Here is a 72089-nt window from a genome sequence, read left to right as displayed (position 1 = left end):
GTACACTGCAGAAATCAACCATGACAATCTCAAATATGATTGGTCCAATTGAAAAAATGGCCTTAGCAAATCAACCATGCAAAGGCATGTATTTCATGGTCGTTGGTGTTCCTCAGGTAAGCTACACAGAGAAAGAGGGGAAACAGAATGCTGGATTCATATTTTTTGTGCTACTGGATTTCAGAAAAAATGATATAACAAAGCATAGAATTGCATTTAGAGAATCTTACGCAACTGATTGTGCTAGCCGCAGGAAGAGAGGGGGGGGGGGTCATAACTGCACTATACTGAGTACAACACATCACATTCACTCTCTTCCAAGAAGCTTATACAAGCAATAAATTTACTACCTTGACTTGCATTTTCCTTTTCACTTCCAGCATCGCAGCTAATAAGGGACCTTCCACGCCACCTGTAAAAAGACCCTTCAATTTTCATAGTATATCAGTTAAAATCGTCTAAGGGGCTGGAATAACCCACATCACAATGATCATGTATCACACAAAGTAGTACAACTGTTTCATTTGGAATCAGAGAAAGAAATTATCTTATTAATATCAAAGCTACCTAGAGTTCCCATTGTCATTACACTTAAACAATAGTATATATTTATAAGATTTATTCCACTTTACTCACAAATAATACACAAATATAAAGGCACTGTAAAAAGAATTTACAAACAAATCTTGATGTTGTACTGATGATTCTACAAACTTGCAGAGTCTAACAATAACAGTTTTGAGTTACATGCGGACAATGAGGATTGCAGTAGGCGTTGAAAAAGGATATATAGACGTGCAGAAGTTCAACTCATGCATAGAGGATGCTTTTCAGCTGATTTACAAGACATCCGTTAAGAGTCCCTAAACATAGATTGTACCGAGAAGTTAGATTTGATTGTACTCTGGCAAGATGACTTTATTCTGGCAAAGGAGGATTTTATTATACTTCATCATTTTGCATCATCAGGCTGTTTTTGCGGACATTGAGGATTGCAATAGGCGTTAGAAGGAAGATTGAATCTTTATCATAGAAAACAGAAGCAAAAGAAAATGATAGTCTGTTTCATATTGTAAAACTTTACCTTTTTTATCATATTTTTGCATGGAATTGATTGTTTCTATTATACATTCTGCATTGGTTCTCAAATGAAGAAGTTTGTCAAAAATGGAAACTAAATTCACATTCATCAAGATAATTTCCGAACACACATACCAATGAAAACAGCTTGCCACACATCCATGGAGTAGGGGTGCAAATGAGCCAATACGCTCATTAAACACTTACAAACAAGCCTCAATGCAAGGAATCAAACTACCCCCTCTCCCAACCTCTCATTACTTCTATCACAAAGGGTTTAAGGCAAAGCAGTAATTGGAAGTTGATAATGTATTATCACAAAAACAAGTTACAAGGATAAGCAAGGAATTCGTCAGAAGTTTGCTAAAAAGTCGAGTGAAGAGTAAGCCAGCCAGTAAAGAAGCTGTAATAAAATGAAGAGAATATTTTTTGTGATTCTAGAAAGTTGTTGTGCTTTCCTTTTTTTCTAGGGAGAGAACTCTTATTACAGCTTCAATCAAAATCCAGGTTAGAGCTATTGAGTTCTTAGCAATTGGTCAAAGCTCGGTCAATTCACATTTGTTAAGTTTATAAACAACCTCGAATAAAAATTTGAAATTCATTTTTTTTAAAATAAAAAAATAAATAAATAAATAAATAAATAATAAAAAAAACCAAGCTCAGATAACTTCATGTTAGACTAGTCAACATTTGTGAGCAACCCGCTTAAGTGCATTTGTAAGCATACTAATGTTGGAGTATAGCTAGATTAAATAATGTTCAATCTCGGAAAATAAAAAATCAACATTTCAAATTACTCTAGTATCTATTTATATTTTTAAATCAAAGGTTTCATTACACATGAATTTTTGGGAAATATGGCCCTTTTTACAGAAGTGATTCTAAAAAAACAAAACTCGAATTAGATTAGATACTTGTATAGAAACTTTAGAGAATTGTATTTAAGGTAATCTAAGGGTCATTTATTTTATCAAGTTGGAGATGAATCTTAAATTAAAAAGAGCATGTTTGTGAACAAAGCACGAAGAAGCAAAACTCTACATGAGCCATGTTCGAATAAGAAATTTCAAAGCTCGTTCAAGCTTAATTATACTTTAAAAGCAATAAACTTTATCAAGTTTACTCGAGTTGACTAAAAAACGGCTTGGCTTCATTAGGAGTAGATATGTGTACTATTGATTTAATTTAAAACTTGCTTGAATTGGGATTAATGCGTGTTAACGAGCAGCAAAAGAAGAACCAAAGAAAAAGGTTGTGGTGGTGGATAGGATTAGCGATGGATTGTGTAAGGAGGGTAGAAATGAGGAAACCATAAGTGTAACTTTGGGGTGATGCTTACGAGGCGTTTGCAAAAACAAAGGAAAAGGGTATTAAATCAAGAAAGGGATAGGATGGAAAAGGAGGGTAAGACCCTTAGAAGTTTGATTAAAGAGAAGAAAGGGAATGGAGTCATAGATGATGATGTAAACATACCCGCCCTAGAAATATTTAGAATTAAGTGAGATTTGACATATAGTTTGATTAAAAAGAAGAAAGGGAATGGAGTAATAGATTTAAGTTTACTAGTGCATTTATTTTTGTTTGCATTGATAGATGGTAAATGAGAGTGTTTGTGCATTCAAATTTTCATTTTTATTTGGGAATTGGTATATACGTATGTCAATGTAAAGATGTTATCGTTTTCTCTGCTTTATAATTAACGATTATAAGTTATTTTTTCTTGTTTTCCTGTAAATCTAGGAGCATGTCCGTCATCTGGAAGACACGCTGAGGATTTTCTTCTATTTGCTTTGACATTTAAAAGGGAGTTATTCTGGTTTATTTAACTCCCATTCCATCTGGTTCTTTGTTCTGATTTCCGGATAAGGCCCCGTTCTTTAGAGCTTCTTTGCTGTGCTGTGGTCTGCTGAAATCTGCTCTGCTGTGCTGAAATCTGCTCTGCTCTGCTTCAATCTGCTCTGCCCTGCTCTTCCCTGCTTAAAAATAGTACTTAAAAATAGCTGCTTCAATCTGCTCTGCTCTGCCCTGCTTTGCTCTGCCCTGCCTGCTCTGCTGAAATCTGCTTTGCTCTGCTCTGCCTAGAAGCTCAAAAGAACAGGGCCTTAGATTGTCAATTTTTCCACTAATCTTTAGCTCTTAGAACTATTGGGCAAAAATCTTCATGATCCATGGATACATTGAACTATTCAGCATAGCTTATTATGTACAAGAGGTGAAAGTCATTCAGCTTAAATCTTAAATCAAAATCCAAAATGAATTGGTAATTTGGATTGGGCTATTATTCAAATCAGATTAAATTGGACTCAAACTTCATAAATCAGTTATATTAATCTGATTGGATTGAGAATGTTTGGATCCATAAATCGAACAAACCGAAATAATTAAATTAATTAATTCTCTTTAAGATTTATAATATGTTGGTGTACTGTTTAACAAAATATATTTTGGTGTTATATTTTATGACTTATTTATTTAACTCTTAAGATGGTTATGTAGATCTTTAACACTTATGTATGGCATGTGGGTCAATGTTTAGGTTTGTAAGCATTAGTTTCCATTTCTTTAATAATGGAAAAAAAAAGGTTCATGGGTCATTATAATAAAAATAAACAAACAAGTATAACGAGAAGTTTTTATTAATTTTGATTTTTGCATTGGATCCAAATTAGCTAGTTCTAGAGCAAATTGGATCAAATTGGACTTGGTGAAATCAGGATTGGATTGAGCTCAAGTTCCAAAATGGTATTTATTTCAAATAGGATTGGACTTTTCCCATATCCAAACCAAAACCGAACTTCGCCCCTATTAGTAATAAGCAAAGTAGTCCTTCCACTATGTCATGTCACCGAAGATTTATGTTGTCTAAAGATAGGGAATACAATAAAAAAAGAGATCTTCAAATTGTTGCCTTCCCCAAGTCAGGCCCATTGCACTAAGAAAATCTTCCAAGTAAATAAATTATCAAAGAGTATAGATATCAAATAAGAAGCATCTCTACAGAAATAATGCATAATTTAACACAGTATAAATACAGGGCACTTTCGTGCTCTTTTCAGTAAAGTGTCCTTTTTTGTAACAGTCTTGAGTTTTTTTGTAAAAGTGTCCTATTGTCATAAGAGATAGGCAGCATGTTAAGAAGTAATAATCTAAGAATTTCGCATATATGTTAAAAAGCATTTCTCTAAACAAAAGATATTAGATATTCCACTCTCACCAGCACCTTAAATTTTGAAATTTGTTTGGCAGTCTAAAATTCATTTTAACTATAGCTATGTCGCATACTTACAAAGTTACAAGGACATCAACAAAGAGGATGGATTCTTAAATCGAAGCACAAATATAAGGGGTACATGCTGGGAGAAAACTAACAATAACAATGCAGATAGTTGCTGTACTTTAAAGTTTGGAATGAAAGCTACAACTCAGTAAGAGAGTTTGACAAACAAAAGAATAAAGTAATAATAAAAGATTTTTCCAGCAAGTAATGCTGCAAGCTAATAAATTTTGCAGAATATGCATTACAAGGGGCACCCTGCTACAATCAATAAATTCAAGACATTGCAAATCAACTTTCAATCAATAACTATTTTTATCAAATTATACTAGGTCCATTTTCACTTGATTTACATCATTCTTATCCACCATCGTAATTATACTTTTATTGAGTTTCATTCTGCCCGCCAGATGACCAGCTGAGGTAGTGGAAGGGGAGTGGGGGTCAGAGAATGATAAATAAAACGATAAAAAAGGAATCAGCAGTGCAAATACCTGTTCCCATATGATCCTTCTAAAAATGCATCCAGCTTAAAAGACTTCTTTTCATTTCCCTACTTGCTCAATGTAGGAGACATGATGTGAACAACCTGCTACACTGAAAGCAAAAGCAAACCATAAATGCCATGGAGAAAACACTGATCATTAGCCATTTATAGATCATTTTCCGAAGCAAGATAAGTTGTGATACATACTTGGTATACTTTAGAGTACATTGAATCTGTCAAATGAAGAATTTTGAATTTCAGGTCTGACTAGCGGCCAAAAAGATGAAAGGGAAACAACTAACGCTGGTAATGGAAACTGTACCATTCCCACATTTTGTTAAAGTTGAGGTCAAGCTTCAAATTGATGATTTGAGTCATTTGACAGAGAACTCAAAGCCATATATATCTTCTCTGTTTCAGGATGCAAATAATCACCAGCTTTTGTTAAAGTTGAGGTCAAGCTTCAAATTGATGATTTGACAGACAACTCAAAGCCAAATATATCTCCTCTGTTTCAGGATGCAAATAAGCACCAGCTATAAACTCATGATTAATGCCATGCAATTTGATCAAGCTACAAGCAGCATTCTTCGTGGTCCTCCTATTCCTTATGATACTCCGTGTCTTGGTAACATCATCCCACATATCAGATGTGGCATAGATATCCACCATTACTGAGTAGAGACCGCCGTCTTCAGGGTTCAACTTCTGCACATGTTTAGCTGCTTCCTCAGCAATGTCAACCATACCATGTTTTCTGCAGCCAGCCAGCAAAGCTCCCCAAGTATAGATATCACCTTGAATCGGCATGTGTTTTATCATATCTAATGCTTCTCCAATTAAACCAGCACGTCCAAACAAATCAGCCATGCATCCATAGTGCTTCAATTCTCGACGAACACCGTAGATAGCCTCCATGTTTTGAAAAAGTTTGTGTGCTTCATTTATTAGACCTGCATGGCTGCAACCAACCAAAATTCCCAAGATGCTGACACCATCAGGTTGAACTCCTTCCTTTATCATCCGGGAGAAATAATCCAAGCATTTTCTGCCATAGCCATGTACAGCAAGGCCCATCAACAAAGCATTCCATGTGAACAAATTCTTGTCAGGACTTGATTCAAATATATTTATGGCATTCTCAACATAGCCACACTTGGCATACAAGTCCACCAAGCCAGTCGATAAAAAGGAATCCACTCGAATCCTGTTTTGGATTAAATATTCATGAACTGCGCTACCTTGCTCCAGATCTCCAAGTTGTGCACAGGCAGAAAGAACAGAAACCAGAGCAATGTTATCTGGACGAACACCAGATGGCGAATTAAGCAAGCTATTGAAGAGATCAATGGCTTCCTGGCATTCCTTCATATGTGCATACCCAGCAATCAGAGTACCCCACGAGACTGCATCACGAATAGCCATTTTATCAAAGAGCAGACGTGCTGTCTCAATGTCTCCGGCCTTTACAAAGCCATCAATCAATGCATTATAGGATATAATATCTTTATGGGTACTTTCTTCAAACAACAAGCAAGCATCACCGAGGCTGCCCAACCTAGCATAGACATGAAGTATGGAATTGAGAACGTATATGTCAGAAATGAAGCCAGATTTCACGGTAAGGGAATGAAGGGCAGCAGAAGTTGAAGGTACTCGGAGATTAGTAGAGGCCTTGATGGCAAAAGGATAAGTGTGAAAGTCAGGAGGAATCGAAAAACGAAGCATATCTTTGAAGAGTATGAGGGCTGACGCAGGTGAAGAAAAGAGGTTCTGAATTCGCATCATTGTATTGTAGCAGAAAGTGGTTGGCGATCTGATAAGATTGAACACTGATACAGCATAGTTTGTCCTATTCGAAGGAGCTAGGACACAATTTGAAGCAGCAAGGCGGGCAATTGTGTATAGAATGTTTGGAAGAAGAAAACAGGGTTGTAGAGTGAGGAAGCCTGTAGTAATGGCATGTGCATGAACTTGATAAAGCTGGGGAAAGGTTTTACAATGCCTCAATGAATTTAATATGAAGTGTTTAGCCATTTACAAGATCACTTGTTTGTTACTCTCCAATTTCTACTCTGCATGACACAGACTATGATGATGAGTTATTCTTCACCAAAGATTAAGCACTCAAGTTCATTATGATGTTAAGTTTCCACCACTGAATAACAGCTGCCGTAAAGCTGCCATCTCCAATATGTAGTCTGACGCAAGAATGAAAGAGAAAATGCGAGTTGCATCCCTATCGTGACCAAGCAAAGGTTATTTCTATCATTATGCAGCATGGACACTTCTACAACACAGAAAAAGCAAAGTCTGGTTACATAAACGAAACAGAAGACATACCTGCAACCACATTATCCAGTATTAACAGCAAATGTAATTGGCTAGCTAGGCTAGACAGCAATTAACAAACATGATCTCCAACCCCTCATGTTTACCTATTGGGAACTGAATTGATGAGTGCAGGCTACTTTGCAGTGAAAAATACTAAACGAGATCCAATACAGGGGCAAGGTTGCAAATGTTAGCTTCATATATTCTTCCTAAGAGAAACACACACAAACACACATTTTCTTAAGCATGGCAAACTTATGTGAAACAAACACAAAACTAGAATTCATCAATGTTGAAGCAAGAAAAAACAGATTTGGAAATTTTAATCTTAACAGTATGAGAAAGTGGACATGGAGCTAATCTACACAGCCTACTCTATGTTGCAAAACCACTCCAAATTGAGCCATACTAATATACTACAGAGATGCACCTTTTTGCTTTGCAAGGAGAAATTTGAGAGCTAAGTGTCCTCCTCCTAAGCAAGCACATTCTAAGCTAAGTGGTGCTGCATCACCATAGTTAACATCAATAATTTCAAGCATGTACTTACTAACCAAATATAATACTCCTTTCTTTGCAGCCTGCTGAACAGCAACCGAGCTCTCTGAACATGGTTTGCTGAATATACATTCAAGACCATAGGGCAGATCACCACAATCAATGGTAACCCAGCCAGTGTAACCATGTCCTTCAACCCAAATAGCCTCAAATGGTGTAATAAAGGCAGTCAGTTATCTGCTCCAAAAGGGGCTGGAAAGGAATGGAAATCGTTTTTGTTTCACAAGCCATAGCGTAAGTTTAAAGCGTTACATTGAAACAATAATGCACCAAAACTAAAGGACGCAAAGATTTCACCCACGGAACAAAGCTTTGAAGGGCAAGCAAAACCCAAAAAATAGATTACCTACAACAAAAGAAGGTACTACAATCCATCTATAAATACCACTAACTTTACACAGCCTATACTAAGGGTCTGTTCTCTTCAGATTATTTTCAGTTCAACTCTAATAAGTTCAGTTCAGTTCTTAATTCCTTCTCTCATAAAATATTCACTTCAATAATGGTTCAGCTCTAATAAGTTGAGTTCAGTTTAGTTCACTTCAGTCAATCAGAAGAGGCCCTTAATCTCACTGGCTAATTCCTATGGCCATGCAAATCTAGTGTATAGAAACGAAAACCCAAATTCTTGCAAAACGCAAAATAGCAAAAAATGATGACACTGAACCTGCGGAAAAGCACCAGAAATGCAAACAAATCAACAATAGAAGCAGTGATATGCACAAAACCAAACATCCTTAACAGGTGACTACTGCATTTAAAAAATAAAAAAGCTGAAATATCACAAGCGCAAGATGTTGTAAGATCAAACCAATTGCCACAGACAGAGGAAACAAAGCTACAATTATAGAAACAGACACAACAAAAGCAAAACAATAACATAACAAACAACTAATTATATGTAGATAAAGAGCACTATATAACAAATCAAAAACTAACACTAACCCAATTTTACAGCATTTTAAAAAAAAAACAAATTAAACATCAATTAGAACAATACACAACAAGCTGCAATACTATAGCATATATTCTTACCTCAAAAACAACACGAAACGCCATTGGAGAAGACGAAATAGCCGTTAAAATTAAAAAAAAAAAAAAAAAAAAAAAAAAAAAAACAGAAAAAACCTTACCCAATAAATCTCCCATAGTAAGCCACTAGCAATCTCTCTGAGTCTGTCGCCCCAAATTGAAAGGAGCCATAAAACGCATCGTTTTGAGTTGGCGGTACTCAGCTTCTAACGCGCGTAAAAACGAGTCGTTTAATTGATTGGGCTTTTACAGGCCCATTTCCGGATTTAAAATTTAGGGTTTAATCTCGGGCGTAGTATTATAAATATACAATTCTGCCGCTTAACCAAATTCATTAAGCTTCTTTTCTTTAACGCTTCTACCTGATTTAAACTATTCTTCAAATAAGTATTTTAATTTTTTCTTTTAATCCTTTTATTTTTGTAATGTTAATGGTAGTTGGAATGGAGATGATGAGAATAATTTGTTGGAGTGATGATGGATTAATCCATCGTGTGATGTCTCCGCTACGTTCTTACTGATTCATATTCTACTAATCTTGGTCTCATTCATTCATTTTCAGTTTTATAATCTTATTATAGATTAATATATTTTGAGTTCTAGCAGACTATTTGACATCAGTTCTTAAATTTATGAAAAATAAATTTGTAAATTTGATAGGCGTATATGTTGAATGTTTAAATCTGTTCAAAAATGCAACTATTTTCCAATTTTGTGTTAAAAATTTCTATGGAGCTATTTGTATTTTTAAAAAAAATATAAATGTCCAAAAGTATTTTAAAATAAAGTAGTGCTTTTAGGTTTTACTTGCTAACTGCAAATTGAGAATTATGAGAAAGTAAGAGCTTAATTAATGAAATCTTGTGATTTTGGGTATTATTTAGGAAAATTTCTTTAGAATTACCCTAAAAATACTATTTTGTGAACAAATACCCATTTTTAAAAATATAACGATTTTTCGTCCAATTAAGTCCTACGGATTTCTACCGATGTATGGAAATAAATTTTGGATCGCTGCCTCAAACTGTCTTTTCACATCGTAATATTATGAACACTTCCTTCCCAACCGACATTTATAAATGTGTAAATTTCGATCACGAAATAACACACCATTGGTATCACCTACAATGGCATCGATAAGAATTCCATCCAAAGCTCCAATAGCATCGACATTTATAATTAATTTTATAATAAACATTTACACTTTTGACATTGAAATGTAAACAAGTGAATGTAAATAATGAAGTTATACCTTGAAATAAGGTCAATATCTTGTACTATTAGCTACCTATGGAGACACCTTGGAACCGAATGACAAATTAACCGAAATAGGATGCTTAAATTTGTCAGAAGCATCACGATATGAAAGTTCTTTTGCTAAAATATATAGACATATATACCTATTTGTTCTGCTACTTTCACATATTTACGGTGATGTAGTAGGTATCTTTCAATCATCAAGTTCACTATCTAAACAAACATATTTTGATCAAGTCTTAATTGAACATGACATTTCGTCGGAGTTTCTGTTAACAATCTACGTATATATTCAGACTGACATTATATTGAACATAGTAACCCTTAATTTTAACATAGTAACCTTTATTAAAACGAACGATTTTTCGAGGTATTGTTGAAATCAAAATTAATTCCTACTTTGCATTGTTTTAAAAACTTATTGCTTGAATGGTGTCCATCTAGGATTGGAGATAGCTTTTGTTTTTTTATTTGTTTATGCGGATATTAGCTTTGTTTTTTTACATTTAATGATTTACATGATACTAGATGACTAGTATACTACTGTATAGTAAAATACGAGTATAATAATGATAAAACTTAAATTTGGACCTTATATACAAAAAAAAAAAAAAAAAAAAAAAAAAAAAAAAAAAAAAACATTTTCTCTTACCACGTTCTTCTCTATCTTCCCATTTTCTCTCTCCTCTACTTTCATTCTTGTTTTTTTTTTTTATTGTAAACATCAAGTTTTCTTTGATCTTCTCTGTTCGTTCTTCCTCTCTCTAAACCCAGCTTTTAATTGTAATTTTGTTTTTATTTTCTGGGTAATTTCACAAAATTATGAATTTAGGGGAATACCTCAACATTCAACCTCAAGAACTCCAATTCCATGTACTTTTTTTTTCTTCCTGTTTTTCTTTGTAATTTTTTGCAGTAGGGGCTGTTAAAAAACTTGCAGTATAAATGATGAGATTATATCATATTATCGGTGGGATGGCTAACAAACTTGCAAAAAGAAACGCCAATACCAAATTAGCAATATTGGTTCTCCAAATACATGTAAAACCGCTATCATTAATTGCAGTTCTACTGTAATACCCGAATATTTTATGATTTTATATATTATATTTTATAAAAAAAATAGTTATTTTTATTTATTATATAATTTTCCTAATCTCATATGTTTATTTTAATGTTCGGAAAGATTTAAAACTCTATTTTGTTTATATATAACTCTACAATCATTAACTAGTTTAAACCCTATTTTATAAAACCCTATATTACCTTTCACCGCAAAGAGTGCAGCCAATTAAAAGAAAGAAACTTGTTTTCTTATACAATCTAGAATTGCTTCTGCGCATCATTATCATCATCACTTATTAGCATTATGATATAAGTGCTTTTGTTTAATCTAAAAACCAACATTTACGGATGACATAGAATTATGCAGATATGTGGTCTTCATTAATACTGTTGTCAGAGTGGCCGTTTTTGCAAGGTAATCACCCTTTGTTTGATCACATTAATTATTATATGTAATCACACTGACACACTCGGAGTGGTTTGATAGTATTTTGGTTGTGTTGCTTATTATGTGTAATCTCACGAAATTTTGGGATGCTTGTATTATATTTCGTATTATTATGTGTGATATGATTTATTATCTGTACTCTGTATTATTATTATGTGTAGATTTTATAATCGTAATTTGTGTGATCAAGTTTGTATATGTATATGATTGATTATTGGTATTATATGATTTGATTAGATATGAGAATCGTATTACTTTTATTGTTTATGATTAATTATTTCTAGGGGTTTTTAACATTGTTGTTATAGGGAGTATTGTTTTATCGAGGTTTTAGGGTTGTTAATGCAGAGTATTATTTTTGGGTTGAGAATTAATTAATTTTGGGTATTAGTATTAGTTCTATAAGAGTTGAGATATTTGATGAGCTGAATATGTTGTCATATATGAATTGGGAACCTGTGCCAATATTGAGATATTATCTATTAGTTGTGAATGATTATTTGATCGATGTATGAGATCAAAAGGTTGAGAATATTATTTTATTTCTTGGTTTGAGGCTCGGCGTTATAAACCTTAGTTCTTGGCATGTTGGTAAGGAGATGGTAATCATGAGTTAAGAATGAGGTACAATCTTTATTATTTATTTTTCTATGGTCCCCTACAGTGGGAATTGACCCGTATGTGGTCTGGTTCAAGGTGTTTTCTAGTTATTGGGAGTATTCAAGTTTTTATACTTGTTGGTTTTATTCGAATTACCCATGTCCAAGGCTAGGTATAAAACAAAGAGCATGACACACTATTGGCTATGAGTTGAGTAAAGGTTCGTACTATTATTTGAGGTTGAGTTGACAAAGGTTATTTTCATGAGTACAATGTGTAATGTAGTTTCAAACTACATTGTTTAATTGATCAAGTAATGTTAATTATTATATTATACTCTATATTCTGATATGTGGTGATTACTCAGCTTTTGCTGACGTGTGTGTTGTTTTATTGTGCTATTTGTGTTTGCGGCCATGTCTTTTTCTTATGGTGGCTCTGCGACGATCTATTTTGGAATTTGTCCTTAATGGTGAGCAGTCAAGTTTGTATAAGCAGGTTTGATCAAGTGATTGTAGCTAAAGGGAGCTCAAGTGATGGATTAGTATGCTATAACGATTTGTAAAAGTTGTAAATAGCTCACCTAGATTATTGGATTGTATTTATTGGGATTTTTGTAAGCCTTAACGCTCGACAGGCTGTTGAGTGTGGCGGTAATACCTCCGATTTAGGAGTATGCTTCCGCAATTTTATTCAAATGTTGTTTATTTTTTTCCTTTAATTTTTATTTATTTCCAGTTAGTAAATCGGGGGTGTTACATCTACTCATAACCAAAAAAAAAAAAAAAACAAAGTTAATATCCAATCCTACGTGGACATCATTCAGGGAATAAGTTTTTAAAACAATGCAAAGTAGGAATTAATTTTGACTTTAGCAATATCTAAGGAAATTGTTCTATTAAAACTTGTATAACATTTAATATTATTGTGAACTTGAATACAACGTTATAACCCTAATTTTAACATAGTGACCTTTATTTTTCATATTGACCAGTATATAAAATATTTCATTAAAATTTTTTACCTCTTATAGCCTATATATTACCAAAATAACTTTTATTTCAACATAATGACCTTATTTCAACATAGTGACCTTATTTTTATTATAGTGACATTATTATTATTAATAAAACAATCATAGTTTCTCTAATATTAGTGGTCCACAATAAATTAGTGTGAACCAGATTCATTTAAGAATTTGTGCTTCTCGGTTGCCTTGTCGGTGGGATTGTCGCTGAATCAAGATTGTCTTATAGTGACCGCAAACTTCTTGTAATGCAAGAACCATGCAAGCATAACTAATGTTTTCATTTCCCATTCTACATTAAACAGAACAAGATAATGATAAACAAGATGTCCATGTAATCAATCTCAAATAAAACATTAAACAATACTTTTAAGTCTCGACAAACCAATTTAAACCATAATAAAACAACAAAAGACAACACAAAGTTCAACTGAAATAAATACACACAAAGTTCAAACAAATCAAAATCACAAATAGTTCAACCAAATTTAAATCACATGGTGTTTAACTTCCTTAGTTGTTAGGGAGAGTCCCTTCTAAGTATCACTACTTGTGTTTGTCATCCTCAAGTGCCAAGAACCTATTGGCAACCCCCTCATCTTTCAAGTATTTTATTGCACGAATGTAGTATTCTCGAACTCGTGCCACAGCAACTCCCATTCTAGTTAGAGTTTGAACTACCTTTAAATATCTTTCTGTAGGCTTAGTTGCAACACTTTTCTCCAACAATTCAATAACATTGTCAATGATAGCTTTTCGTCTTTTTCCATAAAATCATCAATACTACCTTTAATTTTTCGTTTACTACTAGTACCACCCTGAAATTGTTTCCGCACAGTCTTTGGAGGGGATACAGTTTGGGCAGCATTTGAAACATTGGCATCAATACCAACATAATCACTATCAATGTTCTCGTGATCCCTTGAACCTTCTCTTGTTCTGTATTCATCTTCTCCCTCTTCAGCATCATCTCCAAATTCTTCTTTGTCATCATTTATAGAAAGACCAGCTACATTCTTTGACAAGTACAAAGTACCCCTTGCCATTGCTGATGAAAAGCAGGGCTGAGCAAAACTACCCGAAAAACCGAATACCCGAAAAACTGATCCGTAACCGTTCCGAAAATTAGGGTACCCGATCCGATAATCATAACGGTTCGGGTACCCATTCCGATAATTTGTTATCGGGTATGGTTATTGGGTATTATTTTAAAATTAACGGTTACCCGATCAGTTACGATAAGCATTTTTTTGCCTTTTTCCCCTACTTAAATCTATTTTTTTTTTAAATCTAAACTCTTACTTTACTATATAATTATTTTATAATATCAATGATTTGTAACATTATTAATAATTTGGTCAAAATTATATGATATTGTTGCTAATTAGTGGTAAATTATATTATAATAACTACATAATTAAGTTTAATTATCATTATTGGATATCTTATTGGGTACCAGATAACCGATTCGAAAATCCGTGTACCCGAACTTATCGGTTCGGGATATGGATATCACTTTTAGGGATTTTGGGTATCAGGTACCCAAACCGTTAGTACTAACGGTACAGGTACCCGTCCCATGCTCACCCCTAGTGAAAAGCATCTCTCGACACATGCAGCTATTCTTCCTTTGAATATTTGTTCCATCAAGTTTGCGTTTTCCATCCCCTGCGTAGCTATTGCGTAACCACATTTTGAAAAGTCATGAAAAGGAAAGTTACTAGCTAAGACATTATAAGCAAAAGTATTGGGCTTTGTTTGCCACAAGCCCAACCGACCAAAAGCGGCAACAAAGCTCTATTGATAAACAAATCAACCGACTTAAACTGACTTGCAGCATACTCGCCCGATCAGGCATTGGGCCACCCGATCGAGCTCGCCATTTTACCACGCCTAACAGATGATTATTTGCGCTTTTTCACCTGGGCCTATAATTTAACCTTTATTGTCTTATGATTTGTGGCCTCATCATTACTTGGTCCGTAATAATAGCTTGTAAATCTTGGACTTCTTCACCAATCGAGCCCTTAATCACCAAACCAAGTTTCTTTGACTAGGTCTTGGGCTATTAAAATACGATCATAAAATACGATCTGACTCTAATGCTTCATAGTGGTTAATAAGCTCGGGAATTATTATAAATATGCAAATTTCTGCAAAATAATACCAACTCTACAAAAAACTAGAAAACGCACATTAGTAATAAAAATAACTCCGTAGAGCTCAAAATAAGCACAAACACCACTACTACAAAAAGCGTGTTTTTTAGACGCTTTTCAGCCTTTTTTTCGACACATAAAAGCGTCGCGAAAGTCTTTCTCGACGCTTCTAAAAAGCGTCGAAAATTTTGCTAGACACAAAATAGCGTCACGAATTTCAACACTTTATTGTGTCCAAATTTTTATACGAAGCGTCGCAATATGCCTTGGCGCACTTTCTTAACTTTGGCGACGCTTTTTCACGTCAAGAATCTTAAAATTGGTAACGCTTTTATATGTCCAAATTTTCATACATTTGCTATTTAACATTTTGGCAACGCTTTTTCCTGTCCATATTTTCTAATTTGGGGACGCTTTTTCTCATCCAATTTTTTTTTTAATAAAATGTCTAGAATACCAAAATAAAATATTTCATTCACTAATAATTATTCTTATATATTAATATTACAAATAATAATATTAATAATAATAATACATGTACAACAAATTTATGCCAATTTTTTTTTTTACATATATAAATACATTATAGCATATGTACAGTATCTCATAGTAATGGGTTTTCTATTACAACAAGTACAATTCCAACTTATGCTTTATTCATGACTAGTTGTAGTGGAACAAATTCGGAATCACTAATTGAAATCTTTAAATAGCACAATTCTCTCATGTCCCAGCTGCTTTGCCATTTGCACACCCATTCTAGCCGCAGCCACCTGATAACAATATAGTCCGAATAAGAATGGAAATATAAAAACTATCAATAAATCAAGGCAATATAAAAACAGAATACTTCAGCAATACCTCTCCCTGGAAATATAGGTTATTAAATGCTACAAATGCCACTTTCTGCACAAGAAAGCAGAAGGGAAGATGCATGACATATTTGAATATAAGAACCAGCTAAACTGAAAACTGTGGCAAGAAAGAGACTTGCTTTTCTAGTATTGAGAACTCATGCTCATAATGAACTTAAATGTGGTAGAGATATATGGAGAAATTGTGCCTAAGATGAGTTCATGTGAGATGGTAAAGAAGTGCCTCGTACATAAATTCCCACCCATATAAATAATAAAAGAGACCAGTAAAACCAAGGAAGACAGCACCTGATATCAATCCAAACAGGATCCTAGTGCCTGAAAAAAGCTCACAAGCACAGTCCACGAAGACTTTGGGTCTGTGTCATTTAAGCATTGAGGTGATTTTTCTTGATGAGAGCTCCAGTTCACAAGCACGGGGCTTCTGACCAGATTGGATGTGGATCAAGAAATAACATTATGGGAAGTGCATATATAATACGAAGTAGGATATATTCAAAAGTGGACGATAAGTCCATACCAAATTGCAGCTTGGTAGACCTTCCCTGTAGACCGATAAGAACAGAAAATCACAAGTCAAAATTATATGAAATTAATACAATATGATCAAGAAAAAAATATATAATGGCTTACAGTCATATATTCCAGTAAAAATTAAATAAACAGACAAATCAAGTTTGGTAGAACATGGTAAGTTGCACCACCGCATGCAAGAAATGCGGTTAAAAATTATACATGTAAATCAACTGACATGTACAAATATCAAGTGCCACTTACTATACTTGCATCTGTCAGAAAGCATTCACTTAGCAAACCTATAGCCATATAATCTCATTTATTAGTTGTTCAAGTCTTTTATACTCTACAAAAGTGCATATTTTCTCTGGTACTCCACGTACCTTAAAAAGGGAACGAATTAAGTAGCCAACTAGCAGATCTGTAGATTATAAATGTTGCAACTCAGATAATGACCAAATATTGTGCACAACATATTTATTTCCTAGTACACTCCCAAATCTGAAAGTAGCAAGACCACAATAGAAGTTATGACAAATAAATTGTTATGGATCAGAAATTTCTCATATTTCTAATGATATACATTAAGCTCCACCACAATTAACAAAAGAGAATGCAAGCAAATTCACAATATCATAAAAATTGGTCATCCTAAACCAAAAACAAAAGCTCAACCAAAATTAAATGCCAAAATTTCAAGTGTTTAGAATGAAATAATCTATTTCCACATACTTGAGGAATATACATTAAAAAAAGAGCAGTGATAAGATGCATCACAAAGAAATTGAATTCTTGATATCTACAGGTAAAGCCTAGTAGCTGTTGGGAAGATTCTTTCATACCTACAGCTGAGAATAACTATTTCCCCCGAGATTGATGAAAAACCTCATTTGGTACGAGTAGAAAGGCGAGCGATGGTGAATAACGATACATGGTCCTTTTGAAAGAAGACTTCTCAAAAGACATCAAAGTAGCAACATCAGAAAATAAAAGATAATCTCCATAGAGGATCAAAAGTACCCGTAAAATGGATGAGAATATGAGCAATCATTGAAAATTAATCACCATGGATGTTGTATGGGACAAAAATCTTGTTGGAGTAAGTTTAAGTAGGCAATCCAATTTTTTTACTAACTATCAATGACTTAACACTCATTAATTCAGTACAAGTATCAAAGCCAATTCTATGAGTGAAATATTTGTGTTGAGAAGGGTAAATTAAGTTTGTTTGAAGTTAAATAGTGGGAAAAGAACCTGAACTAAAATAAAGTAATCACAATCTTATCTTACACCCAAACCAAGTGCTAATAATGGCAGTCAGTAGAGGCTCAAAGCCAGTGGTGCACATTGTCCATAAGCTACTCAACAGCTTCAACTTCTAATCTTGTATTGTATCACCAAATGGATACAAGATTAGACGTTAAATACAACCTGGCATGAGAGATAAGGAGATCCAAATTAAAAAAGGAAGTTAAATGTTAGAATTCATACTCCATGCTTACAAGATTAGAATCCTTATTGATTAATATCGTACCTTCTTAAGAATTAAAAATGTGATCGACTCTAATGCCATGAGTTACAATCGAGGTGCTAACTTTTTGTGTGAAGATTAAAAATTAACACTAATATTAAGTTTACCTCTACTAGACCACTAATATGAGTTTTCTTCGAAAAAAAATGACCATTAATATGAGTAAAAGCTAAAGACCACACACTGTAGACACCCATTTGTGTTTCCCCAAACCAAACCCAGTGATGAGTACCTTTCACGTCGAATCATAATCGAATGAAGTGAAAGTGTGGAAAGTTTAGTGTTGCGGATAATTTTAATTTCTTTTCACTTCTCTCTGTTTTTGAAAACTTATTTTAAGAAAACAGTCAATACAGTTTGATTGGTCCATGATATGGGTCCAATAGTAGTGTAGTTGGATGGGGCTTGACAAGAGCTTTCCAACGATATATTATAAGCCCGATTCCGATGAATATTGAGGAAGTTATGGCCAATTTACTGAACTGGGCCCGGTTTGAGCCTTATACGCGGCCCAATGATCTAGGGGAGGGCCTAATATAGATTTATCATTCCTAATGCAATTAGAATGATTTTAGTCTTCTAGATTCTTCTAGAAGGTTCTTTTCATTCCTAATTTAATTAGCATTGATAAATTGACTTTTGTTGACTTTTCAGAGTTTTATTTAGAATCAAAGAACATATTTTGAGGAAAATACGATTTTATCCTCCTGTACGATAATTTTTATCTGATTTTAAGAAAACGCGTGGATTTTTGAGTCAGCGCCAAACGCCATCTGTAGCGCCTAACGCTACGATTGGCGCCTGGCGCTAGACTTGGCGCCTAGCGCCAATCTTAGCGTCGGCGCTAAGGTCAGCGTCTGGCGCCAACTCAGTTTTTTTGCGTCAGAACTCTGTTTTGATATTTTATCTTTTTGGCTGATTTTCTTAATAAATAACGTCATAAAAACTCCGTTTTCAATTACCTACAATCATCAATTCTCATCAATTCTTATTCTTTCTAATTCTCATCAAGAATTTCTTGATTCTCTCTCTCTTTCTAAACCAACCCTTTTACAAACACAATTCCTCATACATTAACACTAGACACACCTAGCCAAGTTCGAAGTTGCCTTCGCCCTAGACGTGAAAGGTTTAATTTCTGAGGGTTTGGTCCCAAATCTCTCTTTTAATTATTTAATTTAATTGTTGTTTGATATTATTATTTTCCTTGAAGTTACTAACGCGTGTATTTTGTTATTAGAAAGAGGTACGAGGCATCCAAGTAAGTACTTTAATGGTTTAATTGATATTATGATATAGAAATCATGCTTAGATTGTTATTTTGATTCCTAGTATCATGTTAGGATGTTTTATTGCTTCCTTGTATCATGTTTAGGATAAAGAATAAGTTCCTTAAATCAAGTATGATTGTTATGATGCTTCCTATTTCTCTTCCTAATATTTATGATTGTTAGTATCATGTTAGGGTTAAAACTTTGATTTTTATTGCTTAATGACATGCTAGGGTTTGTTATTAATCTTGTTAGTATCATGCCTAGGATCTTGCTAGTATTATGTTTTAACGTTGATATGATTATTTTAATTATGATTTATGATTATGATTTTATGGTTATTATTTTGATGATTATAATTATTATAATTTATTGTTATTATGTTGCTTGATATTTATTGTTATTGCTTGATCACGCCTTTTATGATTGTTATTGCTTGACCCTAGGTGGCAGCCTCGGTGGTTTTGGGTTATTTGAGTGTGTGTGTGTGTTTATTTTTATTTTTTTTATCTTTAATTATTTATTTTTTGACTAATAACATGCTGACACATCTATATTAAAACTTTTAAAAAAAAAATTACCTCCTCAGCAGGATACCGGTCACCTGGGAGTGTTACTGGCGGATGGGGTATAAAGTTGGAATAAATAAAAAAATAAACGAAAGTTGGGATTAATATTGGCGAATGAGACAAAGTTGAGATTAATCATGACAATTTTTCTTTTAGAAAAAACTATTAAATTGTATTCTCTCCGTTTTAAAATACTCGCTCCACTTTTCTTTACCGGTCGTTTTAAAATACTTGCTCCATTTCCTTATTTGGAATTTTTTTACAATATCTAATTAATTTCTCTCACCAGGTGGACCCAACAATATTAATTCTATATTCACTCTTCAATTGCTCTCCTCTATTTTTGTTTTTTAACATTTTTTTATTCTTCAACCAACCCTACTACTTCTATATTTTATTACTTTCTCCAATTTCTCCTAAAACTCAGCGTATAGAGAAATAGAACAAGTATTTAAAATCAGAGAGAGTATAAAAGATGAAAGGAAATAAAAAGATATATGCATCTCTTAGGGCTACATGTAAGAAGTTATAAACTATATATAAGAAGCTATAAGTGAAAAAAATAGACAATATATAAGCATTTATTACACTAATTTACTCATGAATTATTAATAAATTAATTTATTTAATAATACTCTCACTGTTTTTAAATACTACGTACTTGCTCCATTTCTCCATGCATGGAGTATTAAGAGAAATTGGATAAGTAATAAAATACGGAGGTAGTATTAGGAGGAAGAATAACAAATTGTAAAATAACAAAAGTAGTTTAGAGAATTGAAGGAGAGATAATATAAAATTAATAAAATATGATTTATGTTGAGTGTACTAGGTGAGAGAAAGGAATTAAATACGGAGTATGTAAAAGCTTTCTAAATAAGGAAATGAAGCAAGTATTTAAAAACGGCCGGAAAATGAAAATGGAGTAAGTATTTAAAAACGGAGGGAATAATAAAAAAATACTTCCTCTGTTAATGGTTAATTGCAACAAAGGAATATTTTATATCTCACAAATATACCCCTTTGTAGCAATTAACCATTAACGAAGGAAGTATACCAAATGCTTATGGGCGTGTTTGACACTAGCGTTTGAGTAGCTTTTAGTGGTTTGACTAACAAAAAATGGAAGTGTTTGACAAAGTAGTGGTTAAGATAGCTTTTAGTAGTAAAACGGTAGCTTTTATGAAAAGTTAGAAATATTAGTTTTTGAAATTAGAGGTAGTTTTTGAGGTAGCTGTTGAAAATTTAATCTATACTACTGCGTATTAAATGTAAAATATTGATTTTTAAATGAAACAACTAATCAAGTGTTACTTTAACGAACACTCAGATCTAAATTATCTATCTTCATAGCTAACAGCTAAAAGCTAACTCTTCACAGCGAATACGCGTTATATATAGCGAATCCAATAAATTTCACAAGATTATGGCCGTGATGGGGATCACCGTATAACCATACGTATTTATCCTAAAATTAGATTAAAAGTTGCGAATTTCGAGTGGTTGTTAAGAAGAAGACACGCAACATTATTTAGGAGCAACTCATTCCCACGTGTCTTGCCGACCCACGAATAAGATGACAAAACGACACGCCAAAAATAAAAAATAAATTTTACTCGTTTTTATACTATAATACTCATATACTATAGTACAATACTCCTCATTTTACTTATTTAAAATTTTTACCTCAAAAAATCCGTGTTTCAGTTATGTACGCATAGAATCGGCGCTGTTGTTGTTGTCTTTCTCAATTTCGTCGCCCCTTTTTTTACCCACTTCTCATCGCTTTTCTCTCTCCTCTTTTAGATTCCTTCTGCTACCAAGATTCTCTTGATTCTTCGTTATTCCTTTTGGAATTTCTCAATTCGATTCCTTCATTTTTCAACTGGGATTTTTGTTTTTACTTTTGTTTTGATTTTCAGCGTTTTTCTCCTTTCTTGTCGATGATGCAGCGAATCGTGGATAACGCCATTGCAATTACTAAGGAGTAAGTCGAATTTTGATTTCCGATATTTTTGATGTTTGATTTTAAGCATTTTTTTTGGATTGAATTGGATTTTTCGAGCGTGATTTCATCTGGGTATGTTGCGGATGTTGAGGGAATTTCATGATGGTTTTATATTCGTAATTTTTTCAGTTATTTGTGCATTGTTTTATTTATTTTTTTGCTGTAATTACGGAGTTATTTAACGAATTTTGGCTTTGAATTAATGAGTGATTTGTAGGTTTTTTTTTCTTCTAATTTTATGTTAACTGTAATGAAGTTGATTGCTATCATCTTAATATGATGTTGAGCTAGAAATATTGCCGTAAGAAATGCGAAGTATGATTTTGTGGAGCGATTAGTGTTATGAAATGATTGATCATGAAGTTTCTGGAACACAGCGGAGCTGTAGAGCTTGTTGTAAAGTAATAGTTTAGTGGCATTGTTGCTGTTGAAGATGTTAATTGAGTGGTACGGAGTAGTTGAACATGTTTATTGAGTGGTATGTGGGTAGTTGAAGGTGTTTATCGAATGGTACGGGGTAGTTGAAGGTGTTTATCACATGTTACAGGGGTAATTGAGGATGTTTATGTAGTTGCGTAGGTGCTGTCAAAATTGATATCCATCCCTATGTTGTTATCCATGGTTATAAAAAGCCTCTATAACTATATATGTTTCTAATATTTGATGATTTGAGGTTGCCAAGACGTGCCATGAACTTTATAGGAAGACCTCCTTAAATGAGTTCTTAAGGACAGTGGTTTCGTAGTGGTGGTGAATGTATTGTTTGCTGTTGTAGGAAGATGTACTTGATTGTTCGATGTTGGAAGTACATGATTCATTTTGTTTGTGGTGCACTGGTACCAACTGGTTTAGTTTTTTTTTGGGATTGATGAGGATTTATGATTAGGATGAGTGTTGTGGGTCTCTTTTGAAGTTACCAAACAATGCTACCTTATAATCTTTCCAATAAAGTTTCTTTACACGTCCACTATTTTGTAGTCCATTTGTGTTTCAAATTGCTTATTGCTGTGATATTGAGTACTCTAATCTGAGTGACGTCGGGGGCATTTGGTTTACCTGGTTATTAAGTAGGGTAGCCCAATGACAATAATAGGGTTAGGGTCATGCTTAAAGGGTTTTTAATGGACACAACCGGTAATGGATAGCGACCTTATTAGGTAGGGTCAATATATGGCTAAAATGTTTTTCCAATTTAAGAGAAAAAAAAAAAAGATAATGTAAAATTAAATACATAGATAAATTTGTATTCATATAAACTTAATAATGGCTTTGTCCAATATTTTATTTGATTGATATTTGTTGGCCTGCCCATTATCAACCCACTATTGACCTGTGTTCTGCATTGGCTCGACCCGCTATTGTCCTGATGAAATTTGACCCTCTTTAACCCGACCTGCAATCGACCCGATCCCCGACCCAACTAATAACCAGGTCTATTTATGACTGATATAGGTTTGGAATTAGGAATTAAACCATAATGCTATCAGTTTAGAACTTGATACTAAATAACCATGTGTTTGGTAAATATCTAAGATTGTTTTTTTCTTCCTTGTATATGATACCTAAAGGTTTGGTATGTGAGCAAAAGCCACCTTCCCCTTGGTTTCTCAACCCCATATTCTTGAGGGTTATGGGTATAAATTTATAAATCTCTCAATAGTTTTAGCCATTCTAAACCTATACTTTATACCAAAATTACATGAACCAAACACCACCTTGGTGTTTTCACTAGATACTTTAAGGGGTCTTTGGTTCACTTCAAAGTGATTTAATTTACAAATTTTTAATATCAACTCTTCAATCTTCTTGATCCCAAAATCTGATTTGCCAGCTAAATGAACCAACACGAAGACTTCCTAGGATGTCACTCATCCTAGTGCTACTCTCAATCATTTTGGACTATCACTGTTCTACCGTAACCCTTCTCCTATATACAAGCTTGGGACTGGTTTTCCTGCTGGCTGAGTTAGTTAGTGAATCGAAGAAAATATTAATAATTACCTCTGCCTTAAATTATAAGCTGTTGTAGTAGCATAAAGAACTGCAGATTGAGTATTTCTTGCATTTTTAGGCCTAGTTCTCTTCACTTTTAACTCAATATTTAGTAAAAGTCAGTTTAATCAGTAAAAGTTAATTCCTAATAGTGAAAAACTGAAAAAAAATAAATAAATAGAATAAGCTCTAATTTGTAACATTTGGTAACATCAACAATACAATTTTTCAGATTACCACTAACTCAATGTGAACCATACACACACACCAATAAGAAAACGGAAAAAATATAGAATTTGAAGCCAATTCACTTGAAGTCCACAAAACTTTAACACTATCTTTAGGAATATACTGTTGCAATCATCTTCTTCTTCTTCTTTCTTTCTTTTTATTTTTTTTTATATTAAAAAAAAAAGATTTTTCGGAGTAAGGACTATACTACTCGAACCATCCTCTTCTTCTTCTTTACCAGATTATGAACTATAGCTAAATTGTACACAGGCTGCTTGAGAATTTGAGTTGCAATTGCTGATTTGTGGAAATTAGTTTGGGGTCGGCCGTTGGAGAAAGTTAGGTATAGCCGCTAAGGAAGCTAGACCACACCCTTTAATTGTCTATGGAAACAGGAAATTCAGTTATCTAAATAAGTGAATTCGAGGTCGGCCGTTGGTGATGGTTAGGTAAATATCTAAATTACTGAATTCAACACTAATAGGTACAAGCTTGGAAATTTAGTTAATATTTGATGATGCTGTAATTCTAGTATAGGGGACTCAAGAGTTTGCATGATGCAAGTTTTACTCCCCTAGTTGGGTCATACCCTCTAGGCCTCTATGATAAAAATTAAGCTTAGGAAGAAGGCTAAAGCTTATCCTCATTAAACCAATTTCTACATTCATTGTGTTGGAGCTTCTTTCACTTTAGTATCTTTGGTTTTGCTTCCATATTGTTTTTTAAATGTACACACATTTATTCAAAAGAGTGTACTTGGTGATTGCTAAAGTCCAATTTACTCATATGAGGATGGGATTAGGGTGCACATAGATGCATTTGATGTTCAAGATGATGATCGTTTTCTTCTATATATGCTAGCATATTTATAATTTATTTTAACATTTCTGCAGGTCAGTGAAGACAGTTACCTATGAGTCCTTGAACAATATAGTTAAACTGATAAATAGCATCTCAGCAATTCTGCTAGCCATTTTGCCTGGGAAGGCCTCTATTCTGGAAGGTCTTGAGATAAGACCTACTTTTCGTGGACCTCGACTTCCAAGGTGGATGGGAAGGTAGTATTTACTTGATCAATAACCTGTAACAATTGCACTTTCTGTTTGATTGTTCGCTTGTTCTATTCATTGTACTCCCTCAGACTTATGCTTCTTTTATCACTACTGGTTGTTTCTTGGCACTTTCTTCAAAGGATTATAGCAAAAAGGCATTAACTGTGATTGTTGCAATAATCTGAAATTATTTGCCTTTTGCTCTTAATGAACCTCTGATAGTATTAGTATCTACTAGGAGTGTTTTATGCAGTAATGCTATAGTTTGGTTGTAGGGTAACAAAGGGGAAAAAGTAAGGATCATAAAGATTGAGAGATATGTGGTTATATATTCTTAGGGATCTATCTTCATTTAACAGATATGCTACTCTTGTAAATACAAAGCACTTGTTAAATGTGTTTGGAGCTTCTGAACTATGTTTGCCTATTGTCTGTGAGCCATGTTCCATTACTAAATTGATACAGGATTGCATACCTTATCGTTTTGTTTCAGTTCTCTCTCTCTCTCTATGTGGATTTTCCTTTTTTTTAAAAAAAAAAAATAATATAAAATAAAATAAAAAATATTATGAATCAGATTTATTCGTAAATTATATGCTTGAAGTGCAAACTGCATAAATTTGAGTGTCGTAACTATAATCTAGTTGAATTTCCTAAATATGGAAAAAAATGTGCCTCTCTTGTAGTAAAGAGGAGTAGAGGGCTATGAAAAATAGATATTAAGCAACATGTTGTGACTCTTTGTTTCTACTATGTTATTAACTTTTGACTTTTCTTTGTAATGGTAGTGGTGTTTCTTCCTTCAACCAGTTGATTCATGATCTGTCTGTGGATTCTGATACCTCAAGTGTGGAATACTCCTCTGGGGAAGAGGATGATGGATACGCATCACCTGCAACACCTAGATCTGAAAGCTCTCGAGCTTCATGGGCTACCAATATGAGAGAGTATGATAATCATCAGACATTGATTGGGTATATGCTTTCGTGGATTTTATTTCCCTTCACACTTATGTTGGGGTTTCCGTTTTGGCTCTACCGTCTAATCTTAAGAGGGAATAGGTCCCAACATGCCGAGTGTCCTTCACCTATTCATTCTCCTAGAAAGCTGCCTAGTCTGAGGGATCATTTTGTTCATCGTGCTACGGACCGCAGAAGAGGAGTTATTGAGGTCTCCACTTTTTCTTTTATATAACTAGTATCTTTACATTCTTTAAGTTCTTTGTAAAGTAAAATTTGGCCAATGGTGGCTTTTAGCATTTTTATCATTTTGCTTTTTTGAAACTCTCAGGATCTTCATCTAGCTACTGAAATTGTTATAGAAGCTGTCTTTGATGCCGTCCACAAGACTGCGCATTTTCTTCTTTCTCCATCAGAGGCTTTTAGAATTATATCTGGATTGATTTTTCCTCAACGGAGTAGCAGTATTTATGTCCATGAGTCTGTTGAAGATATCCCTACAGCTGTACTTGGAGATCATGAACCGGCTCCTACTGAGAGGAAAACGACATTTCATCCACTTAATACAGATGCACGGACTTGTCAAGATGTCATCACAGAATTTGGGTAAGAATGACTGTTGTATGCTTCTGCTGACAGATTCAAGCTCTTGTCTTTGGTTTTCTTTTGTAAACTATGTTACATATTTGGACGCACTCATGAAGCAATAGGCTTACCTGTTTAGTTTTTCTACCTTAATAATGTTAGTATTCAATATTCATGGTTCTATGCACATTGTAGGTATCCTTATGAAGCTATCCATGTGGTTACAGAAGATGGGTATATTCTTCTTCTGGAAAGAATTCCAAGGTATGGTGTCGTTCTTAGTTCCTAACTTTTTTTTTTTTTTTTTCTAACGTCTTTTATTCCACTTTTCTTGGATAATTTAGTGGTATAATGTCACCATTCTCATGGTTGCAATGATTTTTCCAGACGCAATTCTAGGAAGGCGGTTTATTTACAGCATGGAGTACTTGATTCATCTATGGGGTGAGCTGTCCCTGCCCTTGTTAATTTTGTATATTATACAGTAAATTATTGCAGTCTACAATTTAATGATGAAACTTTGTGCTTTGATCATTTCTTGGAATTTCTGAAAGTTAGTGGATGGTTTTGGACATGGTGTTTTGGGGTTGATTTAACAGGAAACAGAAATTGACTTGAATTGTTTCTATATTTTGGGAAATGGGACAAGTAAAGAAATATTTTACTATCTTAGCTACTTATGTGAAGATGTTTCTACGCACCCACCTGGTGCACCAATTGTTCCACACTCATCAATCTATGTCACTTTAGGTTTTTTTCTTTCAATTGTTGAGATGTTTGTTTGAGATTTTGATGCCCTTTGCTATGTTAAGTAGTAGGTGGTGATCCCTTGTATTTTTGCTATGTTAAGGGTTTGTTAAGTTAAGAAGAGCATGCAATATCTCCTTTGATTTGCCATTGTTTTTCCTCTTGTTTTTGTCCCTCCCCCCCCCCTCCCGACGTGGAACAATCAATCTTTACAAATCTGGATCTAACTTACTTTTTGGCTGATGGGCGTTTTTAATATCCAGTCTGTGTCGTGTCAAACAAAGTTCTTCTATTTTAGTTTTTTTTTTTCTTCTACTAGTGAAGCCTTCTTGTCTCTTTGACCACATTTTAGGATCATATTTGATTAAGGATAGTGGATAAGGAAATTACTCTGAGAGCTGAGGTCACTGTGAAGCTGGCATTTGCAGTGAAATTTGTTTGTTGGAAAACAAGATTTTTGTATGCATCTCCTAAAAGCTTCAGCCCTTTCTGCGTTCTATTAAAATTAAATATGATTCTATTTGCCTGTTGCTACTACACTGCTGGAATGCTGGTTCATTGCTGACTGAGAATATCTAGCATATAAGAAGTTATGATGAATTCTGTCGCTGTGCATGAATGTGGCATGTACATCTCGACAGTATTAAAACGGGGTTTTAATGATTGATTTTTGTTTGTGTGAATGTGAGTGAGCAGATTTGGCGTAGGTGGCCAAATTCTGCAACTTCTGGTCTGTTTTGTAAAGTTCAGTTTACACATGTACTAATAATTATTCTCTAGTTCTCTACTCCCATGAGTCCCATCCCATATAAAGTGCCAAAATTCCATTTACTTCTGGCCCAATTAAGTTGTAAAATCACGCTTTGCTGATTTGTGACCTGCTAGAAGTATATATCGTATCTGTAATTTTATTTCCCATTTTTTTAGCTTCCATTTACCTACACATTTACTAGTGATTATTTTATACTCAATTAAAATGTGTCCCAATTAATTTCACAATATTTGGAAAGTGGAGTCCAACTTATAGTGACATATTTTCCCCCCAGTAAATTACACATGTCCATCGATTTGACCCCATCAAATCTCCCTTCGGACCTTCTTTACTCCATTACTTCTAGTGCCTTTAATTTGTGCCTTATTCATTTGTGGCACTTAAATTGGGATGGATAGAGTATAATTTTCTAGATTGCAAACGATAAATTGGCGTAATAATTTGTCATCAATTCATCATATTTGGACATTAGATAAGGTAAAGTTCAAAGAAAAAATGACTTACTTCAAACTGGAAACTCCGGTGTGCTTTAGATCGCTTTTAAGTCCTTTTTTTTTTCTCTTGACCAAGCCTAATTGAAAATGATATTTAAATGGTCATTGCCTTCACTAGCATACTGTTACATAGCTAATTTTTGTAGTTCGCATGATTTTGCTCCCCTGATTTTGCAATAAAAAATACCATCTTCAGTTCCTCTAGCTCCTCTTTTTAACTTTTTCTCTTTCTCATTTAGTTGGGTGTCCAATGGAGTGGTGGGCTCTCCCGCTTTTGCAGCTTTTGATCAAGGTATGCTGAGTGTGCTTTTTTATTTATTTTTTTTTTTTTCTCTTTTTTCTTTTCCCCTATGCTATGGTGTAACATTGCTGTTATACTTCTAATTAACATGTCTGTTTAACAGGGTATGACGTATTTCTTGGGAATTTCCGTGGTTTGGTCTCAAGAGAACATGTTGACAGGAACATTTCATCAAGACAGTGAGTTCTTTTATACTGCTGTAGTTAACCTTGTTTCCATTGTTACTTAGCAAGTTAGCAACTAAGACAAAACAAACCTGTTACAGTATTCTGCAGTCTGAGATGCAACGGTGGTAAGACTAACTGTTTATTTATGAAATAGGTATTGGCGGTATTCTATCAATGAGCATGGCACTAAGGATATTCCTGCTATGCTAGAGAAAATTCATGAGGTGAAAACTTCTGAGTTGAAGTTGCAGTACCCTGACTTTGATGAAGAAAACAGTGATGAGGCACCATATAATCTGTGTGCAATCTGCCACAGCTTAGGAGGAGCTGGTATTCTTATGTATGTAATCACGCGTCGAATTGAACAGAAACCGCATAGGCTTTCAAGACTGATATTATTATCACCAGCTGGTTTCCATGATGATTCAAACCTTGCGTTTACTGTGGTTGAACATCTATTCCTCGTATTGGCCCCCATCTTAGTTAAGATCATTCCAGCTTTCTATATACCTACACGATTCTTCCGTATGCTGCTTAATAAATTAGCACGTGACTTCCATAATTACCCTGCTGTTGGTGGTTTGGTCCAAACTCTTATGAGTTATGTTGTAGGAGGAGACAGTTCCAACTGGATTGGGGTCCTAGGTTTACCGCACTACAACATGAATGACATGCCAGGAGTATCATTCTACGTTGCTCTTCATATGGCACAGATGAAGCGAACTGGCAAGTTTAGGATGTTTGATTATGGGAACCCAGATGCTAATTTCCAGGTTTATGGATCTCCAGAGCCAGTGGATTTGGGGGAATTCTTTGATCTTATTGACATTCCTGTTGATCTTGTTGCGGGTCGGAAGGATAAGGTCATTCGTTCATCAATGGTCAGAAAGTATTACACTTTGATGAAAGCAGCTGGAGTAGATGTATCATACAATGAATATGATTATGCCCATTTGGACTTCACGTTTTCTCACCGAGAGGAACTCTTGGCATATGTGATGTCCCGTCTACAGCTCGTTAAGTCTACTCCCAAGGAACGTCTAGGTTGTGTAGATGGAGGGTTGGAGGAAAAGCAACAACTAGGTTGTGTAGATGGAGGGTCAGAGGAAGATTTGCACGAGCATTCTGATTAATGAGGGTATCTTATTTATACTTGTTATTGATGTGGTAACTGTTGTGAATGTCCTAAAGGTGTAGACTGGTGTACATAATTACAGTTGCGTCTTTTGTCACATCATCTTTAGATTTAGAATCGGCTTCATGTTGATCATGGCTTCCCGTTATTTTATCTGAGGGAAGGCGAAACTTTAGAAGCGTCTGTTTGAAGCAACATGTCAGCAGAAGGTAAACTTGTAATTAGTTCCTTGATGGATAAAGTAACATTCCTATACTGTACGTGGCTGCTGTTGAAATGTGGTAAGACTTTACGTAGTATGCTGATACCGAGTCTCTTTTAGACTAAACCTATACTTGTTCTTCAGTCCTCCCTACATTTATGTATGATGTATTTAGTTTTTGATTCACATTGTTCTAATGATTGTAGAACTCAGGTTTCAATATACCCTGAATTGATGCATTTTGTACTCTGTAGAATTGTTTTTATAGCCTCATCATTATGCTTGATGATTTTGAATATTGTAAAGATGATACAAAAGTCATATGTGCCAAAACTTCTACTACGTAATATTTGTTTACTGAATATTGTACCAAATATAGCCCGAGGGCCTTGTTTCATTTTATTTTATTTTTTAGAAACTTATTTTAGACAAAATAAGCTCAAAATTTTTCAAAGAAGTTTAGTTTGTGGACACAGAATAAGAATACGGAGTAAATGAATTTGCATGTAAGCGTTCCATTCGGATCGGCCCTTCTTTGTTATATATACTCCTAGTTTTGCTTAACTTAGTAACGTGAAAACTAAATCCGAATAAAACTAAATCCGAATAAGGGGCATGTAATCGCTTTGTGATGCAAATAGAGGAGATGGTGAATGGGGGACAAAGAAATGGGACCTTATATCACATGGGAGTGATTTAAATTTTGTATGTGAAGGACAGGGAGCATTATTAAGGGTGATTTTAATTTATATAATATATCATAAAAGTTGAGATGATGAGTAAATTGGTATTTTTAAGCCGAACCCAAGTTGGCAATGTATACATACTGATACTGCGCTGCATGCAGGCAGAGGCACTGCAGGTGAGGCCAACAATTTAGTAAGTAATAGCAGCTTTATTTGCTTGCTATTGCCTATTCCTCCATTTCTCCCATCCCCTTTTTCACTGTTATCATGCATTCAATCGTCCTCGGATTAATAATATGTAATATATATTGAAAATAAGCTTTTATACCTAGTAATAAAAGTTATGTGATAAAAAATAAATATAGATGAAATTAGTTACATATACTATAATACTGTATTATTTAAAATATATATTTTTCAATCACTATTGAACAGCAATACATATTTTGGGATACATATCCCATATATATATATATATATATATATATATATATATATATATATATATATATATATATATATATATATATATATATATATATATATATATATAGGTTTTAGATTATTTTATGTATGAGCAAATAAAAAAAATTAGATACGTGACATAGCCTACAAACATCTTTGATCACTATGTATATTATAAAAGTTTTAAGGGAGAGTTGGGGAGATACTTTAATTCCTCACAATTTGGGTGTCGAATGTAGTGTTTAGGGCCTATTCTCATACGTTGAAATTCAGTTCAGTTTAGTTCAGTTAAGCTCCTAATTTCTTTCTCTTATAAAATATTCAGTTTAGTTCAGTTCAGTTCAGCTCAGCTAAGTTTAGTTTAGTTTAGTTAGTTCAGCTCAGCTCAGTTCAGCTCAGCTCAGCTCAGTTGAGTTCAGTTCAGCTCAGCTGAGTTCAGTCAATGAGAATAGACTCTTAGTCTTATGACTTTTGTAGTCTTGTGCAATACATTCCTATGCAATGCATTCCACTTCAATTATTCCAATTTTTGTCAAAGAAAAACGAGTTTCATAACCATGAAAGTATATAGGAAGACATGTTGGTGCTCTAAAACCTACAAGTTTTATTGTACATATCCTATTGATTGATAAGGTTATATACAAGTATCACAAATTCATGTGGCTAGTCACACCATGTGACCAACCATTTCGCTAGTGTTACACGGGTAAATTATCAGTGTTATAAGGGTTACTCAATCAATGTTATAAGGGTTACTGTTGTCCTTTTACAAGCGGCCACATAATATAACCAGTCGCACACAAGATACAATGTACATAAGTGCCATTTAAAAATAATAGACTCCATACTAATTCGTAATTAAATTCTTTTATTTAAAATAATAAAAAAAACTCTCCGGATTTAGTATCGTTACAAGAATGATTCCTGTATATAATTAAAGCATGTCCTTTTCAATAGCACCATACTAAAATTTAAGTCATTGAATCAATTATGCACACAATAAGACAAAATTGCACCATACCTTGACGTCTTATTGTTAAATAGTGCAATGTTTTTATATGTTTGAATTTCTCCTGTTCTGTTAGCTATATGCATTCACTATAACTATATCATGTGTTACGTACTTTGTTGATTTATATTTTATGGCTTCCAACTTGGTCAAGTAGCCAGGGAGTAGTATCTGGAACTAAACTAGCTTGCCACTTTGATTTTTATTTATGATTATTGTACTTGTTCTTGATCAATCATCGAGTTATACGACATCTTATTTTCTTCAACCGGATTGTTTTTTTTTTTTTTTTTCTTCTTTTTTTTTTTTTTTTTGCTGTTTAGAGAGCCACAAGGATCGGGATGAAAATCGATCCCAGGATTCCCTGAAATCGGGAGAGAAGCTCTAACCATTTGAGCTATCCCTCGTTCTTACCGGATTGATAATTTAAGATGTTTTTTTTTTTTCGTAGTTGAATGATTTGATATCTTCCGCAGGTATCGATTATCAATTAATTGACCTAGACTAGTTCAACTCTTTGTTTCGCATAAGAAATGATTCCTCTAATGTTTGATGAGCTAAAATGAAGTTCCTAGGAGCAGAGTTGTTAATATGGATGATAGATCGTATTCTTTTTGATTGGTGTATAGATAGCCATAAAAGACCGATACTAATAAATGGATCTAATGTAAACCTTGAGTTCTATACGCACAAGACTTTAACCAACTTATTACTGTATATACTTAAGTTCAGTACAGTTCAGTAAATGTGAACAAATCCTTAAACTGCATAAGCTAATTACACCGAAGATTTCAGTGTTACAACTATGATACAGTTCATATAGCATACAAATGCGGAACAAATAGAGTAAAATTGGTGAGTAATTGCTTCATTAACTAACAAGAAGAATTGCAGAAATAGGGTTCTGAGGAAACAATGAGATAGAGCAATTCCTCTGTCTCTGGCTATTATTGCTTCTTCTTGTCTGATGGCTTGTAGTTCAGTTGACAAAAACATCAGACGTGCTACTTTCACCTTTTATATTTTTTTTATTATACTTGTATATATTATATTGTTCAAAATTCCCTTAGAATTGGGTAATCTACAACAGTACAACTATATCTCAATAACTCAATTATAGAACTAATAGGATTAGATTGGCCAATTTAATTACTCCCTCTGTTTTACAATAGTTAACATGTTTGACTTTTTTTCACTATTCATATACTAACTTTGACCATCATATATATATATATATATATGAGGTCAAACTAGTATATTGGCCTGTGTGCCAAGTTTAATTATGTCAATTATTTTAAAACGGATGAAGTATATAGAGATATAAACTACGATAAAATCCTCTATTCCACCTTTTGTGTATCATATACAAGTATATGTCATTTGTATCAGTTGATATATTATTGGGTCATAGTAGTCATACCAAAATGAACCAATAAATAACGAAATATAAATACTACACATATACATGGTAAACAAAAAATGAGAGGGAGGGATCGGCGAATGAGAAGGTAACACACAAAGAATGCATGTGAAGAGTTATGGGTGGCCAATGGAGCCTATCGAGGTGGCAGTGATGTGGTGGAATGAATGGGTTGCTAAAGGAGAGATCGCGCCGGGTGGTGGGAGTGTGATGAGAGGTTTAAATGGTGGTCTTGGTGGTGGTGTTTGCGATGAAGATTTGAAGAAATATTAAGACAAAGCCGTATTACTTGACTACTTGTACACTCTTCCGTTGCATACATAAATTTTTATACTTGTACTACGTATATAAATTACTATACCCACAAACATTAGCTCCATGAATATGAATTGCTTGAATTAGGTTCAAGTCTACTTATTTTGATTTATTAGCTGAGAATGAGTTTGAGTTTGACAATACTAGTTAAATTTCAACATTTAGATTTGAATAAAGGTGATCATCAGGCTAAGTTAAATGACTTTAAGAGATGTCTTTTACAACATTCATTCTTAAATACTACTCTGTAGCATTATTTGGATTTCTACACGAATAACACATTAGACCTTAATTGTTAGATTCATCTCTATGAGACTATGACCGGATACTTTTAAATAGCAGCGAGCTTTCATTATATTTAGTCAGCGATATTAAAAGACAACACATTACATAAATTAGTTTGTAAGCATATAAATCCAATAGTAGTGAACAAATGAAAAAGAACAAGTATAAACTGTTTCTGTAGGGATCCGATGATCCAACTCCAAGATTCAAAGCTTGAGCATATAACCCGCTCTGCTCCTATCGGCCAGATGAGAATCTACACACAGAAAAGAGATTAGCTAGCCCCGGGGTGAATCTGGGGATAAGTCGGATAACCACTCCAATGACTAAGTCAGTAAGTGTTTAGAAAAAGAAGAGAGAGAATTTAGAGAGAGAAAGAAGAGAGAGAGTGTGTAATAAATGCTACCTTTGTTATGAGGTAAAACCGTATTATTTATAGCTTGATTAAGTAACAGGTGGCCATGTAATATGCAAAGTAATTTTCGCCACGTGTCAAATGTGAGGACGACACGTGTCAGCTGCCGACAAGCCGATATGTATACTTATTCCATAAATGCCGATATGAACCAGAATAGCTAATGAACCGGATCCGAGTAATATATCGGCCTACCATACAATATCGGTCTAATGTAAATATCTCCCCATACAACTAGCCCCCAAGGGAGGACGTTGAATACAGTTAACGTTCTCACTTTGAAGTATTACATATTTGCAATTGCTTTTTAACGTCATTAGCATAGTGTTTTCTTGCATTCTGTCGAGCATTTTTGTGTTATTGGTGTACGTGAATATTTAGGATGACTTCTGGTATATTGCTTTGTATTTGAAAAGTTAAAATTATGGGTATGTAAATTATTACCGATAAAGAATTGGAAACTGAAAAAGTATCGGCTAGAAAACTTCGGTTATTTTCCAAGTAACCTTGTTTGCCGTTAGCAAACAAGGTTTACTCTAATTACAACCTGGCTAGGAGCGAAAAAGTCCATTTTTCCTCCCAAGTAACCTTGTTTGCCGTTAGCAAACAAGGTTTACTTTAATTAAAACTTGGCTGGGAGCGAAAAAAATCCGTCCCCCCCCCCCCAAGTAACCTTGTTTGCCGCTAGCAAACAAGGTTTACTTTAATTAAAACTTGGCTGGGAGCGAAAAAACTCCGTTTTCCCCCTCAAGTAACCTTGTTTGCCGTTAGCAAACAAGGTTTAACTTAATTACAAGATTGGAAGTTGAATGTTTGTATATGGGCGACTTAAAATTTTAAGCGGGAAAATTACATAAATATAAGACACGTGTCGCTAATCTGATGAATTATTTTTCAAATTCCCAGGTTACTTTAGCCGTTGGATTTCTGACATTGTGTCATGTCAAACGTTACCTTTTCAACTTCGTTTTTAATCCCCCTCCCCTTTTTTTTTTTTTTTTTTTCACATTTTCATACTTTTCTCATAAAAAATCAGTTTTTCAGTCAGTTTTCTTAGCAATTTGTCTGAGAGAAAACTGCAATTTTTGTTTAATCGTCGCGATTTGTGGAAGCAACTGGGTTTTGCCGGACTTGTCGTTTTGTTGAAGCGTCAACTATTCTTCTTTACGTTGTCCCTACAATCGAGTAGTTTAAGGTAATTTAAAGATTTCAATTTCAATTTGCATGTTTTGGAATACATTTACTACTGTCTATTATTTAGTTTTTTAGTTGATGTATTAGATGTCCAATAGTAGTATCGAGGAAGAACAACCTACTCTTAGTACTATTAGGCGTCATCTTATTAGACAATCTCTGGGAAAAGATCTTGGCCATAATAAGAGGGGAACTTCGTCTCTTTCTGATAATATTGACGACCCTTTTCAGCCGTTATCAGAGAAAGAGCAAAGGGAGGCCTTTTACCGTCATAAAGTATTAGCAGATTGTGAAAGGGCGCGACGCCCTACAAACCCTAATATTCTCGAGGACGTTGAAATTCTTGATATTGAACCCATTAGTGTCCGATATCATTTGCGAAATTTTGCCGAAAAACCTGATATTGATCAATACAGAACCAACGTTGGAAATATTCAAGTTAAAACTTCAACTATGCCGAGAGTTAAGTTGACTAGTTATGAACCCCAGGTTGCAGATGATATAACAGAGCCTAGTTCTAGGGCTGAACCAAGTTCTAGGCCTGAGCCCAGCAGGAAGCCTGGGCAAGCATAGGTTATAAGTTCTTCCAGCTCTGAGTCCGATATTGTATGGTAGGCCGATATATTGCTCGGATCCGGTTCATCAGCAATTCTGGTTTACAGAATATATTGCGGGCCACGGTGCATTCAGCGGTGTATATGAATTATACCGCGTTGGTGCTTTGGTTCCTCTAACCTCTTGACAGCTTCCTCCCCTTGCTGGGGCTGAATTCCTCGGCCTTCCACCTCCTGAAGATCCTCCTTCCGATATTGGGTGAATCCTATCGGTGGAACTAACCCGACTGCTTGTTTTCAATCAATTCTTCGCTCTTTATATAGTCATGAACTTTGTTGAACGTTCCAGCTAATGTTGGCTGATTCTTTCTGGTTAAGTACCTTTTAAATTCCGAATCATTCAGGTCGTTCATTAGCGCCATGACTGTTATCTCCTGCTGTAATCTTGGGATTGTATTGGCTTCATTATTAAATCTTCTTATGTAGTCCCTTAGAGACTCATCTGCTTTTGACTAACAGCCATCAACTCGCCTGAAGTTCTCTGCCGAACACTATTACTGACATATTGTCCCACAAACATTTCAGCTAACTGCTGGAAGCTATGGATTGCTCCATTTTCAAGATTATTGAACCAATCCGCCGCCGCTCCAACCAAAGTGGTTGGGAACACTTTACACCAAACTACATCAGAATTGGTATATAAAACCATGTGCCCTTCATATGAGGTTATATATCTACCAGGATCTCCCCTTCCATCATACCGACATGTCGACATTTTGATTTTTTCCATCGGTTGACCAAGGATGCTCTGTACAAACGGCGATGCCCTCAACTGGACTACTATTTGCATCGTTCCTTGCTGGTAAGTCCTTGTACTTTCATCTGGACTTGAAGATTGACCTCCTGATTCTTTGGGAGTCTGCTGTGATCTTATCGGTGACCTTTCATGCCGGCGTCTTTGTGATCCTTCAGCCTGGTTGAACAGATTGTTATGAGTTATAATCGGCACCTCTCCTGCATCTTGGGTTGCCCCTACTTCCTTCCTTTTTCTACTCATGGCGGTCATTACTCTCGCCGCCGTCTCTAGTTCTTCTGATGTAAACCCAGCCATTGGATTCGTATCTGCCCCAGCCTGCCCTTTTGGGGTTAGCGGCATATGAAACTGGTTACCCTATAGAGTATGAGTTTCGTCTTCAATCTGAACTTTTGGATCAGGCATTCCATCCCCTACTCTTATTCTTTGGTTTACTACTTTTTCAGCTATCGGTGTATTCTGATTTTCAGGCATTTTTTTTTTTTGAGATCGGAAGATGTAAGGCTCTTTAGGCGATAGAAGCTATTATGTAGCTTCCCCTCCTTCTAGCGCCAATTGTTTCTGCAGGGATCCGATGATCCAACTCCAAGATTCAAAGCTTGAGTATATAACCCGCTCTGCTCTTATCGGCCAGATGAGAACCTACACACAAAAAAGAGATTAGCTAGCCCCGGGGTGAATCCGGGGATAACCACTCCAATGACTAAGTCAGTAAGTGTTTAGAAAAAGAAGAGAGAGAATTTAGAGAGAGAAAGAAGAGAGAGAGTGTAATAAATGCTACCTTTATTATGAGGTAAAACCGGATTATTTATAGCTTGATTAAGTGACAGGTGGCCGTGTAATATGCAAAGTAATTTTCGCCACGTGTCAAATGTGAGGACGACACGTGTCAGCTGCCGACAAGCCGATATGTATACTTATTCCATAAATGCCGATATGAACCAGAACTGCTGATGAACCGGATCCGAGTATTATATCGGCCTACCATACAATATCGGTCTAATGTAAATATCTCCCCATACATAAACTATACCATTCAAAATTAATACTCCGTGACAATGATTGAAAAACCGTGCATGACACGGGATCTAACCTAGTAAACTATAAAGCATTCAAAAACATATCCAAAATATGTGTCGGAAATAGGCAAATAGCAAACAATAATATTTGTTCATAGCTAATTTAAACTCAACCTTACATTCGATGTTGGAGTCCAATAATTAAAAGCACGTTAAATTTAATTAACAACTATGGAGTAATAGATGAAGGAATTTATTTTGTATTAAAGTTATCATAATCATTTTATAAAATTTAAAATTTAAAAAAAAAAAGCTCTTTAATTGCATTGCATTGCATTGGTCTTTTGGTAGATTTAAAACCGAGGAAACACTATTTTTTTCACTAAAATGTAAAATGAAATAACTTATTATGATTCCATATAGGGATAGAGGGGGTTTTATACTAATTAAAAATGTCGGCCATTTAAAAATGAGGTAATAAACTAATAATGCAAAACTATATATCTTCCTTGAAGGAGTAAAGAGGGTGAATCACTTTCAATTTATGTTTACCCATAGATAAATATAATATTTTCAGCTTGTAGGGAAAGAGGCTTGTTGTTTTACTTCATTATATTTTTAAAGAAAAACTCATACAGAGTAATTATTATCATGAGAATGAAACTTCATCCTCAAACAAGTGTTTTTCTTTATAAATTTTGCTGTTTGGTGCGATTTGGAACCTAAATCACACCGCAAACAGCCCTAAAATTAATGACGACAATTTATTTTAAGATTAAGTGAGCTAATGGTGAATTAACCACTATGAAGGGTTAATTATTATTAAAAGGCGTATCAATTGATCGGACTACTAGGCCACTTCAGCAATTGATGCGGCCTAGTGGATGATTCCATTCACACTTCATTATATTACAAATTAAAAGAAAAAAATCCGCCCTAGTAACACGGCATAGAAGAAGAAAGAATAGAAGAAAAAGTAGCCGCAAAAAAATGGGGAAATAATTTGACAAGTTTTCCCTACAAACATACATGCACAATAACACACTCTATATTACTACAATATTGCTGATGCCCTTTCTTTGCAGTATTTTGTGTTGCAGGCCGTGTGAGCCCCCCACCGTTTTCCAACCACCTTTCTTTACTACTTACGTTATTCACTCATCCATTCCCTTCCTATTCTAGAGAATTCTAGTTCGAATGAGATACAAGGACAATACGATAATGCAATTCTCACATGAAAAGAACAAGGAATAAGGCGGATGTATTTGGCTCTCAAGGGGAGCACTTGCATCCCCATTTTGTAAAAAATTAATGAAATTCATGGATCATGTATAATTTTTAAAATTTATTCTAATAGTTTTTGCTCTCCCATTTTTATAACTTGATCTTCTTAAAGACAACACCAAGCAATAAAAATACATTCTAAATATTTAGGCCTTATTATTTCAATTTTCATCTTAATTCTGCGGAGCTTAAATTATTCTTATTGAACTAAAAGTAACACGACCTTGGTAATTTTTACAAAAAAAATTAAAAAAAAAATTATAAATATTTTATCTATATAAACTAATTACTCGATATATTCCATTGTTTTATAAATATTGTAATGTTTGAACCTTAACACTATGTACATCGCTTTTTGTAACCATAAATTGCAATTTATATGTAAGGAAAAATATAGTCGTTTTTATATTTTTTAGATTTGTACTAATACAAAAGGAACGGAGGATGTATGTAAATAAAATATATAACCAACAAGTAAAATACATTATTCTTTATTTTCTACGCTGTAAAGTTAAAAATTTTTGCACCCCCATTTTGAAATTTCTAGATCCGCCACTGATTATAAAAGTGTTTTTAATGAATATTAGTACGTTTCTATTAATATGAAACTTTTTGGAAAATTATTGAAAAATAAATCAATGTGGACTACTAGTCTAAAAATGGACAATATCGGTTCCTTCTAGTCTAAGAAAACCAAATTGTCCTGACTAATGACTATGGTATAATCAAATAATGATGTTCTCATCCTAATGCATGCATCATCTCTCTCACTCTAGTGACACTGATACTAGATTACTTTTTATATGTTTATGGTCGAGATGAGGTAAGATGAAGACACACTTTCAAAACCAATTGATCCTAGCAACATGCCAAATAACATGTGCATGGATAAGAGGAGAATAAGAAGTACAATACTTTCAATTCCATTTCCTTTTGTTGCTAATTACCAGTTTACCAATTACCACTAATCAATTTTACTAATAGGTGTAATAAATGATACAATTAATAATTTACTGTGGTAAAAAGAGTGTATAACATCAACAAAGTGTAACATAAAAAGGGGAGAATAAGAACTAAATCAACACTGCAAAAAAACAAAGAGCAATATCTTATATTAGGTCGTTATCAACAATTAATAACAATGTGTATGTTAGTATGTAGCAAGCTGCAACATGATACGATATGATGCATGCCCCCGGCAATAACCATTGCATTGACTGAATTTATTTAAGGTGCGGCTCTGTTAGTGAGTAGTACCAGTTTCTGCTACAAGAAAGCGACGTGTACGTAGCAAAAGAGAAAAGGACCCCAAATTTTGATTTTTCCTAAATTTATTTTCACTATGTAAAAAAAAAAAAAAAAAAAAAAAAATTGTGATTTGTTGTTAAATTGTTGGATATTGGAATGTATTGTTGAATTCTAATTATTCAATCTTCAGTTTAATTTTATCATAAACTATTAATCTAGTAACTCTTCAATTATTTGGTATTAAAAACGGTAAATATCATTTAAACAAAGAATGCAAGGCCTAATTTTAAAAATTTATTACATGTAGTATAAGACCTTTGTTATTACTCTATTCCTTGTACACAGTCTTTAATTTTACTACCTTTTTAAGCAAGTTATTTACACTTTGTTATTATTATAAAATCTATCTTGAGATTTCTTTACACGTTTTCTTTATACGGAGTATAATTTTCTGTACGTTTTCGTCCTTTTTCTTAAACGCATGTATCATTTTTATACCTATACACTTTTTTTTACATGCACTCAAGACATCAACACTTTATTCCTAATCAGCTTAGTTTATGTACAAATAGTAAAAGTATAGAACTTTTGTGAGCGAAGATATCAACAAAAACTCGAATTCAATTTTGGCTACTACATACAAGTAATAAACATTTGCACGATAGAGAAATGGCCGACGACGAAGTAGAGAAGTTTTTGTTGTTGACAAGTAGAGCTTATTAGAGGGGGGTCCAATCTACTAAACCTCCATTTAGCTAGTCTTTTAGAGGCATGGAGGGATCTTTTCTTTCACATTCACCCCATAGGCTCATACGACCATACCATATCTTTCTTTCATCAGGTCATTGTCTCTTTCTCCTTCTCTCAGCTTGTCCTCCTCAACTAAATGTAGTAGCAACAACATTTTTAGTTGGCTTATTGCAAATTGATCATGACTTGATGATGACTAGATTGAATTTTAAATTGAATTATATGATTGTTAATGTGATTTCACTTAGAGTTTTAGTTGGTACAATAATACGTTTAGGGATAAAAATGGTAACATATATATACTCTTCTCATTTTGGAATAATTGACACGACATCAGTAAAATTTGATAGTTGACACATTATAGTTGTCAATGTAATAATTTGATCAAAATATACATGACTAAACATTAGTCAAAGTTAGTTAATAAATAGTGCAAAAAGAAAAACCATATCAATTATTCTAGTAAGGAGGTGTTAATTTTATGAATGTGAAATGTAATTCATCTACTTCACTGATCTTATGTATAATGTAAAATTTTTGAATGAGCCTGTAATATATAAGTTGATTTGAGGGAGGCTCTCTCATCTTCAACCTTAATGAGGAGGGCTCAATTCTCTTGGTTAAGGAAGTTAGGCTACGTTTTTTTTTTTGTTTTTTTTTTTTAAACATTTTTCTAGAAAAATGACTTTCTTATTTTCCATTGTTTGGTTAGTAAAGGGATGGAAAACAGTTTTCCAATCAATCTCCCATAAGTAGAAAACGTTTTCTTTTTAAAATTGAGAAAGGTATGCTACATTTTCCTCCCTACTTCTTAGAGCAACTCCAATGGTTGGGAAAAGGGACTAGCTTGCAAATATTAAAAATCTTAGTCTAGTAGCTACACCATTGTTGCACATCTTGTTGATTAGCTTTGACAAGCAAATTAGCTTTGTAGAGCTAATTAGCTTGACAAATATTTATTAGATAAAAAAATTATTAATTTAAAAATAAATTAATTTACAACTAGCTTAACCATTAGAGCAACAAATAGCTTGAATTGTTGTAGCTTTAGAAGTTAATGTGGCATACCAAGCTATTAAATAAATTAGTCAACCACTATATCCTTTACCTCTCCTCTTATCTACCTTCTCCTTTCCATTCCTATTTCCCTGTCCTATATGATTTTCTTGTAAGAGAAAATAAACAAAGGAAAAGTATTTTAATAGTTATGTTTTCCTTTTCAAAGTATTTCCATAAATTTTCATTTTTTTTTTAAAAAGTTATTTTCCGTTAAAATAAACGGAGCCTATGAATTGGGACCTTAATTTTCTTAAAGACCCGGGTTTGATATATAAAAATAAAATAAAGACCTTGCTAGTGTAATACGAATGGAAAAGTATTGGCGTATAGGCCCTATGTATTTAGCATGCAAATAGGATGACATTTTTGTAAATAATAAGAACCTAATGGTGGAAAATATGATGGCAAAAAGTAACACTACATGCATAATAGTATACGAAAAGTACTATTAAGAAAGCTTATACTACCTCTGGTCCACTTTACTAGCAAATTTGAGGGTGTTTGCGGAGGTCGAGGCAAAACTTTTAAGGGGTGAATTAGAAAAAGTAAGGGTATGTAATTAAGAGATAAAATTGGAGGGAATAGTTGTGGTCCCCTTTTTGACTTTTGTAACCCCTTGTACTTTTGTGAAAGTAGTGGGAAATTCCCACCCTTATTTCCTGGCAGCAAATGCAAGTAGTGGAAAATATTTTTGCCCACCTTGTTTCCCTCCCAAAGTTTCCCCAAATTTCAAACTTTTAACCAATTTCCCCCAAAATTTAAATTTTAGCATTCAATTCAAACAAAATGCCCAATATAAAACCAGGGCTTCCCTTCCAATTCCCCATTTTCAAAAGATCAGTTTTAGGGGAATTGGGGAGGGGGAAGGGGGGAGAATTAATTCAAGTACAATCACATCAGAAATTAGTTTACTAAATCCAAAATACAGGCAGCCCTAACAAATTACAACCGTCTAAAAGTTGATTAGTTAAATCCTAATTCCTAAAGTTGTGTTAGTAGATGCAGCTTCATTAATTACAAGAATAGGCTCCGTTGAAGACCGTCCAAAAACCACCAGCCGCCACTTCATCACCAAAAAACAACCCTGAAAAATTTAAAACAGAGAAGGGACTCATGGCAGAGTTCGTACACGAACTTATGGATGAGTTAATTAAGAGGACCAGCTCATGGAAGATGATTTGAACGAAGAACAATTCATCCAAGAAGAGTATCAATGGTCGTCAGATTCAGATCAGGAACAAGACTAACATCATGAAGATAATGATGCAGATGGCTATGATGCAGATGATGATGCAAACCAAGAAGAGCTACAACACAATAGCAGACAAACAAGAGAGATGACAGTAGAACAGAAAAGAGCAAATGTTGAGGAGATTATATTTCACATGGAGCGAGGGGGACTCACTACCAAGAGGCTTTTTAGCCAATTTGGCAAGAAAACATTTAGTGCACAAATCTACAACAACAAGATGGTTTCAGGTAATAAAACATTCTCTTGCACAAGGTATTGTTGTTGATGTGAATACAAAAAAAAAATAGGCAGGACAGGACGCAAAGCAAAAGAATACACAGATGAGTTCCTGACATCTGTACCATTGTACAAAAGAACAACTGAAAGGGGATATGCTGCTGCACTGAAAATACCCAAAACAGCATTGGGTAGGCTAAGGCAGCAAGGCCGGATGAGAACACACACAAGCACAAATCACCCAGCATTGACAGAGAAGCACAAAGTGTCAAGACTTAAATGGGTTTTAAGTCTAATAAATCCTGTACCAGCAGTAGGGGACCCAACATTCACTGTTATGCAAAAGTGGATACATTTAGATGAGAAATGGTTCTACATTAATCCAGAAACAAGAACCTTCTACCTACTGCCAACAGAAGATGATCCATACAGGGCTCAACAATCAAGGAGGTTCAAGATCAAAGCAATGTTTATGGGAATGATAGGGAAGCCATTGTTTGATGATGAAAAAAACATGATACATGATGGAAAATATGGCCTTTTTCCTTTTGTAAAGTATGAAAGAGCCAAAAAGAAAAGCAAGAACAAAGATGCAGAGACTCTAGAGACAAAGGCAATTCAAAGTGTCACAAAAGAGTGCATAAGGGAGATGCTGCTAACACATGTCATCCCAACATTCTATGAAAAATGGCCACAACAGTTACCAAAGGACATCATTATACAATGGGATAATGCTAGGCCTCATTAGGTACCAAAGTGTTAGAATCCAACCTCTTTGTTATGTATTCTTCTTTATTTTCCTTATATTTTCCTTATGTAATGTCTCTTTAGTCTTTCTTTTTATTTTTCTAGACCCTAGGGAGAATTATTGTGTTACTGTCATTTCAACGTTCACTTGTAATTCTCTACTAATGCAATATAAAGCTCTTTAGGGAGCGAATGGTTATTCAATCAAAGCTCTCTACCCCGTTGTTATTTCTTTAAGACTTGTGTGTTGTTTAAGCCTTTATAGATATTGTGCTTGCCTTGTTTTAAAGCATCCCCCACCAAACCAAGAGACCCTAGAGACGTCCTCATTTTCGTCGGTTCCGCTTGTGCCCGCTTCGAAGTATCGGCCGTCACAAGCCCCGACTCCGCACTCGTTGTTCTCGTGCGCCCTCTTGAGACACCGTAGGTCCGTGTTGCTGTGTGCTCACGAACCTCCTTGCTTTAGGCTTGCGCCCTTGTCGCCAAAAGACGAGAGCGCGCCGCACGATCTGGTGTTGAATCACTCGGACCGTGACAGTTTGGTATCAGAGCCAAGTTTGCCGTAGAGATGGCAGAAGAAGGAGAGATGCATGAATACACATTCGAGGAAAGACTTGCTTGGCTTGAAGGCAAGTCCGAACAGTGGGCTATGCTTGAAGAAAGGCTGCCCAAACTCAAGGATATTGTAATAAAACAAGCCGACCAAATAGAGAGGCTTGCCGCTACTGTGGATGGGTTAACGGAGCAACTTAACTTCGTGCAAGGCGTCGCTGATGAAGCACATGATAAATGTGCAACCTTAATGCGTGCCCAGAGAGGGCTCGGGGGAAGTGGAGGTGCCAAGATAAAACCTCCCAAGCCCCGGACCTTCAATGGCACGAGAGATTCAAAAGAAGTCGATAATTTCATTTTCGACATGGAGCAATACTTTCGGGTCTGTCAGTTGGAGAATGAGTTAAAAGTTGATACCGCCACTATGTATTTGGTGGATGATGCAAAGCTTTGGTGGTGCACCAAGTACACCGACATCCAAGCTAAGAGGACGTCAGTGGATACTTGGGAGGATCTGAAGAAAGAGCTGATGGCCCAATTTTATCCCGAGAATACCGAGTTTGTTGCTCGCACCAAGCTCGCTGCTTTGCAGCATAAGGGTTCCATCCGGGAGTATGCCAAAGAGTTTTCAGCGTGCATGTTGGAGATCCACAATATGTCCGAGGAAGATCGCCTATTCAACTTTGTGCGTGGTCTTAAGGAATGGGCCCAAAGAGAAATTTGGCGCCAAAAGATTGATACTTTATCGGGAGCCATCGCTGCAGCCGAAAGGTTGATGGACTACTCCTCAGAGAAAGGACAAGGTTTGAAGAAAGGGAATAGCGGGCCGACACCGAACCCTCCTAGGAACTCCGGACATGGCTCGCAAGTGAGCTCCAACAACTCGAACAATAGATACAATAGGAGTGGGGGAGAAGACTCTCGGAAAAGTGGAGCTTCTTCCTTCTCTAGTAGAGGAAGCACCCCTAGTTCATCTTCGACAGCCAGGCCATTGACGTGTATCCTTTGCAGAGGACCGCACAAGTGGTTTGAATGTCGACACAAGGGAGAAATTGACAATCTCCAAAAGAAACTGTCCTCCATGTCCTTAGAAAACCCCGAGGGTGAAGAAGCCGATGAGGTAGTACCTAGTGAAGGAGAACATTCCAGACTGGGGGCCATTCACATGATGTGCGCTATGGGAAGAGAAGGCTCTGAGGGCCAACCCAAAAACTCTGGATTGATGTATGTGAATGCGTTGGTAAATGGAAAGGAAACTCGTGCCATGGTGGATACCGGTGCTACCCACAACTTCATTTCAGAAAAGGAGGCAAAAAGACTTGGGTTGAAGCTCCTACCAGAAGGAGGCAGTATGAAAGCGGTGAATTCAGTTGCCAAACCGATCCACGGCGTTGCCAAGAAAGTAACAATGAAGCTGGGAGATTGGAGCGGACAGGTGGACTTTACCGTTGCGCCAATGGACGACTTCAGCTTGGTGCTCGGCATGGACTTCTTACACTTTAGTAAGGCAGTCCCGATGCCGCATCTTAGATCTATTCTGGTGCCCGGGCAGCAACCATGTCTCCTCCGAACTTGCGATTCGGGAAAAGGGCCGAAAGGGCCCCTCCTTTCAGCAATGCAATTGGAGAAGGGGTTGAAGAGGAACGAGCCCACGTTCCTAGCAACTCTTTCCACGAAGGAAGATGAAGCAAGTGGAGACTTTCCGCCTGCAGTTGCCGAGCTACTATCAGAGTTCCAGGATCTCCTCCCGAAAGACCTACCAAAAGTTCTCCCACCTAGAAGGACAGTGGACCATGAGATTGAGCTGGTTCCAGGGGCGAAACCCCCAGCACGAAGCCCTTATCGCATGGCCCCCCCAGAATTGGCTGAACTCCGGAAACAATTGGAGGACTTGCTTGAGGCAGGCTTCATCCGCCCATCAAAGGCTCCTTATGGGGCTCCTGTGCTTTTTCAGAAAAAACAAGATGGAAGTCTTCGATTGTGTATCGACTACCGAGCATTAAATAAGGTTACGGTGCGCAATCACTACCCTATCCCTTTGGTGGCGGATTTGTTCGATCAGTTAGGGGATGCAGTGTACTTTACAAAGCTAGACTTGAAGTCTGGCTATCACCAAGTTCGTATCGCCGAAGGAGATGAACCAAAAACTGCTTGTGTGACGAGATACGGGGCATACGAATGGCTAGTCATGCCCTTCGGCTTGACGAATGCACCTGCTACGTTCTGTACTCTGATGAACCAAGTATTTCGAGAGTACTTAGACAAGTTTGTGGTCGTGTACCTCGATGACATCGTTGTCTACAGCAAGACTTTGGAGGAGCACCTCGAGCACCTAAGATTGGTCTTCGAGAAGCTGAGAGAACATCACCTTTTTGTGAAACGAGAAAAGTGTGCCTTTGCGCAGGAAGAAGTCGGATTTCTTGGACACTTTGTGGGGAAGGGTCGATTGAGGATGGACCCAAAGAAGATATGTGCTGTTCGCGATTGGCGGGATCCCAAGAACCCCTCTGAGCTGCGATCCTTTCTAGGACTGGCGAACTATTATAGAAGATTCATTAAGGGATACTCAGAGATCGCAAGTCCCCTCACCGACCTATTGAGATCGCAAGGCCCCAGAAGGAAGCTTTCCAGAAGTTGAAAGAAGCAATGGTGAAGGAGCCGGTCCTTGCCCTTCCAGACATCACCAAACCATTCGTGGTCGAGACGGATGCTTCGGATTTTGCTTTAGGAGGAGTGCTCCTCCAAGAAGGACATCCTATTGCATTCGAAAGTAGGAAGCTGAATAATGCGGAGAGAAGGTATGCGGCACAAGAAAAGGAGCTACTAGCCATTGTGCACTGCCTAAGAGGATGGAGGCACTACTTGTTGGGGTCAAAGTTTACCGTCCGCACACACAACACCGCGGCGAGTCACTTTCTCACCCAACCCAAGCTGACAGGAAAACAAGCTCGGTGGCAGGAGGACTTAGCTGAGTTCGACGTGGAGTTCACCTATAGAACGGGATCCAGCAATAGAGTTGCCGATGCCCTGAGTAGGCGGGCCGATCTTGCTGCGATGTACAAGTTAGCGCCAATGACGGCAAGCAGCATTGCCACATCCGTTAGAGATCAAGTTCGTGCTTATCTCCCAGATGATCCGATGACAAAAACCATAACAAGGATGATTGAAGAAGGGAAGACTAGACGCTTTTGGTTGGAAGATGGCCTCATCTTCACCAAAGGTACAAAGCTGTTCATCCCCAAAGCAGGGGGATTGAGGAAAATGTTGTTGAAGGAATGCCATGATACGCTGTGGGCGGGACATCCAGGTTGGCAGAGAACCCTCAGTCTACTCGCGATGGGGTACTACTGGCCAGGAATGAAGGAAGATGTGATGAGCTACACCAAAACCTGCCTTGTGTGCCAGCAAGACAAGGTTGACAGACAGAAGCCCGGGGGCCTCCTTGAACCTCTTCCTGTACCAACTCGACCGTGGGAGAGTGTGTTGATGGATTTCATTAGTGGCCTCCCGAAGGTTGGCCAGTTCTCTTCTATCATGGTGGTGATAGACAGGTTCTCAAAATACGCAACGTTTGTACCCTTGCAGAAGGCTTGCGGAGCAGAAGAAACGGCATCTCTCTTCTTTAAGCATATTGTGAAGTACTGGGGATTGCCAAAGAGCATAGTAAGCGACAGAGATACCAGATTCACGAGCATATTCTGGTCTGAGCTATTCCAAATGATGGGGTCTGACCTCAACATGTCGTCAAGCCACCACCCTCAATCTGATGGGCAGACAGAGAGATTCAATGGGCTTCTCGAGGAATACTTACGTCACTTTGTGAGCGCCAACCAGAAAGATTGGGTGAGACTCTTGGACGTCGCACAACTTTGCTTCAACGCTCATAGGAGTTCTTCTTCCAACAAAAGCCCCTTTGAGTTGGTCATGGGTCAACAACCTCTCCTCCCGCACACAGTGGCTGACTGGGAGGGCGGTAGGAGTGCTCAGGCTCGAGATTTTACAAGAGAGTGGAAGCAAAACACCGACATTGCAAAAGCCTACCTAGAGCGAGCATCGCGCCGGATGAAGAAATGGGCTGATCAAAACAGAAGGCCAGTTGATTTTGCTATTGGGGACATGGTGATGGTGAAGGTATTACCAGAACAGCTGAAGTTTCTCAGAGGGAGAGATCGTCGCCTCATTCGGAAATATGAAGGCCCCATCCGCATCACTAAACGGATTGGGAAGAACGCATACAAGGTAGAACCGCCTGCGTGGATGAGGATTCACCCCGTCTTCCACGTTAGTCGTCTAAAACCCTACCATCCAGATCCCGACAACAGCAACCGCAACGTCACCTACCGCGCCAACATCAGAACCAGGACAAGAGCCACCCCTACAACAGAAGACTGAAGCTGCTAAGATCTTAGTGTAGATTTTGTAAGTCGACGAGGACGTCGACGACTTAAGTGGGGGAGGATGTTAGAATCCAACCTCTTTGTTATGTATTCTTCTTTATTTTCCTTATATTTTCCTTATGTAATGTCTCTTTAGTCTTTCTTTTTATTTTTCTAGACCCTAGGGAGAATTATTGTGTTACTGTCATTTCAACGTTCACTTGTAATTCTCTACTAATGCAATATAAAGCTCTTTAGGGAGCGAATGGTTATTCAATCAAAGCTCTCTACCCCGTTGTTATTTCTTTAAGACTTGTGTGTTGTTTAAGCCTTTATAGATATTGTGCTTGCCTTGTTTTAAAGCATCCCCCACCAAACCAAGAGACCCTAGAGACGTCCTCATTTTCGTCGGTTCCGCTTGTGCCCGCTTCGAAGTATCGACCGTCACAAGCCCCGACTCCGCACTCGTTGTTCTCGTGCGCCCTCTTGAGACACCGTAGGTCCGTGTTGCTGTGTGCTCACGAACCTCCTTGCTTTAGGCTTGCGCCCTTGTCGCCAAAAGACGAGAGCGCGCCGCACGATCTGGTGTTGAATCACTCGGACCGTGACACAAAGGATGAAGAATTTCAAGCAACTTGGCATGCATATGGGTTCAACATTCAATTCATTTTCCAACCAGCTCAGTCACCAGAAACAAATGTTTTAGATTTAGGCTTGTTTAGTGTGATTCAATCATTACAATATCAATCATTTCCAAGGAATCTAGATGACTTAATCAAGGAAGTTGCTAGAGCTTTTCAAGATTTTGATCCTATACTAAACAAGTACACATGGATCACACTTCAATCCTGCATGATTAAGATACTGGAAAAGCAAGGTGGTAATAACTTCTATCCCCCACACATGAACAAGAGAAGTTTGGACAACCAAGATCTATTACCAAAACTACTTGAAGTAGACAAGGATCTCATTGCTCAGGTAGTCCATTTTTTGGACACAGTCACAATTACAGGAGATGATAAAGGGCACATGGAAGTAGATGCAGACTGATAAATGTGCATAACTTTTGGAAGGGTAGTATTAGGGGACTCAATATTGACTGCCACACATAACCTTTTCCTATTCAAACAACTTTTTTGAGTTAGATTATGTGTAGGTTATGTGTAGGTTATGTGTACTTTTGGTAGATATAAATGGTTCATTTATTTGGCAGTCATGTAATCAGTCAAGCTCATATATTTTGATTAAACAAACATTTACAAGTTTAATTGTGTCTTTGTTTATTTTTTAGAACCTATTATTTCCATCAGAATGGGTGTGTTTTCAGTCAAAGATTTAGTGAGTGTTGGTACCTCAACAAAACCAGTTTGACAAGGTTTATGGAGCATCCAGACCACCCAAGTAGCTATCATATGAGTCCCATCATCATATGGAAAACCAAAAGGGATATGCATTAACAAAAAAGAGACTCAATGCATGACAGGAAGAATACAAGGGTCAAAATTGAACACTTCCATGCCAAGTAGGTGAAGGTTGACAAAACCAGGAGGAGACTCAATCTCAATAACTAGAATAGACCAATCAACTGTGAATTCCACCAATGCAACAAACATATAGGCAAATTTCTATATTGTACAGGTCAATCACATAACATCTCCAACAAATGCAAACAACCTACATGTCCAAAAAATACCAATCTTACCACAAACAAAAATCAACTTCTATCAAACACCACCATCCCAAAACAGAGAGGCTAACAAAATTAACTACCCACAGTTACTCCAACAGTCATGCATGAACTTATCATGTAAGTAAATTCACAGTCAAGTGTCAAAATGAACTACTCACACTAACCGCAGCAACAACCCAGCACACAACTTCAAAACAACAAATTGTGCAGTACAAGCATAAATAGAGAAGCTTAAAAAAAATTAGGGTTTATAGAGTATACGCTGCGCATTCAATTACGAGGGGGGTTGAACTGAGGCTAGTAGATCTGCAGGTAAGCCTCAATGACTTCCTCCCTCGTCATGCCGTCTGGAGGACCAGATTTGATGTGTTTTGCCCCAAATGAAGGCCCCTCATCACGGTCTTGGGACTGCGGTGGCTTAACCACCTCAGAAACCTCCAGATCTACTGGGGTAGACTCCCCTGTAGCATATCCGGTGGCTGAAACCTCCACCTCAGACACTGAAGACCCAGATCCCCCAGCAGAAACAACCGCAGCAACCACGAAACCCTCACCAGCAGGAACCACCTCAGATGGTGGTTCATCATGGGCCACATCCTCAGAGACCACCACCTTCGGCATCTCTTCATCGCTTTCAAAGTCAGCAAGTTTTGCCCTCCGGATCCGCCTCTTCGCAATCCAGAAGCACGGTGAATGAGTTTCATGACACCCGTTCCATGCTGGGGTTTGTAGGTAACGCTACCAGATCGGCGGTTGGAAGCACTTGATTCAAGGGTTTCATGGCAAGTTAGATCTAGGTTTTTGTCAGTTGGAGAAGCCATTGACGGACCTCAAAATTGGATACAGAGAAAGGATGAACAGAGGAATTCAAAGAAAACAAACCAAGGAAGAGAGACAGAGAGAGAGGATGGGATTCGGCGAGTGAGGAGAGAGAAAATAACAAGTAGGGTTTATGTGGGAGAGATTTATTCTGGAGAATTCTCCAGAATAAATGAACTCCAACCAATTCATCAGATGAATTGAATGAGGAGCATTCAATTGAGGTAGTTGGGGAGTTGTTGAATTTGAAGGGTTGGGGTATAATTTTGGTGGGAATGATTAATTTAATTAATCAGTTTTCTTTTTTTAATCTGATAAGGTTAGTAGTTTAACAAAGTTGAATTATTATAAAGATAAGGGTAAAATGGTAAAATTCCATAAAAAATTTTACTAAAAAAGGAAACAAATGAGAAAGTTGCAAGTAAAGTGGACCGGAGGTAGTATTTAATTTAATGGTACATTATACATGCATAGTAGTACATAAAATTGTACCACTGTACGATTAAGATAGAGAAAATAATGTACCACCGAATCTTAGATTGCCCTCCTATATGCATGCCAAATACATATATAGACCGTATGCACCTAGATTAAACTGATTATTCTAGTACTTTTCTAAAGAATAAATTATAGACTATGCTAATTTAGGTTCTGATTATTGCTTAAGATTTGACTTTAGTTGCCAATTTATTGATGATATCCCTCGATCTAATCGCTTGATTTCTCCTTTACATAGGTCTTCCTCCTCATGTGTTATCTCGTAAAGGTAATTGATAATATCCTAAACGACTAATCAAGCAATTTTTATCTTGGAAGTTTCTTGTAAATAACTAGTATGAACATACGAAGTACATCGTATTAATTAAATAATATATATATAAAACAAAGTCAAATGTTGCTTTGGCGTCTAACTTTTTTCACTTAATCTAGATCATTGTCATAAATAATCTCACATGTATTTAAAGCTTTATAAGATTTCTCAAATATTAGGCTAAATTTGTTTAATTAATTTATGTTAAATTTGTATCAAATGATTTAAATCCTTTAATTAGGAAGTCAAAAAAAATTTACTACATATTACTTTGTGTAATAGTACTCTTATGTATTTTCTCAAAAAAAAAAAAAAAAAAAAAAAATAGTACTCTTTATGTAAGTTTGTATGGGGCGTTTGAAATGTGGGAATGAGAGTTTGAGGTTTAAATTAAAAGGTGAGAATGAGAGTTTGAGAATTAAAAGGTGAAAATGAAATTGAGAATTAATTGTTAGGAAGTCATGAAAATATGTCAATATCTTATTTGAATAAAATGAGTGAGAATATATAGAGAATAAACACTCGTAACAATTTTATAATTAATTGTTACAGCAACTCCAATGGTTGTAGCTAGGGACTAGGGGTGGCAAAAACTGACCCGACCCGAAAACCCGACCCGAACCCGACCTGAAAATAGCGGGTTAGGGTTGAGAATTTCGACACGAAAACTTAAATGGGTTGACACGAACCCGACCCGAAATTAAATGGGTTAGGTTAAGGTTGAAAATTTCAACCCGAAAATGACCCACATAACCCGAAAATAATTTTCGGGTCAAAATCAGGTCGGGTCAACCCGAACCCGACCTTATAACCCGAATAAAAAAGTCTTAAAAAAAAAATCATTTTAATGGCTAATGGCCCAAGCCCAATTTAAAGTTCTAAACCTAAAAAAACCCTAAATGTGACTAACCCCCACCAGCCGTTTTTGTCTCCTATTTTCTCATTTTGCCCTCTCTCTCTCTCTCTCTCTCTCTCTCTCTCTCTCTCTCTAAACTTCTCCAGTTCTCATTTTCTCAACAATCTGAAGTTCTCAACACTCCACACTCACTCTTTCCTTCTAGTTCTTTCTCACTCTTTCGTTCTCAAGTTCTCAACTTTTCCCTCTTCTCACTCGTTCTCACTCCTCAACGCCTGAAAGGTAATGGTTATTAATTGTTTTTTTATTTCGTTTCGTTTTTGTTTTGAATTTCAAGTTCTGATTCTGAATTTTCCATTCTTGTTTTTTTTTTTTTTTCAAATCTTCAAATCTTCATCTCCTTCAAGCCGTCAAACCTCAAACTCTCAAAGGTAATTCTTTTTTAATTTTTGTTGTTTTTGTTTCGATTTTTGTTGTTTTCGTTTCTGTTTTGTTGTTTTCGTTTCGGTTTTGTTCTTGATTTTTGATTTTTTTTTTTCGTTTCAATTTTTTTGTTTTCGTTTCGAGTTTGGTTGTTTTCGTTTTGGTTTTGTTGTTTTCGTTAGTTTTGTTCTTGATTTTTGTTGTTTTTGTTTCCGTTCCATTTTTGGTTGTTTTCGTTTCGAGTTTGTTGTTTTCATTTCATTTTGGTTGTTTTCGTTTGGTTTGTTCTTGATTTTTGTTGTTTTTGTTTCTGTTTCAATACAGATTTGTATTTGATTATTGTTGTTGTTCTTGCATGATAATAGTATTAAGTTTATATAACGTATGATGGGTTGCTTTGTAAATTTCTAGCACAATAATCCAATTCCTGATCTAATTTACAGCAAGAATATATCTTTGACATGCATGTGATTTTTTTTTTTTTAATTTTAGGTCTGATTTAGATTATATCTCTAGCTTGTTGTTGTTGGCTTGTTGTTTATTTTATATTGTTGTTCTTGTCCAAATAATTTCTGATTTTTTGCGGTAATTATGGATGTTGATGTTTAGATTATATCTCTAGAAAGAATAGATCAGTTTTTGTCTCTTGTTTTAAAATAAATGTTTTATTTTGTTATAATTTTTGCAGTAATTATGGATGTCGATGTTCAGCAACTTTCTTCCGAGGAAGAGGAGATTGACTCGACAACACAAGACAAAGGAAATGGTAAAAACCAGAAAACTTCTTCTGGTAAACCTCGTGTGATTCTTACTGGTAAGAAACGTCAACGTCGGCTTTCTTCTGGTGTTTGGGTGAATTTTGATTTTTTAGACGAGCCTGATGAAAATGGTAATCTAATTTGCAAATGTAAAAAGTGTGGTATACATTTTAATGCTGATAGTAAGAATGGAACTGGGAATCTTCATCGTCATTTGAAAAAATGCAAACAAAGGTCTTTTAGGGATGTTGGTCAAATGATATTAGAGAAAACATCCTCTGGTTTAGGAAATAGATTGCGTGAATTTGATGCTAATTATTTCCGTGAATTATTATCTCTTGCTATTGTGGAGCATGATATGCCATTTCAGTTTGTAGAGTTCAAGGGTTTTAGGAGATGTTTTAATTATTTGCATCCTGATTTCAAACCTGTCACTCGAAATACTATCAAATCTGATGTACTTAAGATGTATAAAAGAGGGAAAGAAAAATTAAAAGTTGTTTTGGGCTCAACTTGTAGTAGAATTGCATTGACTTCTGATTGTTGGACTTCTATAACCACTGATGGTTATATTTCATTGACAGCTCATTATGTTGACAAGTCTTGGTGTTTGCAAAAAAAGATTTTGAACTTTTCTTACATTGGTCCTCCCCATACAGGAATTCATTTATGTGATCATGTGTATGGTTTGTTAAAAGAATGGGGTATTCAAAAAAATATTTTTTCAATTACATTGGATAATGCTTCTTCAAATGATGTTTTTGCTGAAAATCTAAAAGGGGAACTTGAGTTGATTTGTGGTGGGGAATTTTTTCATGTAAGGTGTTGTGCTCACATTCTTAATTTAATTGTTCAAGATGGTTTAAAAGAAATTGATGAGGCTGTGTATAAGATTAGAGAGAGTGCCAAATATTGTAAGAGTTCACAAGCTAGGAAACAAAGGTTTTTAAGTTGTGTATCACATGTTGAAATTCAATCTACTAGAATTTTACAACAAGATATTCCTACTAGATGGAATTCAACTTACATGATGCTTGATTGTGCTTTGTATTTTAAAAAAGCTTTAATTCACTTTCAAAAAGTTGATGCCAATTATGTACATTGTCCTTCTGTTGAAGAATGGGGTAGAGTTGAAAAAATATGCAAGTTTTTGAAAGTTTTTCATGATGTCACACTTGCCTTTTCTGGGACCAAATATCCAACTTCCAATATCTACTTTCATAGAGTCTTACAAGTTAGGTTGTTGTTACAAAATGAAATGAAAAGTTCAGATCTTTTTATGCAAAAAATGGCTTGTAAAATGTATGAGAAATTTGGAAAGTATTGGTCAGAATTTAGTACATTTATGGCTGTTGCTGTGGTGTTGGATCCACGATATAAGTTGCAATGTGTCAATTGGGGTTACATGAGGATATATGGTCAGCATAGTGTTGAATACGAGCTTGAGTTTTCTAAGGTTAAGGATGCTTTACGGAGGTTGTACGAGGCTTATGCATCCAGTCATTCTTCATCAAGCAATGTTATTCCCACTGCTAATGCTTCCAATGCTAATGAAGCTTCCGATGATTTTATGATGGTAAACAACTTTATGAGTTTCTGTCTTTCTGATGCATTTACCTTTATTGCAAGTGAAAACATATCCTGATTTAATAATCTGATTTTTTATAATCTGATTTTTTATAATCAGATTTTATTATAATCTGATTTTATTATATCTGATTTATTATATTATAATCTGTGATTTATTGTATTATGATCTGATTTTTATTTTCTGATTTTTTGTGTCATGGCGTCATGCTACTCATATAATTTGATTTATTGTATTATAATCTGATTTTCTTATAATCTGATTTATTATATTATAATCTGATTTTATTGTATGATAATCTGATTTTTATTTTTTGATTTTTTGTGACATGCTACTCATGTAATCTAATCTTGGTATATAGGATTTTGATAGTTTTTCTATGGAGCAATCAAATGTGGCAATCAAATCTGAAGTTGATATGTATTATGAGGAGCCACTTATCCCCCGAGGCACCAACCTTGATATTTTGTCTTATTGGAGAACTTGCTCGGTCCGGTATCCTATATTAGCTAAAATTGCTAGGGATGTTCTTGCTGTCCCCGTATCAACTGTGGCCTCCGAATCAGCTTTTAGTACTGGAAGTCGAGTGCTTGATTGTTATAGAAGTGCTTTAAAATCAGAAACAGTGGAGGCTATAATTTGCTTAAGGGATTGGGATTTTGGGGAAGGTAAAAAATGAGTTAGAACTATTATATTACTTGTAAATTATCTTTTATTTTAGTACATGTGTTGATTTTAATTTGCTATCTTTTCTTGTAGATAATATGGATCCTCAAATGGCAATGCTATGTGGATCCGTTATGAAGCTTAAGGTGGGGGACAACGATGACGCACCACAAACCTCGCCGGAACTATCAGAATTTGATGAGAATGCTTCTTCGAATATTGTTTGAGTTACAAGGACTAAAGTTTATTAAAAGACATTTTTTTCTTTTTAATTATGGTTTGTAATTTGTTAAGACTATTTTGGTGTGTTAGTGACTTAGTGTGTAATAGTTAATTAGGCATTTTAGACTATTGAAAACATTGGGTAAAAAATTCAGGTTTTGTTAACTGTTTGAAAACACAAAATTTGGCTAAAAATCAGTTTATTCAGCTAAAAAAAAAATTAAAACAATTACCAAAATTCAGGTCAAATCAGGTTGTTTTCGGGTTGACCTGAACCCGAAAATATCAGGTTCGGGTTGGGATTTTCAACCCGAAAACTTAAATGGATCAGGTTCAGGTTGGGGATTCCTTGACCCGAAACACGAAAACCCGAACACGAACCCGACCTGACCTGATCTGTTTGCCACCCCTACTAGGGACTTGCTTGCAATTTTCAAAAGTCTCTAGCTATTAGCTTGACCATTGGAGCTAAAAAATACAATTAGCTTGGGCAAGCAAATTAGCTTGTCCTTGCTAATTTGCTTGACAAAAAAATTTTCAAAATTTTTGGACATTAGTATATTAAAATAATTAAATTTCTAGGGCTAATTAAAAAGGTCAAGGTTATTTAATTAACAAGCTAGTAGCAAACCATTGGGGCACAAAATAGCTATACAGAAAGTTATTAGCTTGAAATTATATATGGCATGGCAAGCTAATTTAATAACTAGCTTACCATTAAAGTTGCTCTAATATTTCCTTTTCATTGTTTTTATTACGGCAAAAATGTCATTTTAAACTTATTCTCATTTCCATCTATTTATTACCTACTCTCTGTCCCACCCTAGATAATATAATGGTGAAAATTCTTCCCAAATATTTCCATTACCAAACCTATTTTTATTCTCATTTCCATCAAACAAATAAGGTTTATTTTATTTGAATTGAGATTAAAACTTCTAATTCCACACTCAATTTCCACATACCAAACACCCCCATAATGTAACATAGACTGATAGACATTTGGACTTTTTAGATCAAATTTTTTTGTACGCATAAATAAAATGATGTTTTCACTATCAAGTCTAACACTTTATTATACAAAAAAAAAAAAAAAAAAAAAAAAAAAACCTAATCTTTAGAAGAAATAATCAAGTAGGCCGGTGTAGGACCGCTTGCAAGTTGCAAGAAGTGCTGATTTTTGAAGCGTCGCTTTCAAAGGCCATTTTCATTTCCTCTTCCTGCTAAAAATGTAATGACATTTTATTTATTTTTTTAAATTTTTAGCTGACACTTTGCCGCCACGTGGGCGCCGCATTTTAGATCCAATCAAAACAATCTGCCACGCCCCAATCTATTGAATTTTGAATTACTACTACTTCTTACACAACCGCAAACTCTTCTAATTTTACTCCCTAACAACTCATGATATCATTCTACACCTTCTCATTACACTTGGGACCTTTATTTAATTATTTTACGAACTCACAAGTCATAACTCTCTTCGTTTCTGAATAATAGCAACACTTAAGATTACTACAGAGTAATTAGCAGATGTCATTTACTCTATAAAATTTTTTGAACCATAACATGAGATTTAACCTTATAAAGTAGTGTTACTAGAGCAATTTCGTATTTGAATGACATTTTTCCATAAACAAAAGCATAGTGATTACTCTAAGGAGGGGGGGGGGGGGGTAGTACTCTACTATACTACATATCATACACTTGATGAGTTAGATCGCATTTAATTTGTCACATTTCTTTGATAGAATCTTTTCTCCCTTTTAACAATGCAAGTAACAAACTTTGCGTACTAAAAGGAAAATAATAATAATAACGCCATCTATATGCTTTCAAATAAGCAACTTTTAAAATAGTGAATTAAGATAAATGAAACAGTTTTAAATTTTTAATGGGATGAAAGGAGTAATCGGTAGCCTCTTTATGATTGGTCCCCAAATAAATACATAAGTATATATAAATATAATCTAAAAAACTATACTATAAATAAATCATATCACACCTCCTAAAATTTTGAACCCAAAGAAGAAATATTACAGTAAGATAAAAAAAAAATACACCAATACTTGCTAGAAATGGCTATTGATAACCTTGCTAGTAATGAAAGCCGCCTTTCGGGTGCATATATTCGTAGCCTTGTCAAACAACTTACAACTTCAAAACCTTTAAACACAAACGAAAACTTGATCAATAATGATAGTCTTATTGTTGGAGAGTTTACTCCTCAACCATCAATAAACACCAAAAAAGGTGACAAATTAGGCATGGCTAAGCCAAACAACAACAACCAACAACAAGGTCACAAGAAGCAAGTCCGACGGCGGCTCCATACGAGCCGCCCGTACCAAGAGAGACTCCTCAACATGGCCGAGGCTCGGAAGGAGATTGTCACCGCGCTCAAGTACCATCGTGCCTCGATGAAACAAGCTAGAGACCATAAACAAACACGAGACGAACAACATATGGATGGTCATCAACAACAATTGCAACAACAACACCGGTCGATATTTGGTAGTGTACAAGATTATCAAACTTGTACATTAGTTAAAAATGAACCACCATCTTCATTAGATAATAATTTTTATTATAGTAATAATAATAATAATAACAACAATTGTAACGATTATAATAATTTTTATAGTCCTTCTTATCCTTGGGAAATTAGTTCAACACAATTAATAGAACCCTTAAATAATATTCCACTTCCAAATCAAACCCTAGGATTAAACCTAAACCTTCAAGCTTTTACAAATTTAGATACACCCTTTTGTCATAATACAATAAACACTACCTACACCAACAATAACCATTATTCACCATTGTCACCATCATCATCATCCTCCTCCACCCCTAGAGACCTCGGTGCCACGACAACGGCCGAGGGGGCGGGACTACTCCCTAGCAATGGTATGGACATGATGCATCCGGCGTTAGATGAAGTTGAGATGGCGGCGATTCGGTTTGTAGGAGAACAACATCAAATGGAGTGGGATGATACTTTGAATTTGGTTAAGTCAGCTTGGTGGTTTAAGTACCTTAAAACGGTGGATTTTGGTATGGAAATTAAAAGGGAAGAAGAGAATAATAATAATAATAATAATAATAATAATAATAATAATAATAATAATAATAATAATAATAATAATAATAATAATAATAATAATAATAATAATAATAATAATAATAATAATAATGATCATGTTGCATTTGGAGAGTTGGAGTTTCCTCCTTGGTTAAGTGCAAATAATGATGAGAGTTTGTTGCAACAACATTTGGATGATTCTTGCTCCGAGGATACTACTTTGCCATGGTAAGACCTAATACTTATATTATTAGCTTAATTGTTCTTTTTTAAATAATACGAGTGTTTAGTAGTTTTTAACTGGTGTGATACACAATTTATATATAATAAATTGGGTTGATTTTGGAGTAATTTATTTGTATGCTATCTTGGGTTTTTGTGTTTATGATTACAAGGGTTATCTTGGGTTATTAATTATTATTTCTCTCAAATTAATGTTATTAATAATATAATCAAAACTTTTGATAATTTTGGAAAAAAGATGGATGGTTAGTACAATTTAAGTCAATATACTTGATGTGCTCAATTATATTTAACTTTTAATAATGTATGTAACTTGATCAAGAGAGCTCTATGGTAGGAAGGAAAATTGAAATACATAACTACAAGACAAGTGTTGAGCCAAAAACATACAATATCTCAATTCTCAAGTATTATGTGACGTGTGGATTTATGGATATTATTATAATCGAATTTTGATTACTAATAAGGAGTAATACAAGGATGTTCATTTTAAAGTTCTATCCAAACTTGATAATTAATAATTATGTTAGCTACCACTATTTATCTTTTGAAAATGTCCTAAAATTAGAAAATACGATACCTTATCGATCGTACGTAAAGAAAAAAAAAATTAAAGTGGCTTGTCCATCAATAAATTATTGAAAGTCCGCTTTATATCTATTACTTGTATTTTCCATGATCTTTGTGTGCAAACCATTTAGAATGTATGTCATCGCCGAGCAACAACCTTATAAATACTAAAATGAAGTTAAAGACTAATAGTTGTTGACTTAATTGTATAAATCAAGAAATTTACTGTTGTTGTGTCCAAAGCTAGACTAGAAAGCCAAGTGTAGACGAAGAAAATAAAAATGAATGGCATGGTGCACCGTGGCCTGCCTAGCGTTACACCAGCTAATTTATGCATGCTTTTGCAAAGTGTCCATCACTAAAAAAATTTATGCTGCGAATGAAAATGCAACTTGTCTTTTGGTTGTGAAGCTTCTGTTCCATGTTATAATGATGGTATTTTATTTAATTTCACTATGTTTTTTCCATTTTTATATAAAAGTTGCTGCATTATTTAGGAATAAGATTGAAAAATTGAAAAGTTGACTTTCAAAATATTAAAAGTTCTTTCTTTAGATTCTCTTTTCTTTCTTTAAGGTTTTAGCGGTGAGAAAAAAGAAATGTTAGGAAATCCTTTTTACGAGGAAAGACTGTCTTACCTAGCTTCATTCGAGTAGAATGTAGAAAGGACAGAGTGAGACAATATTACGGTATACTTGCAAGTTACAAATATAAATGTGTACGAGTAAATGCAATGTTTTCTTGTACACCAAAGTTGGTTTCAAATCAATGTCTCCAAATGAGTGAAAGGTAGCCCTAGAAGTAGCCTAATTTGATGAAGGAACATAGTCACTTAATGAATACTCACGAAAAATATACTCGAATGTACTTGAGAAATTGTATATAATAATATAAAAGAAGTATGTTTATCCTCGTGTTATAGTTTCTTTATTATACTTAGCTTCTTGGTAAATTTTAGACTTAATTACATTGATGCTTGACTAAGTTTTAAATACATAGATGGATCTTCCCATAATCAATACAACGCGTAAACAACACATCACTTAAAAGGGCACACATCACACGTGATGGTTATACTACCCTTCTAAATTTTTATTTTATTTTATTTCTATGTTGTGTACATGTCAATTGAGAATTAGTGCACCATGCTAGATGTGTACCAGTATTTATTTTGTTACAGTTATAAATTAGAGGTAAATAGACCAAAATGACTTGTTTAATTTTATTTTCTTAGAACCAATTGAAAATTGCCTAAACATGTGCGGTTTGTTTGTTGTTATGTAACAGGATGGATATTGGAGATATTGATGGAATGGATGATGACTGGTTATCATAACACTATTTTAGCAGTCTGATTTTGCTCCTTCCCAATACAATCAACTTCTTGCAACATAAACCATAGATGAGGAGGTCATGGGTAAAAATGGAAATGAAATACTTGTATTCTAGTTTTTTTTTTTCAGAAATGGATTAATTAGTAGGCAATGGTAGACAACCAACCTCCTTTGATTTGTCATTTTCATCCCTTCCTTTCCTTTGGTTTATTAAAATAAAAGGTTTTCTTTGATGATTTTACATAGAAGGCATGCAATAATTGGAGTCTACAAACTGTGTCATCCACAATGTTTATTGATGAAGTTGTTTAATTAGGTTAATTTAACCAGTGTATGGTCTAGACGTTACAACATGATGTTACTATTTTAAAAATAATGTTAGTAAAAAGAGGAATTAAAGAAAATAAATCTTCATTATTGTCTTGGAAAGTTGGAATTATTGAGGATATTCTACTTTATTCATTTTTTTCAAGCTACATAATTATTTTTACATTTTTTAAAGTTTACTTAAAGATATATTTATCTATTTGTATACTTTATTTTACATGCAACCCTTCATTTTTCACATTTGCCAATGCATTAAATTTACTCTAATATATTTAATTTCCAATATGTAAAAATTATAAAATTTGATATAAAAATAATTTAAATCGAGACGAATCTAACCAGATGATATTGTACATTTTTACTTAAATATAGAAAGTCAAGGTGGAGCATGTGAATAGTGTAAAAGTCAAATTGATAGTAGAAAAATATTAAAGAGCACCGGTTCAAAACCCTCCTATAGCACTGGTTTTGAATCGGTGTTCATTTGAGGGATGCCAAAAAACTAAAAAAATCGCTCCGGATCAAAATCGGTGGTAATTATTAACTTTGGCACCGGTTAACCGGTGCGTGGCAAGTTTTTTTTTGTTATTAATAAGATTTGGCACTGGTTAAACACCAGATTTTTTTTTCCTCTAAACTGGTTAGCATTCAATATATAAATAAAAGCTTATTTAATTTCATTAATAACTAGGTAATATTTACACTTTACATCCAAAAACCCTGCAAACAAAATTTCCAACAGTCTTTTTTTTTTTTAAGGGAAAAATTACAACTTAATTTCAATAAGAGTACCAGCATTCAACAGCGGCATGTCCACTATCCAGCAAAGCAGCAGCAGCATTGCATCTCACTGTTAAGCTCTACGTATTGCAGACCCTTTTCCACTAATATCATCATCTTACTTTTTACATTGCGTACATTCCATATGACTGATGCTTGTAGAACATTCAAATTTATTCCATGTCACTGCCAAATCTGTAAGCGATTTAAAACACATTAGATTATCATCAATAAAACTAATTTGGTGTGCCTCAAGCTGTTTAAGACGATGATATTTTCAACAAAGCTTATCTCTAGCATGTTGAAAAATAAACGCACAAGATTACAGTAGCAGCAAGACATGGGACTAAAGAGTGCAATAATACTTTCAAACACCCTCAACATACCCTAAATCACACAAGAAATCCCTAGAGAAAATTACAGAAAAACCCTATTATAATCGCACCCAAACAGTAAGAATAAACCAATTCCATCCAAATCAGACCACTCTGAACAAAACAGTCCATACACACACTTGTGTGAGGTTTGGCTAGAGTTACGTTTGGCCTAATTCCTAACGGATACGTAGGCAACCTCACAAAGAGGTGCGGCCGTAATAAAAATGCATTCATATTCACATTTACACACTTACACCACGATCATAGCAAGGGATCTCCAATGCTCACCCCTATCCACTTAGAACTAGACTTGGGGGCTTGATCCCTGATATGTCCATTTTATATAGTGTTTTACCCCCGTCCCTCGGTCGTTATTAGTAGTGTTTTTGGCTCTTTCAGGCCACTTTTATTACTAATTTGTGTGTTCTAGTGTTTTCGTAGTTTTAGTTGTATTTTACAGGAAATTGCACTCTTGGAGCATTTTCCCGGGCTTTATGGATCAACTACGGAAGCTAGAAGGATACGACCACTTTTGGAGCCCAGGATCGGTGAGAGCCGGTGATTAAGGGCTCGGTAATTGGGATCCCGAGGCATTTGGACCAAGTATTCAAGACCCGAGGAGGAAATCCGGATTGGGCCGAGAAATCAAGCTTAATCGAAGTCAAAGCCTCAAAGTGAAGCAATCGCCCAATCGGGCTACCTCTAGCACGATCGGGCGGGCAAGGCTTTGTTGCTGAGCGTGCTATAGCGCGCCCGATCGTGCGAGCCTCTAGCACGATCGGGCGATGCGGCTTGGGAGGAACGCGAAGAAAAAGGCGCGCCCGATCGGGTGGCCCTTCGCCCGATCGGGCGCGCGTTTTTAGTAGACCTGATTAAGTTTAGTTTTAATTCTTGTTTTAGAAAACGTTTAAGTACGATTTGGTACGGAATTTTTAGATTACTTTCTTTCTTAGACTTTCTCTCTCTACTTAGTATTTTTCACTCTCTTAAATTCTCTCTCAACTTTTGTTCTTAATTTTTCCTTTAATTCCAGATTTCTTTTTGGTAACAATTTCTTCCCTTTTAATTTCAGTTATTCTATTTGCTTTCTTGATTATGCTTTTATTTATTTATTTGATTAGTTTAGTCATGATGATTTGTGAGTAGTTTAATTTCTAGGGTTTATGGGGATCTAATAAATGATATGAAGGGGTATTGTTGTGATTGTTAATTATCAATGCTTGGTTAATTTCCTATTGATTGTTTTAATGCTATGCAATTAGGTTTGGCCAGATTTAATTGTATGAGTTTAGCAATATTAATTCGAGATTCGACATATGAGAATTGATATTTAGGCTTAGTTTCAATAGGCGGATTAGTTTATAAATGGTTAAGTCAAGATTCTACAGATGAGATTTAATACCGGTAAATTAACTCTGTGATTATAATACGTAGCGAAAGCCCTTTATAATATGATTAATCAATGCTTGATGATTTCTTATTATGATTTGCCCTGGAATATTGTTTATTAGTGAACCTATGCTCTAGGCCTTTAATATTTGATTTTCTCCCTACTTTATTCCTTTCGACTTTATTCTCCGTACTTTAGATTTTATTTACAAAAATATTTGGTTACTTAGATAATTTAGATTATAATAATTAATTAGGAGTAAAAAGACCTGTTTCCCTGTGGAGTTCGACCCTACTTCCCTATCTACTTTAGTAAGAGGATTTAGGTAATTATTTTTGATTTGGGGATACGAATTTACCCTGTCAAAATTTGGCGCCGTTGCCGGGGAGACGGTTTTATTTTTGTTTTCTGATTATATTTTTGTAGTCTAGATTTTCCCCTTTTTGCCTCAGAGAACGTTAGTTCTTTGAGGCAATTCTCATATTTGTCTTTAGTTCTTTGTTTTTGCCCAGGTGTTCCAGATCAGGTTACATCCCTTTCGACCCTGAGATCGAGCGTTCTTTTCATAGGCAAAGGAAACTCTATAGACAAATTATGGCGGGTTTTGAGGAGGACAACGGTCGAAGAGATCCTCCCTCTGATTCTAGTGACACAGATATTCCTTCAGATTCAGAATCAGAGATGACGACCCAGAAGAAACTCAGTGACTACTCGCAACTGAAGCTCACAGATTTCCCGTACCTTACTCCCACTCCGGCTCTAGATGGAGTTCAATTTGAGATCAAGCCCCAATTTATCACTATGATAGAGAGGAAGCAGTTCAGCGAAGATAAGGGTGAAGATCCTAATCTTCACATCGCAGATTTCTGCCAATATTGTAACACCATTAGACAAGCCGGGGTCACGCAAGACCAAATCAGGGAGATTCTTTTTCCCTTTTCATTATGTGGCAAAGCAAAATTATGGTTTAATGGTTTGAATAGAACTGCACTTGGTATTACTGACTAGGAAACTCTTGCTTTGAATTTCTATAATAAATACTATCCTGCAGAGAGAACAGCGGTGCTAAGGAGTGCTATTCAGAACTTCGCTCAAGAAGCCGACGAAACGTTATATGAGGCTTGAGAGAGGTTCAAGGATCTACAGAGAGAGTGCCCCCACCACAATCTAGCACAATGTCAATTGATCCAAGCATTCTATAATGGACTTGGAAATTCTTCTAGATCAGTGCTAGATTCGGCAGCTAGTGGGAGGTTCATGAATTTAAATGTGGACGATGCAGGACAGGTTATTGAAGACATGGAAATACACAATTCCCAATATGGGAATCCGAGAGGGTTTGCAAATAAAGGAAAACATAGTGTCGATTCCGTATCCTTTTTGCAAGCTCAATTAACATCTATTTGTCAAAAATTAGATAATCTTACTGCTGCTCCTAACTATGTAGCTAATGTTTCTGCTGTTGCTAACCATGAAGCTTTTTGTGAAAATTGTGGAATTGTAGGTCATTGGGAGCAAGATTGTAGGAGCTCTATGGAACAAGTTAATGCCTTTCAAACCTATAGGCAGAATAACCCCTATTCCAATTCCTACAATGCTGGTTATAAAAATCATCCTTATCTTTCGTACCGGAGCACCAATGTACAAAATCCTCCACCTCCACAACAACCACAACAGCAAACCCCACCACAGCAAAAATATTATCATCCTAATTCCGGCTAGAAAAGCCAAGCATCATCCTCATCATCTTCCAACCCTGCCATGACAGAAATTAGAGCAATACTTGCCAATATGCAAAAGCACATGGAGAGTAGGGATGCGCAAATTGATTCTATCCTAGCCCATAATAAAATCATGGACAATCAAACTGCACAACTTTCATCTACCCTACAATCCCGTCAGCAGGGAGCTCTACCATCACAACCTATCCATCCTACAGATCATGCCAATGCAATCACTCTACGGAGTGGTTCACATTATGATAGACCTCCTATGCCAAAGGAAGATAGACCAGTTCCTGATCAATATTCCTCTATACCAAACGCTAATCCTGCTAGTCCTGCAGGGCTACAAATAGATACTAACCCTACTAGTGTTTCCGTGCAGGGTAAATAGCAGGATAAGGGAGGAGATGTGCAGAGCCCAGTTATCAAGCTTCCATTCCCTAATAGACAACTGAAGAGTAAGCTTGATAAACAATTCGGTAAGTTTTTAGAGGTGGTGAAAAACCTGCAGGTAACAGTTCCTTTTACTGACTTAATCACTCAAGTTCCTGCTTATGCTAAATTTATGAAAGACATTCTGACTAGGAAAGGGCCTTTAATGAAGTAGAAACTGTAGCTTTCACAGAGGAGTGTAGCGCTTTATTGTAAAACAAATCCCCTCCTAAATTAAAGGATCCCAATAGTTTTTCTATCCCTTGCCATATTGGGAATGTTTTTATTAATAAAGCTTTGTGTGATTTGGGTGCTAGTGTCTGTGTCATGCCATCGTCCGTCTGCGCTAAACTTAATATGGGAGAATTAAAATTTACTAATATAACTTTGCAAATGGCAAATCGTTCGGTAAAATACCCCTTAGGTATTTTAGAGGACGTACCTGTCAGAGTTGGTAAATTTTTTATTCCTGTGGATTTTGTTGTTTTAGACATGGCAGAGGACACACAAATACCCATTATATTAGGTAGGCCTTTCCTCCATACTGCAGGATCGATTATTGATGTTAAAAATGGTAAACTAACCCTTTCTGTAATTTAGGGAAGGTTTTGAAAGGGCCTATGCTAGAGGAAAATTGTTGCTACATTGATATAATTGATATGATGGATGATATTTGTGATGATAGCTTGCCACAGGTTCTTGTGAAGGATCCCTTAGAGGAAGTTCTCTGCGGGAATTTATCTAGCGACAATGCAAGCGTTTGGGGTAATGAGGTACAAGATATTGAAAAGGCTCTTTCCTTAAAAGAGTTAAGCTCCAAGGAATCAATGAAGGTAGTAAATTTAGTCCAGGAATCAAAACCTGCAGAGGTCAAGAAACCTGAGCTAAAACCTCTCCCTTCTCATTTAAAATATGTTTTTCTGGATGAACAGGAACTACACCCCGTGGTCATCAGTACTGCACTTACTGACCTACAATCTTCCCAACTTCTAGGGGTTCTCAAAACCCATAAGAAGGCTATAAGGTACAGTATTGATGATATCAAGGGTATTAGCCCTGACTTTTGTATGCACAGGATACATCTAGAGGAAAATTACAAGCCCTGCATTCAACCCCAACGAAGATTAAATCCCAACATGCAGGAAGTAGTCAAGAAGGAGGTGATGAAATTACTTGATGCAGGTATTATCTATCCTATTTCTGACTCCAAGTAGGTAAGTCCTGTGCAGGTAGTGCCAAAGAAGGGTGGGATGACTGTGATAACAAATGAAAAGAATGAATTAATTCCCACTAGAACTGTAACAGGGTGGCATATGTGCATAGACTATCGTAGATTAAATATCGCCACTAAAAAGGATCACTTCCCTCTTCCCTTTATTGATCAAATGCTTGAGAGGTTAGACAATCATAAATTCTTTTGCTATTTGGATGGGTATTCGGGATTTTTCCAAATTCCGATTCACCCTAAAAATCAGGAAAAGACTACTTTTACATGCCCTTATGGCACTTTTGCATATCGTAGAATACCCTTCGGTTAATGTAATGCACCCGCTACCTTTCAACGTTGTATGATGAGCATTTTTTCGGATTTCATAGAGTCTATTATGGATGATTTTAGCGTATATGGTTCTTCGTTTGATTCATGTTTAATTAATCTCGCTAAAATTTTGAAAAGATGTGAAGAGTGCAATTTAGTCCTTAATTGGGAAAAATGTCACTTTATGGTGACAGAGGGAGTAGTCCTAGGTCATATTGTATCTGATAAGGGCATACAAGTAGACAAGGCTAAAATATTAGTGATTGAGCAATTACCTCCCCCAGTTAATGTTAAGGGAGTTAGAAGTTTCTTGGGTCATGCGGGGTTTTATCGCCGCTTTATCAAAGGTTTTTCTAAAATTGCTAAACCACTGACACAGCTCTTGCTCAAGGATGCCCCATTTATTTTTACTGACGAGTGTCTTGAGGCTTTCAACAGGATCGATTAAGCAGGCTTTGATATCGGCACCCATCATATGTGCTCCCGATTGGAACCTTCCTTTCGAGATCATGTGTGATGCAAGTGACTTTGCACTAGGAGCCGTGCCCGGACAGAGGAAGGACAAGGTTTTGCATGCTATTTATTATGCTAGAAAAACTTTGGATGAAGCCCAAGTCAACTATGCCACCACGGAAAAGGAGTTTCTTGCTGTTATTTATGCTTTAGAAAAATTTAGATCATATCTTGTTGGTTCTAAAGTTATTATTTTTACTGATCATGCAGCATTGAAATATTTGATAGCTAAGGCGGAATCAAAGCCAAGGCTACTCCGGTGGGTTCTCTTACTCCAAGATTTCAACATAGAAATCAAAGATAAAAAGGGAGCAGAGAACGTAGTGGCAGACCACTTGTCACGTATCAGGTATGATGAGGGTAAGGATTCTCTATGTATAGATGATTCTTTCCCTGATGACAATCTATATGCAGTTGTAGAGCAACACCCATGGTATGCAGACTTTGCTAATTATTTAGTGGGTGGTACTCTACCTCTTGACTTGTCCTACCAACAAAAAAGAAATTCCTTTCTGATGTTAAACATTATTTCTGGGATGATCCTTTTTTGTTTCGTGAGTGTGCAGATGGCTTATTTCGCAGGTGTGTCCCTGAATGGGAAGTCCACGGTGTGCTTACTAGTTGCCACACCTCACCATATGGAGGACATCATGGCCCCACTAAAACGATGGCCAAGATTAATGAGTTAGGTTTTTATTGGCCTACAATGTTTAAAGATGCTAACATGTTTGTGCAGGCTTGTGACTCTTGCCAGAGGACTGGCAACATCTCGCGGAGGCATGAGATGCCCCAAACAGGAATTCTAGAAGTTGAGATTTTTGACGTTTGGGGTGTTGATTACATGGGACCGTTCCCTTCTTCAAAAGGGAACTGTTATATTCTTGTCGCCGTAGATTATGTATCCAAGTGGGTTGATGCCATCGCCACTCCTACCAATGACGCCAAGGTCGTCCACAAAATTTTTAAGAAGACCATCTTTCCAAGATTTGGTGTACCTAGAGCTATAATAAGTGACGGAGGATGTCACTTTCATGAACGGAAGTTGGACACCTTCCTCAAAAAGTATGTTGTCTACTATAGGACAGGTTTAGCCTACCACCCCCAAACTAGTGGCCAAGTTGAGGTTTCCAACCGTGAGATCAAGGCCATTCTAGAGAAGGTGGTGTCAAAATCAAGGAAAGATTGGAGCGACAAGTTGGACGACACTCTTTGGGCATAAAAAACTGCATTCAAGACCCCTATAGGTACTACTCCGTATAGACTCGTGTACGGAAAAGTATGTCATCTCCCGGTTGAATTGGAATGTAAGGCATATTGGGCTATTAAGGAGCTCAATCTAGATGCCAAACTAGCGGGAGAAAAGAGGTTATTTCAACTTAATCAACTCGATGAGTTTAGGTTGACGGCCTATGATAATGCTCGAGTCTACAAAGAGAAGACGAAGAAGTGGCACGACAAGATGATCCTTCCGAGAGAATTCAAAGAGGGTGATAAAGTGTTACTATTCAACTCACGACTTAAACTTTTCCCAGGAAAGTTAAGGTCAAGGTGGTCGG

The 72089-nt window shown here is 35.6% G+C and overlaps 4 protein-coding genes, 1 long non-coding RNA gene and 1 pseudogene across 6 annotated transcripts in view; 4 read left to right on the top strand and 2 right to left on the bottom strand.

Annotated features, from left to right (window-relative positions):
- The window catches only part of LOC110726118 (O-acyltransferase WSD1-like), a 5000-nt gene extending 4038 nt beyond the window's left edge, over nt 1-962 (top strand). The window contains exons 4-5 of the mRNA XM_021905583.1: nt 1-116; nt 721-962. The exon at nt 1-116 is cut by the window's left edge and continues 22 nt beyond it. Of these exons, the coding sequence (XP_021761275.1) occupies nt 1-116; nt 721-867 (263 nt within the window). The 3' untranslated portion in view covers nt 868-962. The remainder of the gene's footprint in view (nt 117-720) is intronic.
- The window catches only part of LOC110726117 (pentatricopeptide repeat-containing protein At5g61800-like), an 11761-nt gene extending 2686 nt beyond the window's left edge, over nt 1-9075 (bottom strand). The window contains exons 1-4 of one of the 2 annotated variants that reach the window (XM_021905581.1): nt 8769-9075; nt 5049-7131; nt 4849-4951; nt 351-412 (exon numbers count right to left, since the gene is read on the bottom strand). In XM_021905581.1, the coding sequence (XP_021761273.1) occupies nt 5298-6878 (1581 nt within the window). In that variant the 5' untranslated portion in view covers nt 6879-7131; nt 8769-9075 and the 3' untranslated portion in view covers nt 351-412; nt 4849-4951; nt 5049-5297. Of the gene's footprint in view, nt 1-350; nt 426-4848; nt 4952-5048; nt 8206-8768 lie in introns of those variants that run through there. The other variant, XM_021905582.1, reaches the window with a different exon arrangement.
- A 6868-nt stretch (nt 9076-15943) lies between these two features.
- Nucleotides 15944-17021, bottom strand: LOC110726149 (annotated as a pseudogene).
- A 4647-nt stretch (nt 17022-21668) lies between these two features.
- Nucleotides 21669-31130, top strand: LOC110726116. The gene is made up of 9 exons (XM_021905580.1): nt 21669-22070; nt 25208-25372; nt 26155-26536; nt 26657-26931; nt 27106-27174; nt 27298-27354; nt 29163-29215; nt 29328-29403; nt 29546-31130. Exons 1-9 carry the CDS (start codon nt 22027-22029, stop codon nt 30522-30524), a joined length of 2100 nt encoding a protein of 699 aa, XP_021761272.1. The 5' UTR covers nt 21669-22026; the 3' UTR covers nt 30525-31130.
- A 13452-nt stretch (nt 31131-44582) lies between these two features.
- Nucleotides 44583-45461, top strand: LOC110726148. Its single transcript, XM_021905614.1, has 2 exons — nt 44583-44724; nt 44785-45461. The coding sequence occupies exons 1-2, from the start codon at nt 44583-44585 to the stop codon at nt 45459-45461; spliced, it is 819 nt and encodes a 272-aa protein (XP_021761306.1).
- Nucleotides 45462-61398: 15937 nt separating this feature from the next.
- On the top strand, nt 61399-63694 carry LOC110726072. Its single transcript, XR_002512311.1, has 2 exons — nt 61399-61534; nt 63407-63694. It is a non-coding gene; the product is annotated as an uncharacterized LOC110726072 (long non-coding RNA).
- The last annotated feature ends 8395 nt before the right edge of the window (nt 63695-72089 follow it).

This window comes from Chenopodium quinoa, unplaced genomic scaffold (assembly GCF_001683475.1).
Source record: "Chenopodium quinoa cultivar QQ74 unplaced genomic scaffold, ASM168347v1, whole genome shotgun sequence".
NCBI classification, from domain to species: Eukaryota; Viridiplantae; Streptophyta; class Magnoliopsida; order Caryophyllales; family Amaranthaceae; genus Chenopodium; species Chenopodium quinoa.
This window is presented reverse-complemented; position numbering and strand designations above follow the sequence as displayed.

Coding starts and splice junctions, on each gene's coding strand:
- LOC110726116 (XM_021905580.1), top strand. CDS start 22,027: ATGATGCAGCGAATCGTGGATAACGCCATTGCAATTACTAAGGA. Junction 25,373..26,154: donor CTTCCAAGGTGGATGGGAAG/GTAGTATTTACT, acceptor TTGTAATGGTAG/TGGTGTTTCTTCCTTCAACC. Junction 27,175..27,297: donor CTTCTGGAAAGAATTCCAAG/GTATGGTGTCGT, acceptor TGATTTTTCCAG/ACGCAATTCTAGGAAGGCGG.
- LOC110726148 (XM_021905614.1), top strand. CDS start 44,583: ATGACAGTAGAACAGAAAAGAGCAAATGTTGAGGAGATTATATTTCAC. Junction 44,725..44,784: donor CAACAACAAGATGGTTTCAG/GTAATAAAACAT, acceptor AAAAAAAAATAG/GCAGGACAGGACGCAAAGCA.